General features: G+C 40.2%; 1 protein-coding gene across 3 annotated transcripts; it reads left to right on the forward strand.

The window, feature by feature from the left end:
* The first annotated feature begins 497 nt into the window (after positions 1–497).
* On the forward strand, positions 498–50,060 carry plppr4b (phospholipid phosphatase related 4b). 3 transcript variants are annotated; one of them, XM_075452760.1, is made up of 8 exons: positions 498–559; positions 2,528–2,699; positions 20,143–20,328; positions 31,893–32,022; positions 32,345–32,540; positions 40,602–40,659; positions 41,802–41,975; positions 45,430–50,060. In XM_075452760.1, exons 2-8 carry the CDS (start codon positions 2,628–2,630, stop codon positions 47,128–47,130), a joined length of 2,517 nt encoding a protein of 838 aa, XP_075308875.1. In that variant the 5' UTR covers positions 498–559; positions 2,528–2,627; the 3' UTR covers positions 47,131–50,060. The 3 variants fall into 3 exon arrangements, with proteins under 3 accessions (XP_075308875.1, XP_075308874.1, XP_075308876.1); XM_075452759.1 differs by lacking the exon at positions 498–559 and having other exon boundaries at positions 2,369–2,699; XM_075452761.1 differs by lacking the exons at positions 498–559; positions 41,802–41,975 and having other exon boundaries at positions 2,369–2,699.
* Positions 50,061–72,089: the final 22,029 nt, after the last annotated feature.

Consider the following 72,089-nt stretch of genomic DNA (forward strand, 5'->3'; position numbering starts at 1 on the left):
GGACTGTAATAAAACAAAAAGAACTGAAATTAGAATTTTCCATTGAATAGATTGTTTAGCAAATGAAATAAAAGACTATTTCTCTGTTGACAATCCATATGAAATACAGAAAGAACTGATGACAAACTGCTGTTATGACAGTAACATTTCTGGGTTGTTCATAATCCATTCTCATATTTCAGTTTATTGGCTAACCTTTTGACAAAATTGGCTTCAAGATGGTACACTTTAAAGTGTACCATGTCTAGCATGGTTCCAGGAGGTGCTGCTTTCATTGAGGTCAGTGTGTGAACATCACAGTTTATCTTAAGTTAGACAAGAAGTTAATCGGCATCTGAGAGCTAACTATTGTTTCTGAAATGAACGGTGGGGCTTTAGTTAATAAATCTCCCCGACAGTGACTTAAGGTTTAACATACTGCTGCACTTCCTGTTCATGTACTGGTCCGCGGAGGATACTACCAAACCCACAGCTTGATAGCAGCGCAGGGAAAAGTCCTACCTTGGACAGCTCCAGGAGTTTGACAGCCTTTCAGGAGCCTCGGCACCAACATACATCTGTAAGCCTCCGACTCGGTCATAAAACTCGGTTACATCGGCAGCCTTTAGCTTGTCTTCTCACTTTTATTTCGTATTTTTCTTTTGTAATTACCTGATCCCCTTGTGTGTCCATGCTGCTAAAACGCATGCGCGGCTTAGTTAGCTCTCCGTATCCGGTCTTAATGCTGACATTTAGGAATAGTTGGAAATATGGTGTGACTATGAATTCCTAAAAAATAATAAAAGCCACAACTTTTTTCATTGCTATGCAAACTTACCCTTAATGCAACTGAAGTAGCCTCATAGCCTGCTGTAGTTGTACCCCCTCACCCCCCACCCCCCACACCCCACACATGCATCTGACCGACATGGTGTCTCTCTGTTTTAGATGTTGACAACACTAACTCTACCTGTATCTATTCCTGCAGCAGTAACAGGAGTCATGTTGACAGAGGCACACGGCTAGCTTTGCGTGTGGTGTCCATTTACCTGGCCATCAGCTAAGGAGCTATGGAAAGAGACTCATCTGCTACTCTAATAACCACCATACACAGAATGAAATGATGACCTTTAAATGTTAATGTTAATTAGTACACAATGTATTCATAGAGCCCTCAAAATCAGAATCTGAGATATATTAACTGGAAGTCTTAGAATACATTATTATCCAAATTTTGTGAGGACATTGCACCGGCAATTTTTTTGTTTGTTTTTTATTTTTAATTCTTTGTTTTTGCTTTTTCACGTCCTGTTCAACCGTCACTCAAGTTGCACAGGAAGCAACAGTTTACTGTACAAACAGGGCCATTTGCAAGCATACACTGTTGCAAATGTATGCAATGCGTTATCAGCAGCATGTACATAACTCGGATAACGCAAACAAAGCATGATTCATTCTTTCAAAAGTTACATAGGTGTTTCATTGGACTTGGTAAATAGGGGAGAATCACTGACATATTGACACTGTCAACTGTAAGATTAATAATAAAATCAAACTAACAGGAAACCCTTGATACATATTCACATGCATGTATGTGCATAATGTAATGTAATGTAATGAAGAAATAATGAATATTTTTTCAGTTGCCACCCCACAGCCTTACTGAATGCATTTTAAACTTAATACACTGGCTTTATTAAGCCAGTATATTAAGGAGTGTTAGACAAATAATGCACGGGGTTTTCGCCCAGGAGAGTGTTGTACATCTCTCCTTTTTTGCACATTTTCCTATCCCCCTTCTTTTTCTGAGTAACCATGGTGACAAGTCTCGCCACAGTGATGTCATCAGCAGATTTGTACTGTGTATAGTGACTTCAGTTTTCAGGCCATTGAAATCATAGGGAAAAACTGCCTTTTGTTATTCTTGCCAGAGCACACTTTGAGTGCAGATATGTGGATCTAAGGTAAAATATTTGAAAATGTGTAAGCTGGTGACAGCTGGAATTTTTTTAAGGAGAATAGGCTCAGGCAGAGGAGAACCAATGGAGCAAACTCGCTCCTGTTACAGTTATTATTGCGTAGACACCAGCCATTGGGGCCGTTGGACCAGTGGTATGTAAATCAATTCGCGACAGAGGCTTTTGAATAATAGATCATTTGAAGAGGACGCCGTGAAGCCATATGCTACCAAAACAGGCTGACGTGATTTACCCTGGTATAACTGTTAAAAGAAAAAAAAATCATTATCTGCGATGAACATTTTTAGCTTCCAAAGACGCTCTAATAACCCCCTGTCAGTTTCACCAGTCTAAAACACAGGCTGTCAACACTCCTCCTCAGTGCGCCTGCGCTGCTTCTCATACCTTCCCCCTCTCTCCCTCCCTCTGTCGGTGAGGTTCCGTTCTCTACCTGGTAGCTGGCAGAAACTCATACCCAGAACCAAGCTCCGACTATCTCATCAGCTCAGATAAGGGCCTTGCAGGTTGGACATCGGGAGTCTGGGTTGCATACTAAGCGGTTGTTGTCTGTATCATCCTGCTACACACAGCGGCATGGAGCGCTCCTGATCCCGGCAGGACGTCAGGGAGAACTCAGTTTTTCTTCCCTCCTGTTATCTCGGATCTGTTTGGACATTTGGAGGCCTGACCATGTCTACACGAGAGAAGGGGATTCTTACCAAAGACAGTGTCAGCCTGCTGCCCTGTTTCTATTTTGTAGAGGTGAGTCCTAAGTCAGAGAGGCTTTGTGTGTTCATCAAACTGTAGAAACGTAGTTTGACGTGGTTGTATAACTGTCATCAAAGATCCATGAATACACATCAGCCTTAACATGAGCTTCCTATGGATAACTAAATAAAATAATTGAATGGAAATATATGAATGATTTGTCATTTTAATATGAAGGGTACATGTAAAAAATAATCTTTATGATAATGTTTAAAAGATGCAATACACTAGGTTGTATGTATGCATTGTGCATATAGTTATGTACACTAATATAAAATGTTCTTCCACTACAAGACAGATGAATCACCAAATTATATATATATATATATATATATATATATATATATATATATATATATACATACACACATATATATATATGCATTTCTTAATACTTCAACTTGAGTCATATATTTGCAAATCATTACATGCTCAAAAAAGCACGAACAGACTCAGTACATTAACATTTGCACAATGCATAAATCCACCATGAGGAGCATGAAGAGGACATTTCTCACACAGCCAAAAAGCTTTAAACAGAACTCTCTGGTGACAGGTAGTGGAGCCATGATGGAAGGGATTCCGTGGTGACCAAATGTGATCCATCCAACCATAAAAGAGTGTTTTTCTCTATCTCTTCTCCCTCTCTCTCTGTCTCTCTGTTTTTAGATAAACAATAACAGATGTGAAAGTTACGGAAATTGACTGATTTAAAACATTTAGATACAGATAAAATGCAGTTTGTGGTAACTGTCACAAATTCCTCTGCTGCACATTTTATTCATGCTCTAATTCACTCCTGGCCTGTGGCTCTACAATCAAACTGGCATCATGTATTATGAATTTGCCTCTAATACTGTGTGATGGATGCTGACAGCAACTTTTCTGATGGATGCCTCTCTCAACAGGGACTGTTTAGGAGATTCTGCCAGTTGGATCTCATTTTCTAAAAGTGAAATAGTGTGATAGGTCAATTTTTGAATGTCAGCCTTCAGTTTTTTAAAGTACTAAGGGATTTCTAGTGTTTGTTTTTACAGACCGCAGGCATTTGAAAGTGGATTCGTTTTGTGAGTTAAAGGGATAGTTTGCCTCTTTTGACATGAAGCTGTATGACATCCCACACTAGCAATATCATTTATGAACATTGACTTACCCCCTGCTGCGTACTGTGAGCCGAGTTACGGCCTCGTTTTGGCGTTGACGCAAGTAGTCCGGCTAGTTGGCTGGGGTTTAAAAAATAAAGTCTTTTGCTTCTCAAAACAATATGCGTTCAAAAGAGCAATACATTTGCATCACAAAATCGTTCTCAAGGAAAAAGTCAGACCTCACATTTGCTTGGCGCTATTTTCTCTCCCTTCGTATCACTGCGTGCTGCCACCTGCCCACAGCTGCGCCTGTTACGGTGTTTACTGCTCGGTCGCACTTCGGTCTGCACGGTCTACACAGCACGCACTGATGCAAATGTATTACTCTTTTGAACGCATATTGTTTTGAGAAGCAAAAGACTTTATTTTTTAAACCCCATCCAACTAGCCGGACTACTTACGTCAGCGCCAAAACGAGGCCGGAACTCGGCTCACAGTATGCAGTGGGGGGTAAGTCAATGTTCATAAATGATATTGCTAGTATGGGATTTCATACAGCTTTAATACCCACTCAGGCTCATTGCATGAGTATGTGTCACTGACACAAAACTGAGGCATTTGCCTGCTCAGCTCTGTCCCATCCTGTTCTCCTACCAGCCATGACTGCCATGTCCCATGTGGAGAGAAAATCAGAGGTTGCCAATGTTGGTGGATCTGCTCCTCCCTTAATAGTTTTACTTTTGCAATCAGGGCTTATGCCACTTCACTTGTCATATAACATGAATTTTTCATGCTGATAGGTCTCGGATCGGTCTTACATGAGACAGGCCTGTCTCATGTAGTTTGGAGCCTACACTTTTTTAAACACTTTTTTTTTTCACAACAAATATAAACCAGCTGATTTTAAAGAATAATGGATTTTACCAGGCAGACTAACAAAATAACCAGAATACCACTACAGCTAAAAATACTTTAGTCTAAAATTTGATGTTCATTTTTTTAACCATTCTCTACTGGGCATCCAATGTTTAGGGAGCAGTTGAGACTCCACTGAGTAATGAGCAGGTGCAGATATGATATGAAACCGGCTAGCTGATCTACTTTAGTTTGAACAAAGTGCTATAGTGCAATAAGACTTCACTGTGATGCCTCAGGCCGCTTTTGCTCCAAAGTGGAACAAAATGGAGGCATGCAGAGGGCTGAACAACTGTTATCTAGAACTTGGGAAAACAAAAGATTAAATCACATGTATAACTGAAGGGAGGGACAAAACCATAAGCTGAGATAAAAGAAAAACAAGGGCAGCATGTCAGAAATGGTTAATACTTGGTTATTTTACAGAACAGTTGTTCTCCAAGTAATGATACCCGTGTTTAACATCCTATCTGAAATACAAGAGCCCCCTATTTTGGGATCGATGGTCTATGATATAAGGTGGTCTAAACTACATGTTGAAGAACTACAGGTTTTATTACCCGCTTTCCAGGGTGAAAAAGTAATTGCTACACTAAGCAAGGGTTAAAGATTGTGTGCTGGATACAGCCACAGAGAGGAAAAAATAAACAGAAAAAAATATATGGCCTTTGTTTTTTTTTGTTAACATTTTCCTATGTCTTGTGAGCTGTGCTTCATTCATAATTTTATACTAAACTGTCGCGTTTGACTAAGTTTTATGTGAGATCACACCAATCTAATCTCACCTTTGGTGGGTTGATGGCTTATTGAAACCCAGGCTGATAACTGAGCTTCTTACCCCAAATTACTTTTAACTATCCTGAATGGGTTAAAGCGGGTATGAAAAATGAATGAATATCACTTGAATATCATGCATTGAATATCATACATTTGACTGTTTTCTGGTCCATAATGGGCTTTCTGGTTTTGCCACTCTCGAAGAAAATGATAGACAAAGTCAGGTGTCAGGCAGGGAACTCACAGAGAGGACTTGGACGCAGAGTACAGGAGTAAGCTGACAAAACTTTATTTTCCACAAAACCAGAGAAATCCCGGGGAACAAAAGGCGCCTCAAAAAAGAGGGATGATCAGAAAAAAAATCTCTAACTTAACTAAGGAGCTATAAAATACAAAAAGCTAACCAAAAATCACTCTTACGAGGAACTAGAAAGACTTGACTATGACAATATGACTTGTGTGCAGGACGAAAGACATGACACACTGGCACAGGACAGAGGGAGACACAGACTATAGGCACAAATAGAGGGAAATGGGGAACAGGTGAACACAATGAGGAATCAGGGAAGACAATCAGATTGGTGACACATGAGGAAGGGTAAGGAACCTGAAACGAGAGGAGAGTTCATTTAAAAAATAAAACAGGAAGTCGCAAAACAAACGTGGAGACAGGACAAAAACTCAACTTGACATTACCGGTGTAACATCAAGATTTGATTAATGTCACTCCCCTCCTTCAGTCGACTTTTCTGTACAGTATTTGCAAACTTATGTGATATAGCTGACACATTTTAGAATCAGAGTTCGTCAAAGCTGGTGATAAATTTACAGTAGTATTCTGCGAGGTAGCTGCTAACTCACAATGTCTGAAAAAAATAAGAACAAAAATTAAAGCAGTTTCAAAAAGTGTTCACAGGTGACATTAGGGAGGATGCAACTGCCAGGGTCACTGCTTGTTCAACTTTGATGTCATGACCTGCTGCAAAACTAAATGGTTGATTTTTTGAGAAAGGAAAGAAATTTGATATTTATATTGTTTCAAGGCAGATCAACAGATGTCAAAAATTGATGTGTGTCAGAGCCTGCATTTAAAGTAGCAACAAAGCTGCACTAACACGACCAGTCTTCATTTGTATTAGGGTTAGCTGCAAAGGCAGAATAAAACACTCTTAATACCAAAGCTTTTGTTACAATATTGATTCCTATTTGAGGGCACACAATGATACAAAATCATACCTCTCAAAAAGGCATGGGGTGGCCAAAAAAGGCAAAGGGTGTCTCATTTGCAGTGATATAAGGAACTGCTTGGTATAAACTTACATGTAGTTGTGCTGATCTTCTCTGTGGGATTCTCTGTGGTATGGTGGTGAGGACCATCACCTCACAGCAAGAGGGTTCCTGGTTTGAATCCCAACTGAGGCCTTTCTGTGTAGTTTTCATGTTCTCTCTGTGTATGTGTTGGTTCTCTCTTGGTAGTCCAGCTTCCTCCCACATGCATGTTAGGTTTAATTGGTGACTCTAAAATTGACCCTAGGAGTCAGTGTGTTTGCTTGTATGTGGCCCTGTGATGAACAGGTGACCTGTCCATGGTGTACCCTGCCTCTCACTCAATGAGAACTGGGATAGACTCCAGCAAGTTGTCTGTAATATACAGGCTGAAAGCCTGAAAATGCCAAATTAATAACAACTTTCACCAAAAGGAAACACCTTCATGCCTACAGCTTGGGCACCAAAAGACCACAAACCACATCATGAGCTGGAAGAAGCAATTTGGATTTTGTAATGCTTTTAATTCACAGCTTCTCAGCAGAAACAGATAGATTAAGGGAAAAGAGAAAGAACATAGTCACTCAGCTTAGAGGAAAATAGGTTGTGACATTGATAGCCTTTGCAAGTGACAGAAAAAGATTAGAATTAAGGTGAGACAAAGGGAATTAGAGACAAAGAGAAGGCTGGCAGTGAGCAGATGTAGGGCAATGGAACATCTCTGCTGAGCTGTACTCTCCCAGAGGAGACAAAGGTTGTCAGAGAAAGAGAGCATTAGAAATGAGTGAAATTCTGGTCTTTGATTTTTAACTGTGTTTTTCTCTCCATTGTACTGGTTGTTTTGTGAGTCTTCACTTATTGCACTCATTACAAGGCAATTTGTTTGGAAGTTGTTCAAATTCAGTTGGTAAACCAGGCATTCATAAATCAGCCCCAATAACTTACTAGCAGATATATCAGATGTCAACTTGTTTTCATCCTTAGTCTGCCATTGCTTTCTCTTCAAGTGGAGATAATTCCTGGAGACAGACATATCTGCTGTTGTTAAGTAGCTATGTCTCAGAAGTGTTCAATCAATAAATCCCATACACAGCTTGTTAGAGGAATTAGCTCTGCCCACAACACTGACATGTTGACGTATCAGTGCTCCTGCAGTGCTCACTGAGCAGGTCCGGACCTCTGCTTGATGATTTTCATCCTTTAGCTACAATGAGGAACACTTGCAACCTACCAAGTTACCGAAAGCAGTTTTGAGTAATGCTACATTACAACAAACCATTTTTTAAAGAAACAGTCGATGCAGCTTTCCTTTCGTTTTTTTCATTGAAGAACTGCTATGAGAAAAACTTTCAAAGCAGTTCAATATGGTTAATGCCAAATATTTATCCAAATGTATACACCCAAAAATGTAAGTTCAGACAGCCTTAAAGTCTACAATAGAACTCCCCTCCAGCGCAGTACTGAGGTTTTGGGTGGAAAAATAATAGGTATTTTTACCTAATTAACTGTATGAGTAATTAAAAACTGTAATGTCCTAGATTGCCCCAAGAATAAATGTCCTGGAAGCAGAAAGATGGTTATAATATCAACAAAATACGTGTTTATACATTACAGGCCATAGATTTACAAAGTGTATGTTTCAAAGCATACCTTATAACATCATTTTTGTGTAAACAGTAAAATTAGCTTTAGTGGTACACAGTCAGATCCATTATTTATTTATATATTGATTTATTTATCATGAAACATTCTCATGCACACCAGTTATGCAAAGTCATCAAGTTGTAAAAACCTAGACAAGGAGCCTATTCTACAAAGCAGGTATATTATTCACAGGATATCTTTTAGTGTTCCAGCTCAATAAACTCTAGCAATCAGGATTACCACTAAGTGGTGCCACAAACTCCTTGACAAATTGGTAAGTCAATCCCAGATTTCTACCTGGATATGTGCGTGTTGATGCACCAGATTTCTGGTAACTAAAATGTATCTAAATCAAGGGTCAAAGGTTTACTAAGATATTCAAATTAGAGTGATGTCACAACACAGAAAAAGTTCTAGTTCTGCGGTTACTAACATTGCACGTATCTAACAAAACAGACACAATGGGGCCAGACACAAAAATCACTGTGTCCGTTTAATAGTCTCAAATAAACAATTGTCCAGGACATTCCAAAGCTCTTCTTTGAATATTAGCTGTCTTTTGTTGTGTCCTCTGTCAAAGTAATTCCATACTGCTTCAGTAATCTTGATTTAGGCTCTGGGAGGACTCACCACTCCATAAAATATATTACAACTGATTTTTAGTCATTTTTAGTTCAGCTTTTTTTTTTTCTCACTGTTCCCCTTCCTCAAGAATGCCTTCTTGATAGCTATCTTTCCAGAGAGACCATTTCTGATGAGTTAATGGATCAAGTGAAGGGCCAGATGCATCTCTCAGGTCCTGTGTCAGGTCTTTAATGCTTTTTTTCCCCCTGTCCTTAAGTATGTCACTTTCGAATACAGTTCATTGGCTGTAGATAGTTTTAGGCTGATGGTTCTTTGAGAATCACCTCGTTGGTGCAAAAATACTATTCTATGGCTGCCAAAACTTGTTATATTTGCTGTATTTTACATAGACACAGCTGTGACTGAGGAGCAGGAGAAATATGCACAGGCATGGCTTTTGGAGACATATCTCGTCTAAAAAAATATTGACATAGATTAGGTTGATAAAGCAGCAGCCCTTCTTACCTAGACATAACACATGTTCATCTCTTGAGTTATGCATCTTTCTAAACTTGAATAATTCAAATTGTTAACCCTCCTGTTGTCTTGCGGGTCAAAAGTGACCCACTACCATGTTTAGCTGTAGAAAAAATACCTTAAACTATCTTTTTCCAACTTGAAATTTTATGACTTTTCCTAAAGGGACCCCATCATTAGAAAAAGTCATACTTTATTTTTGTTTCCATGTGGGCTGTACACCACTAGGGTACAAAGATTGTCTTATGGGTAATTTTTGACCCGTGAATTATAAAAACATTTAAACACCAGAAAAAAAGTTCACTGTTTTTTTCCCTTTCAATATAATTAATTCAGAAGTAATTACTTCACATTTATATAATAGCAATAATAAACCTTTATTATGTAAAAGAAAACTGAGAAAACAAGAAAACTGTTGGTCCAACTGACAGTTGGTTTGTGGTTAAAAAAAAAAAAAGTGTAATCCTGAAAACTGGTGATTGTCTTTTTGTATTGTGTAACAAAAAATACATGATAAAAAATGTATTGAATTGAGTTGAATAGATAAATAACAGGTGGTTTTGTCATACAAAATAGATTTTGGATTTAAAATTCAATTAAGTTGCTTTATTTTGGGGCTTTGGTAGGGTGGGTCATTTTTGACCCATAGGACAAGGGGAGTAAACAGAATGTTAAGACCGCGCAAGGGTTAAGTGGCTAAACAAACAAAAACCTCCATTCCTTGGAAAATAGTCAGATACAAGGACTGGATTGAAAATGAGTGAAAAGCTTCTGATTGCATAAGTGCACATTTATCTAATAAAGTAACAACTGAGTCTATATTCTCCACCATCCTCGATAAGTCAATTTCATTCAACTCATCTCGCCTTGACATGGGTACCGAATACAATATTCCACACGTTTACCATACTTTTCCAAATTTTTTCCTCCTATTTTGCGATGATAATTTTGCTATATACTGTACATACTTAGTACATACTCTCTCAGTTGTAGTGTTGAACATATCAGGATATAAAAAAAAGAAAAGAAATCCCCTGGACTTTACTGATCTAAAACGTGGATAACTATAACTTCATGCAAACAACACAATGCATCACTGTGTCTTAATTTATGCTACAAACCTACCCGAAAGGGCAGAAGCAGTAATAACTTGAAGTCTTTGTTTTGACGTTATCAGTCTCTCACATTGTTTTGTAGGATTTTACACCCAGTCCTCTAAACAACCTCACTTTAGTTCATTTGAGGACTGTGGGCAATATTTTATGCACAGCTCTCGTAATGTCCCACCACAGGATTGCAATCAGGCTGAGATCTAGATTTTGACCGGGGCATTATAAGACACTGAACATTTTCTTTCTTAGCTGTAAAACAAATTGCCTCACATTTCACTCTTGTATACTTTGGTATACAGAAGAATTTATGATCTACTGCAAGTGCCAAGGAAGTGGCAATCCTTCAAATCAAGTTATAAGTCTTTTTTCTTACTGTACTGTCATGTACTTAAAAAAAATAATATGCTTACTGAGGTCTGTAAATTCTGAGATGTAGCTCTTGAATTTTTTGCAGTTTCCAACCTTGTGAATAACTTGCTAGGACGTCCAGGGTCCAGTCAATTGGTCAAATTTGCTTGGGAATCTTACCAACTGAATGAAATGATGCAGAAGTATCTGAGTAGCAGCCATTAAAAGAGTTGTTTGAATTCTCAAAATGCCAAGGAAGGAGCGCCATTGCTTCCTTAATTAGCTTCTTTAGCATAGGATACACGGGGCCATCCTTAAAGAGAGAAAAGAGATCATTCCATCCCACAATTCCTTGCAGTTGCAGCTTTTACGGCAGCGCTAGATTATTGTCATCAAGTCGAACTAACTGTGATTCATGTGGATAAATATGAGGACAGAAGATTGAGTTTAGCCTGTGAATAAATATTTCACTTTTTTACCTTTTATTTTTCTTTCCTTTTTCAGTTATGTACTTTGATTCAATTCAATTCAGTTTTATTAACTCGTTCCTGCGCGCCCCCCATTTTCAGGTTTTTTGCCAAAACGACATGCCCAAGTTGTAAACAGCACAGATCCCACATCTTTTGAGACTCAGAGATGTGTCTGGTATCATTGGAAAGGTAACACTCTCAGGAATATTATGAAAGTGTGATGCTGTGTCTTACTGACCCAGAGTGGGAGGGGTTAGAATGATGGGGTTGTTTCCCCGTCAATATGTTTGCCTATACATTAAATTGGGTAAAGCCATTCAGGGACCTCTAGGCCTCTATTGACACAGCTAGGTCAGAGCCCCATGTCTTGACTTCATGCAGTCCAAATTTGGAGTCAAAAGACCAAAAAATGAATTGTTCAGAGGTATTTTTCAACAGGTATGTCTATGCGTTTTCCTTAGTTCCTTTTTGGAGTCTCCAAAAGGACACTTGGTTACCAAAGCTGTATAACCAGAATCAAACACCTGTAAGTTGACAACCCCTTTGCCTACAAACAAAATTTTGGCCTCTAATGAAAGCTGACACCTTGGGGCTCCCTGCTACTGTTTGTATGAGGATGTCAGTCAATCTGGAATAGAATGACAGAAGCATTATTACAATAACTACAGTATGATATAATATCTATCTATCTGTCTTTATATTTTTCTATCTTTCAATCGCAAAACCAATAACAATCTCTTTGTGTGTTCTGATTCAATGCAACAATCTGTATGCATTTACATTACGCACGTTACGCACGTTACGCACCACAAGTGCCATTTCCCCTATGGTCGATAACGCATGGATTTGTTTTGGCACATACAAGCTTGATAGTATAGTCCCATGCACCGTTGGAAACCTTAGACTATTGGCTAAAAGGTTATCCACATGACTTCCATGGAAATTGCCATTGGCTGGAACTACTGTCATTCTAAGTATTGTTGTGGGTAGTGAAGACGATATTCTCAGCGTGTCCGCATTGGCTTTCAAGACGTGTACTACCCACTAACCATGCTCCGATTGACTTGTGTCTGGTGTCAATCGAAGCTACAGTACCTGACACACCTCCACATTGAGAAATTTGTCAGCAATTGACTGGCATGTGACTCGGAGCCAGCTGGAAAGGTAACTAGCTGCATCTTTAGTCGCCCACAGTACGTTTTGCGGTTGGACAATACATCAACATTGTGAGGAGAGGATTAAGTTTATAAGAAAAGGGACTTCACATTTCATAACCATGGATACTTGGCAAGCTTTACAAGGTGTCCCCGAGTCACGAAAAGGTTTTGGTGGATAACGGCAAGGCTTGAAAGGTAGGTTGACATGTCACACTGAAACACGTTAGCTTAGAGGTTAGCTGAGCTAACGTCTGTTACTGTTATCGCTGCGAGCGACCATTTGATTCGGGAATGGTCTTGAGTGAATCTCAGCTTTCTAACGGTGTATGGCATGAATATACTTGTTAAGGGATGGCGTTTCAGGATTGAACTAAAGTGCATACCATCCAATTCCAATCCCAAGTGTACCGCTGACGGTACAGCGTGCAGTAAGGGGTTAATATAGTGCCAAATCACCACAAATGTCATCTCAAGGCACTTCAATAATACAGTCCAATTCAAGCCAATTAGAGTCCAATTCATTGTAATCATAATCCAATCAAATCCAATTAAATAAATTCAAAATTAGTCCAATTCATACATACAGAGCCAATTCAAAAACAATTTCCTCGCTAAGGAAAATAACAGATTGCACTGAAACTTGTCTTCGGTCCAATTTCTCGTCCTGAATGACTACCTTTTAACAGGAAGAAACCTCTGGCAGAACCAGATTCAGGAAGGGTGGCCATCCGCCTCGACCAGCTGGGGTTTGAGAGGACAGAAAAGAGGGGACAACAAACACCATAACACCATTCAAAGGATACCTGCTGAGACAGGGAAACACAAGTTAATGACAACAATAATGCCAAATGTACATAATGTCATATGAGAAGTTAAAGAGGTGAAAAAAAAGAGAGCAAAATAAGGAAACGTGTGACATAAGAGACTCCCCAGCAGTCTCTAGCCCCTTTCACACTGCGACCCGCTATCTTAGCGGGTCCAAATTGCACCTTCGACCCGCGTCGAGCAATGTGAACGCTTGGCGTGTCAGGGTGACCCGTGTCGCCTGAAGCCGAGTTCAGGGGGAGTTGCCTAGTGGCAGAGCGTCACACGAAACACATAAAATGCTGGGCGTGTACAATGACGTAGGCACAAGCCATGCGTCGGAGGTAGGGTGAAATACACCTGTCTGCATCAAATTTTTCAAACAAACGATGGCGGGACACCTTGAGAACTCATTTTTGCAATGCAGTTCATGGAGATGTTACTTTACGGTGCGTCTTGCTGCGTGGGAAACCGCGCTCTCCCATCTTTCTCGCCAGCCCTTCCAGCAGAGGTCCATCTTTCACCGTCCCCGAAATGTGGCGGAAAATAACGTCCTCTGCTCGGGGGCTGAGGAGCTCGCGGACCTCCTTGTCTCACCAGTTGGCCATATTAAAAAATGTCTCCAACTTGATGTAGGCTAAAACAGAGTAAAACTTGTCCTCACCTGTCGCTGTTGTTCTGAATCAGCTGTCCATTCTGTCTTTTAGCCTAAACTCCTCACGTCACGCCCACGTCCGACCCGCGTCGATTGTGTTCACATCAAACTCGGCTCGGCAAAAAGACTAGGGTCCGATGCGGGTCGAAAGGCGAGTCGAATTGACGCGGCAGCCCGGGTCGGCAGTGTGAACACAACAGCGGACACGCTAAATTCACGAATTAAACGCGGGTTATTCGGCAGTGTGAAAGGGGCTCTTGCCTATAGCAGCTTAACTATGGGATGTTTCAGGGCCACCTGAGCCATCCCTAACTATAAGCTTTATCAAAAAGGAAAGTTTTAAGCCTAATCTTAAAGTTAGAGAGGGTGTCTGCTTCCCGGACATATACTGATAATGAACTAATATTCTGTATTACCTCTAATATGATATATGACATAATTGACATCTAACAGTGTGATAAGACAGCATAGATGAAGTATCTAAAGCACTTTTTGTATAATGTTTATTGAACATTTGTAGTTTCATTGCTGCAGACCCACATCACAGCTGTAAGTGTGGTCCAATTATTATTGCAGCGCAGTTGTCTTTTCCTAAGTCCCTAAGGATTTTTCTTACCACCTTACTTTAACCCCCATGACGTTTTCACAAGGTCAAGAAAAAGAGTTTAGGAAAAGATGAGTATTTTTTTTCCTTTTTTGACTATTCAACCAGACCTGCAGTCCTGGGAAGGCTGGCAATGATCTTGAATGTTTTCTACTTGTGAATGATATTTCTCATTGTAGAATGATTCTCTCCAAATTGTTTAGAAATGGCCTTATAACCCTTCTGAAATTGATGGACAGAAACAAAGATCATTGCTAATTTCTTTCCACCTTTTTTTTGTTGTTTGTTAAAAACAACACTTGAATACTCCAAACCAGGAAACTGTCAAACCTCTGCTTTTATAGGAATGGTCACAATTGCTGCTGATCATTTAATCAAGTGCATTTGATTTTCATAACCAGGCTGCTACTTACATTTTTAATTTCTATAAAAGCAGTAATCTACTAATTGTGTACTTGGTTTTTCGAACACTGCCTTTTGGTTTAGTTTTAATTATATAGATAATTAAATGGTGTAATGTGTCACATGGTTTTGTTCATGTGAGGTTTTATTTTCCTCATTTTAAGACCTGATAATGACCAGATGGAATGGAAAAACTTTCACGATTTTGCACACTAATAACCAAGTATTGAATTAAAGCACTGCAACCCACATGTTTGTATGGATGGTACACCCTGAATGATTCCTCCATTCTTTAATGGAAATGTTTCACTGTCATAAGACAGTGAAACATTTCAGGTTACAGTTAGCTGCAAAAAGCCTAAGCGAACATGGTACCTTGTGGAATTACGCTTTGAAGTATGGACTGTGCAGCTTTTCTCTCGAGTAGTTTTATCTGCTCAGCATGAGCACTGTAACTGACCTATATTTCTCAGTTGCACATGCTGAGATTTTGGACGAGAGGTGAGGGTGGCTGAATGCACCAAGAGAACAGACCTGACTGGGAATGGTACAGAGCATAGAGGCAGGGTATAGCTCAGCGTTAAAAAGCATCTTACATGCATAGTGCTTCTTTAATTCATTTCATCCTTCATTTACATAAGGATACAAATACTTCATTGGAAAAGAAAATGTTTAAATCTCTTTAGTCATCTTCCTTTGTTATTTTGTGGCGATAAAAATATTCAGATATTGTTTGACATTGTTCATTAACTGCTGTTTGTGTGGAGGTCGACAGACATTATTATGACAGTTCTAAGGTCAAAAATAGATTTTTCTTGTTGAGAGGCTGTGACAAATGAATGTGCACATCGGCAACATGCAGAAAAAGTGATAGATGCATTTCCTAGACATTAAAGATAAGGCCTATGATAGGGCGATCAGATCTTCCTATTTTCCATGGTCATACCTATTTTTGGTATTGTGTCCACCTGGAACTTTCACCAGAGATATGCCCCATTTCAACTGTAGCGTTATGGACAGATAACAAGGTTACATAATAATGTGTGTAGCCTGAATGTGCATTCAGCAGAGTGTATGGGTTGACATGTAAATCATAACATGCTTTTTCTTCTCTCATTAATACTGATGGTGTCTTGTATGCTTTATTAATTTATTTGTTTTGCTTTAAAGTTTTGAAAGCATCCCCTGTTCTCCCTACCTTGAGGGGTGGCATATGAGAATTCAAAGTCCACAGCACTCACTCCAGCATTCTTTCTGAGGTTATCCAGCCAACCCATTGGTAAATTTCCATAAGATAAGCAGGTGAGACAATTTGCAAATGTAGCAATTATGTGTGAATGTATGCAGTGTTCACACTTCATAACTAGTTCAAAGTTGATTCGCCACTGACAGGCCACTGAGCTAGCAGGGAGTATGTTAAAGAGGCACGCATGAAGCAACTATTGCGGAACTCATTGTTCTAAACAATGATGCTGTCATCACCGAACTGACTCCACAATGCCTGCTTGATGTGTGTAAGGACACAGTGGTGTAGGGCTGATTCTTCTATGTTTGGTATGTATGAATTACAAGGAAGAGCAGCAGCAGGTTGAAAAGGATATATTTTTTACTTTTATGAGGCACAATTGACAGCAAACTTCATGTCATAACACAAATTCTCAATCAGTTTAAAGTCTGGACTTTGACTCAACCTGCCATATAATGGTTACCTTGAAAGTGTGGCTTGAGCAGGACAGTGGCTTGCAAAAGTGTTCACCTCCCTTGGTGATTTTCCTATTTGGTTGCATTACAACCTTTAATGTATATCAATTTTAAAAGATTTTTTTTGTAAAAAAAGGAAAAAAAGCAGTGCATGCACACGTTTTCACCTCTTTAAAGTCAGAACTTTATAGAGCTACCTTTTGCAGCAAAAGTCTCTTAATGCATCTTTCTGGGACATTGCCACATCTAGCCACTGGGATTTTTGCCCGTTCTTCAAAGCTTAATTGCTCCAGCTCCTTCAAATTGGACGGGTCCTCCTGGTGTACAACAATCTTTAAGTCATACCACATATTCTCAATTGGATTGAGATCTGGGCTTTGATGAGGCCATTACAACACATTTAAGTTTCCTTTTAATCCGCTCGAGTGTTGCTTTAGCAGTATGTTTAGGGTCTTTGTACTGCTGGGAGGTTAACCTCCATCCCACTGTCAAATCTCTGGAAGACTGAATTAAGACTTCCTAAAGAATTTCCTTGTATTTAGCATCATCCAGCTTACCCCCAATTCTAACCAGTTTCCCAGTCCCTGCCTGTGAAAAACATCCACACAGCAAGATGCTACCCTGCTTCACGGGGGAGATGTTGTTCTTCAGGTGTTGAGAAGTGTTGGGTTTGTGCAAGATATATAGTTATCCTCATGTTTTATACTCATCTGATCAGAACTGAGTGTCTGAAATGCTTTTTGGCAAATTTCTCTGTAAGCAATGGCTATTTGTCTGAGCACTCTTCTGTAAAGTCTAGCTTTGTGGATCGTGGTCCTATGGAAAGATACACCAGTCTCTGCTATGAAGCTTTCCAACTCCTTCAGGTTTACCTTTGGTCACCCTGTTCTGATTTATGGCCTCCATGCCTGCTCTGTAAGTTTTTGTGGACAGTCCTCCTCAGGAAGATTTGCTGCAGTGCCACATGCTTTCCATTTTTGCAATGATTTCTTCAATGGTGCTCCATTTCATTTTCAATGTTTTGAAAATTTCTTTTGACCCAACCCTGATTTGGTCTTTGTGGTGTCACTTGCTTGGTAGTGCCTCTTGATTAGGGATGTTGCAGACTCTTAAGGCTGAGTTATACTTCTTTTAACTGCCCTTGCGCTTTCTTCTTGCGCGTATGTTAATGGCTCGAGACGTTTATACTTCATTTAGCTTTGCCGGCGCTTGCATGTGCTGCGTGGCGATTCACCGCCAGGACAGTAGGTGGAGTAGCGGGTTTTTTCAATGACAAGCCTACTATGATGAAAGCAAATTCACCGCCAGGACCTCTTCGAGTGATTCATGCTTCTTCTTCTTGTAAATAGCCGGTATTTTGTCAGATTTTCAACACCTTGGGGGTCTAAACGACTACTTTCTCGCCTGAAAATGTTTCAAATGTTGCTAAAGTTATATATTTACAGAGTTTATAGCTTAAGCGAAATCAGCTTTTCAGGCCGGCTGATTTCGGCTCGGGCAGGAGTGAAGTGCACTGTGTGTAAACGCTCTGCATGCTGTCTGATCGATGAGTATGCCGTTTTCAAGTAGTAGGCTTGCGTCTTTTCTTGCGTGAAGTTTAGAAAATTGAGGTGACACACGCAAGCTCGCAATGGGGGGCTTGCAACCGCGCAAGGGCTTGCGTTTCTTCTTGCGTCTTGCTTTGCGTCTTGCGTTACCGACTATAAACCAGGCTTTAGTCCTTTCAGAACAAGTGCATATAAACTAAAATCATGTACATATTCAACTACTTTAACACCAGATCTTATGTTGGGGGCTTCATAGCAAAGGTGGTGAATACATATTAACTCACCAGTTCTGTTTTTTGTTGTTAATGTTGTTTTGTAGAAATTTTATAGAGATATCTTTTTCCTATCTCACCTTACCAATTTGGACAATTTTTCATAGATTTAAAATCTAAAGGTATTCCACAAGGGTTTGCATATATTTAGGACCATTTACCTTTTTTTTTTATTTTGACCAATTTCCAAGGCTGACAAAAACCATCCTGATAGCATGATGTCCACTTTGCCCACCTATAAGCATTTAAGTTGCAAAATACAACCTTTTCTGTTAGCAACAGCTGTGCACAAATGGTAGCAATCTCTCATATTGTTCCTGGTTCCTCAACATCACTTGAGTAGTTTAAAATGAAAAAAAATATGCTTAATGTTAATAAGAACCATTTAACATTGTCTGCTTAAAACACTCTCTGCAATCTGATACCTACTCACTGCTATAGAGCATTTTGTATGGATTTAAGCTTCTCTGTGTAGTGTGTCTGAACAGCAACAATGGCATCACATATTGCATACTATATCAGCTATTTCAGTTTTCATATCAGTTTCATTGTCTTGTAAAAATTGTTCTTAAAAACATCAATCTTGCTCAATATGCCAGATACATCTTTACTAAGAAATTAATCAAGGTATCTTTACAGCACTGGGTCAAATCCAGTGTTTGTATTGATGAACAAGATATCAACTGAATTTTATATGAAAAGTAGTTGTTGTTGGTATGTGTAGCACTTTTTACATCAAGCTTTGAAATTAGCTCTGGCTAGTATGAGCTTTTAAGCATCTTTTTCTTTTTTTCTTCCAATATTCTTTAAACATGTGGATGATTTGTGTCTCAATGAAAACTACAATGATTTAAAATACAATTTTGGTATCAATGAGGACAGTTTATACTCTGTCTTCTCAGATCCTTTGCCCGGCTCTCTCAATGACAGTATTTCATATTCTTGTTGAATGCCACCAACTCACAGTAAACCGTACAGTGACACTGTTACATGTCAGCTGTGACATTTCTGTCTAAGCAGAAATTTACACCGCTGGCTGAGCCTTGTGCAGTCCTTGTCTTTGGCTATCTTCCACTGAGCAAAGAAAAACTTTAATTTGCCCATCTTAGAAATAAACACCAGCTTTATTACTCTAACATTATTTCATGGCTGGAATTGAACTGCTGTGTTGTGATTTTTGTCTTTTATGGTTTTAGTACTTAGACTGGGGATAATAAACACGAATGAGCTGTGTCTCATTTTACTTGTTGGGATTAAGAGACTTCATTTAAGCACCTCTGAGATGAGATGAGTGGCTGGAGTTCACATGAGCAATTAATTCTAGATGCAGTCTTGCACCACCTTGATCACCATCCTCACCCCTCGGATCATAAAAAAATATTATCCATTCTTCTGTACTCATTTTCAAATCAAATTAATATGGTCATTGAACCATAGGGTTATGGGGACATTTACACCCTTCACTGCCTCTTTATCTATTTATGTATTCATTGGCTATCTGCTAAAGCTTCTTCTGTTATGACTTTGAACTGTCTCATGTAATTTTCTCTGTCTTCTCCTGTCATGTCTATACATAGCTACCGATCCTTGTATCATCTGTGGTCAGTCTTTACTTTCTTGAGTGGACGGATGTGTTCAAGCCGGTTAAGTCTGGCTACAACTGCCATGACCGCAGCCTGAGTCTGCCCTACATTGACCCCAACCATGAAGTCATCCCCTTCCTGATGCTGCTTAGCCTGGCCTTCGCTGGACCAGCCATCACAGTAAGCATCACTGACACTACAGAACATTTTAAATTGACCATGTTTGAGCATTTTAGTTGCTTGAAAGGGGTCAGTATGGCACACATGCACATTATATGCCTGGGATATAGTAACCCTGGGATTTATACAAATGTATTTCCCAGTGTTAAGATTATTTAGCAAACTAAGCTGGTGAAAACTCATAGGGTCTTGTAGCCAGGGGCTATTGGATGTTTCTTTGACATAACAAAAGCAAAAAATGCACTATAACATGTAAAAACAAAGTGAACACCGTACAAGCACTCAAATAGCACCCAAAGCTTGTTAAAACCTTGTCAAATGAACAAAGGACTATTTAGATGTTTTATATGAATACAGTTAACATAAAAAGGAAAGGAAACATTACTGTGACACTCACTGTGATCCTGTTTCTTTGTGACTGATGTTTATAGCTACAATCTGCAGCTACCTATATACACTATACAGGTAGTTACCATGACATAGAGGGAAGAACAACAGTGACAACTGTCACAGAAGGAAAGTGAAGCTCGAGAAATAAGAAATTACAGATTGTGACATAGTGCTTCTAATTTGTCCTGTAATTCCTGTCTGTGTCTTCTGACACTTTGGCTCAATGGATTCAGTGCCTTATTCAATGCCCCTATTTTGAACAGGCCCATCTGCACACTGAATTTCCTTATTTCCCTTAATGATTAGAACACTGAGGTTAATTGCACCATATAATAGAACTACAGAGAGGAGCATTTCCTGATATCAGCACACATGTACTACCAGCTGGGGGACTGTGTTAAGGCTAGACTGGGAACCCATGTGCAGCCCACATGCCCCCTGTTTGACCATCTTGAATCCTTTGCTGGTGCTGTGTTCTTGTGCCATAACCAGTTCAGCTTTCAACCCTCTAAGAGTAGGTTTACTTTTCCTCATGCTAGAAAAACATCTGGCCTGAGCAAATCTTATGTAAGTGGAAACATCTGTTCCCAAACCATCTCTTGGTTGTTTGAACCTACCTCTAGGGGTTTCGAGATTTCTATAAAGTAACCCTCCACAGAGCAGGGAGACGCTTTGTCTTCTCCACAGTTCAGTGTTAGTCTATTAATTAATGCAGTTTAGTATCTTGGCATTAGCAGTCTATGTTTAGAAATACTTTCCAAACAGGAGTTGGTGTTTGTGAAAGTTCTTTAAGATGCTGAGTTTTTCTAAATGTTGACTAGCATTTATAATTACTTGTGCAAAAAGAATCTTTTAACACTATTTCCAGAATGGTCTCTAAATACCAACTGGTGACATTTAAACATCAATGAACCTTCGTAAACACAATTACAAACAGTTATTTTAAATCTTGCTCAATGCAGGAAGAATGAAAAGAACAATGAGTTCAGATGTACACTGCTGATTTGACTTCAACATTTTGAAGTTTTTAATTGGTTTCTCCAGGATTAAACAGACTTGAAACTACACTGACACTGTTTTTTTTAAACGCTCAGCTCCATCTAGACCACGGCATGTCATCACAGCATCCTGATGTTTGTTTGAAAACTCATTAGCTGATTTTGTTTTATATACACTATATTGCCAAAAGTATTCTTGGCACTTCGAGTCTTCGCATGCATATGAATTTAAGTGACATCCCATTCTTAATCCATAGGGTTTAATATGACGTTTGCCCACCCTTTGCAGGTGTAACGGCTTCAACTCTTCTGTGCAAGCTTTCCACAAGGTTTAAGAGTGCGTTTATGGGAATTTTTTACCATTCTTCCAGAAGTGCATTTGTGAGGTCAGACACTGATGTTGGACGAGAAGGTCGCAGTCCTTCTCGTAGTCTCCGCTCTAATTCATACCGAAGGTGTTCTATCGGGTTGAGGTCAGGACTCTGTGCAGGCCAGTCAAGTTCTTCCACACCAAACGCGCTCATCCGAGTCTTTATGTACTTATGTACTTTGTGTACTTATGTACTTCATGTTGTAACAGGAAGGGGCCATCCCCAAACTGTTTCCACAAAGTTGGGAGCATGAAATTGTCCAAAATCTTCCTTTCCTGGATACTAAGGAGAGCCAAGCCCAGCTCCTGAAAAAAAAAACACACCATAACCCCCCCCTCCACCAAACTTTACACTTGGCCCAATGCAGCCAGACAAGTACTCCCCAAAACCCAGGCTCGTCCATGAGATTGCCAGATGAAGAAGCGTGATTCATCACTCTAAAGAACGCGTCTCCACTGCTCTAGAGTCCAGTGGCGCCGTGCTGTACACCACTGCATCCAACACTTTGCATTGCACTTGGTGATGTATGGCTTGGATGCAGCTGCTCAGCCAATATGAAGGCCACATGAAGTTTGGAGGTCAGTAGCGAAGTTGGAATGCACTGAGCTCCTGAGAGCGACCGATTCCTTTACATGTTTGTAGAAACAGTCTGCAGGGGCTTTTTCCATACTGTTTCGAGGCTTTTGACTTGACTTTGACTTTGTTTTGACTTGACCGCATTGAATGTTTTGTTTTTTTTCATTTGATGGTAGTCTATATATATGCTGCTTCCTTTACCACACAACGTTATCCTCCTTGTTGGAAATTGTGTGCAAATCCTTGTGTTCAGTTTGGAAAATGGTTGGCACAGATTGCAAAACTCAAGACATGGAAGTCTGTGTTGCACAGTTCTTAAGCTCACTGAACAAATCCAAATTTCCAAACTGAGGCTGCATACTCACACAACCCATGTTTTTAAAGATTTATTTGACCAGATATAAGTCAAAGATAGACCACACTCTTCTGGTCTTTGGATTTCAGGCAGTTCTTGCAAATCTCAGATATGTGCTTTGGCTTTGAGAAGAGTCAGGCATAGCCGGCAGCGGATTTTTAATGCTCTACTGAAAATCCACAGAAAAAGAAAGTGAAGATCACAGAGAAAAATAACAAAGAACTCAAAAGGACACCATATGAGAACGAAACAAGAAACGATCCGACAATGACCTCTATGGCCCAGTCGTGCTGCTATGCACTATTACATAACGTAAGAAAGATCAGGCTGTTCCTGACACAACAAGCTACCCAGTGGCAACGCGTTTGGTTTTTTGATCTCCCGAAAAGGAAACATGTCACATCTCTGTTCATTGAGCTACACTGACGACCTGTTGCTGCTCGCTTAAAATTCAAATCACGAATGCTTGCCCTCAAAGTTATATCAGAGTCTGCTCACACTGACCTCAACACTCTCATACAGACCTGTGTTACCCTTCAGCTCCTTTGTTTCTCCATGGAACATCATCTGGCCCTGCCACCCCATGAGCGCAGCACTCTAGAATATTCTCATCTATGAGATGAGAACCACCACCCTGTTGGTGGAATGACCTACCAACTGCTACCAGAACAGGGGTGCCCATCTCTACTTTCAAGAACTCTTGAAAACTTTTCTTTTCTGAGCGTACCTCCTGTAATAAAAAAAACCCCACAAACTATACTTATTATTCACTGTCCCCCTGCTGAACTGCTCTCTTCAACTGCAATGAACTAAACTAAACATAGGTGGTTTACTTAACAGAAAAAAACAGGGAGGAAACTCTACAAAATAAAACAGGAAGTAAGAAAAACTGATTCACAAGCTGAAATATCTGACAAATTAACTAGAATTCAAAATATACCAGAAGACAAATAAAAGAACCCACCCTATAAGGGATGGATCCCAAATATCCCAAAACAAAACAAAAATAAAGGCAAAAATGGGTCAATGAAGGGAAAAGTGAGGGAAAAGTCCAAATGAAAACAACAAAACCGGTCCAGAAAACTGGGAAATGGCCAAAAAGGCTAGTCCAAAAAGGCCAGGTAGAGACCCCTACCAGGGGCTGAGCAGGGAAAAGACTGGTCACGGAGAAGACCATCCAGGGGCTGGGCAGGAGGCTGGAGGAACCGGTAAGATAGGGGTCCTACCTGGGCCCGGGCATGGGGCCAGAGGAAATGGTGAGACAGGGGCCCCACCTGTGGACGGCAGGATATAAGGAGACGAAGGAGCAAAGTTCTTTCAGGAGGATGGCCAGACGGGTAACTGAATGTCCAGTTAAGACAGAGCAAGGACCTCTCTGGTGGACCGCCAGATGACCAGCGACAGAGGAGCTGGGACCTCTCTGGCGGATCACAAGACATCCAGCAACAAAGGAGCAGGGATCTCTCGGGCAGACAACTGGGTAGACAACTGGATGTCCAGCAACAAGGTAGGAAGGACCTCTTGGGCGGATGGCTAGACGTCCAGCGAAGGAGAAGCAGGCATTTGTCTGGCAGACAACCAGCGACGGAAAAGCAAGGATGTCTCCGGTGGACATTTGGACCAGGAGCCTCTCATGTGGTTAGCAAGACGTCAGGCAAAGTAGATCTGTAGCAGGCTGTAGCTTTAGAGAAGGTGAAGGTTCCGACTCAGGCTCAGGCTGTAGCTGAAGCAAAATTTCTGCCGAGATCTTGAGCTGTGGAGGTTGGTGCTCAGAAAGGTTGGTTCTCAGAAGGTCGCTACAATGGAGACTAAAGCTCAGGTGACCGGGAGGTACCTGCGGCATTGGTGGTGGCGAAGACTCATGAGCTGGACCCAGGACAAGAGATGTCTGCTGCTCGGGAGGATTTCTGTGACATCTGAAGCTCGGGAGGATGCTGTAAACTGCTTTAACCATAGTCTCCAGTTTAGCCAAACCTGGAAATGGGAGGAGCCAAAGACTAGTCCGCAACAAACCATAAGCTAAACAGAAACCCTCAGCCTCTTCCAGGGCTCTGAAGGCTGAACTTAATGTTTTGATGATTTTTAAAGCTACACTGAAGTAGTGCTGTGCGATATTACGATATATGTCGTAGTGCGATATAAAAATGTCTACCGTACAATATAACCCTCTATTGTTTGTAACGTTGTTTTTTAAAAAATAAAATTACACGTTGTATGAACAATGAATGAAGGCTAAATGTAACTGCAGCAATGCTACCACTTAACGTTAGCATTTTTATGTCACCTGCAAAGACTCATTTACTGCAGGGCTAAGGGAGCATGCATGGATACAAACAACAACATAGCAAAAGCGGAGAGCTTGGCGGAGAGTACCATGGAAAACACAATGGAAACAGAACCCAGGGAGGAATTGGTGCCGAAAAGAGGGAAGCAGAATTCCATAATGTGGTTTTGGTTTGGATTTAAAAAGTCAGACACCGACCAGACAACGGTAATTTGCAAAACATGCCGCCAACAAGTCGTTACTAGCAATTCGAACATGTCTAATCTGTTCTTAAAGACATGACATGAAGAACAGTACAGAGACAGCGTGAAGATGCGACAAAATTACCTCAAAACCACAAATGACGAAAAAAACACACCAAACGAGCCTGAAAGAATCGTTGACCAAAGGTATGCCCAATGACAAGCAGTCCTGCAGACACCGCAAAATCACAGACGCCATTGCCATTCATTTCATATACACATTTATATATATGTGTGTATATATATATATATATATATATATATATATATATATATATATATATATATATATAATTTAAAAAAAATAATCTATTTCGGGATATATATCGTTACCGGTATATAAAATTATCCATACTGGGATATGAAATTTTGTCCATATTGCACAGCACTACACTGGAAGTCTACCAGAGTGAGCCAAGCCACAGGATCCCCAATGACCGAATATACCAGCACTGAGGAGGCTTACACTGGGAAGGGGTCTGAAGAGGTTGACGCAGGAACGGAGACTGAAGTGACGGACGCAGGAACAGAGGCTGAAAAGGCAGACAATGAGGAGGCAGACGAGATTGGCATCAGGGAGACAAGACAAGGCTGCCTGGATCCTCAGGTCCTTCTGGGATGTCTCCCCATGCTGAGCTGGGACCAACTCCTGCTGTGACTTTCAGAGCTGGTCTCACTCTGTCTTCTCTGCCTCCTGGTAGAAAAACTCCAGTAAAGAAACCATCTCTCCTCACTCAACCTCAAACTAAGCCTCTGGAGAGGCCAGATGGCTATGTCAAGGTTGCCTGCTGGGTCTATCTTGGTTGGCTCATTCTGTCATGTTTTGTATAGAAGTGGACCCAAGTGCAGACAATGAAGAGAAGAGTTAGGCATATAAAGCAGATGATCTTTTAGAGATTTTTCAGTGCACAATGGAAAATCCACACAAAAAGAAAGTAAAGATAGCAGAAGAAAATAACAAGGAGCACAGAGGGACACCACATGAGAATGAAGCAAAAAACAAGAAATTATCTACTTAATAGCTGAAAATCAGGAGTATCTATACACAGAGGGAGTAAATGGAATGGAAAACAGGCGAGACAATCAGAAACTAAGGATCAAGTGTGAAACAAGAGGGGAAGTAAACTCAACAGAAAAAACGAGGGAAACTCTAGAAAGTTAAATAGGAAGTAAGGAAAACGGATATGCAAGTGAAATATCTGACAAATGAACAAGAATACAAAATATACCAGAACACAAAATAACAGGACCATGCTTCTGAAAAATGGACTGCTACAGTATTTCTCCTTAGTTAGGGTGAAAGCCTCCATCATTGCCTCAAATCTTTAATGGTTAATTGAAAAATAAGAAACACAATTGTTCATAAGCACTAAATACTAATACTAATTATACAGCTGACTGAAGTGTGCACACCAGAAATAATGGGGCATTGCACTTGTAGTATCAATCAAAAAGTTTGAACACACCTACTCCTTATAAATGATTGGGTAGATGTGTCCAAAATTTAGATTGGTAACATACATACAGTAGTGTGAAAAGAAACATCAGTAATTGGGAAAACCATGCATATGGAATTCTCCCTCACTCTGAAAACAGACTGTAACTAAAACACCTCAAACTTAAAATTAAGGGTAGTTTTAAAACTCAGCAAATGTCTCCAACTGAATCGCAACTTCTCCCCACCATGGTTTTGGCCTCCAGATACCAACATTCAAAATGAAAGAAATGCAAAGATATGAACATATAAAAACTCAAATAAAAACTTTTTATCCTTAACTCAATTGGATGCCAAACTGCAAGCCAGTAAACAGCTGATTCTATAGTGATATGTATTGTAACTTTTGGCAGACCGGAACAGAGAATTAATGCTTGTGTCTTCCCTAAAGTTCCTAATCTAAAACGAAGGCAATGAAAAGCAGTGAAGGTGTCTTAGCAGCATGAGTGAAAACTCAATTGTCTGAGATATATTACAACTCCCTTAGAGATCAGTTTTTTTTTTGCTGTCCTCTGTAATTAATAGATTATGGTTCCTTCTATGAGCTCATAGCACATTTTTCCCTGAGAGTTTGTTGTTTGTTGGGGACTTTTGTGCCCCCACCTCTAGATGCCTCTCGCATTATGTTGAGTATTCAAGCACTTTTGAACGTCATTCAATGTTAAAGCTGCTGCTCACCCTCCAAGCTTACAGTAACAGGAATTCAGTTCCAGTTTAGGCTACTTTGAATAAATTCATGGAATCTCGAGACCATGCTGGTGGAGTTGCTTGTTGAATAAATATTCTGTCAGCAGCAGTTTGGGGATGAAAAAAAAAGAAAAGTTTGTGCTGCTGCATTGATTTTTTTTTTAAGCTGCTGAACTGACAATCACCACAGCTTCTTTCCTGCTCCTGAGTTTGTGGGAACTTCAACAGGATTCAGTGTAGTAAATGCAAGATAACCATGTTTTCTGGGTGTGTTTGAGGCTCTCTCTCAACCATACCCATGTATCTAGACTTATATAATTATAAGGATGTGATTCAGTATTTTTAGGTATTAGCAACAACAATGTTGTAATTTAATGTTGAATAGTGAATAGTTTTTCACTATCTTTAACTGACTATCAACAACAGTATATTGTAATAGTATTCAGTATAATAGTTAATCAAAAGTTCAGAAAAAAATTTTTGTGAACAAATTTTATGTAAGACAAACAATGCAAAAATGTGAAATACATACAATGTGAATAGAACCAAAGGTATATATTTCAGTTTCTGTCAAGACCTTACAGGTTTCATGGGAGTTTAGCTCATCCAATATACAAAAATATCATAGAAAAAAGGAGTGGAGGGGAACAGACCTACTCAATCACTCAAAACAATGAACCGCAGGCCAAGACCAAGTCACAGTCCAAGCCAGATGTACAATTTAATCCTCGGGTTAAATCCCAGTTTGTAACCAAACCAGATGAAAAAAATCCCTAAATTGCCACAGTTAATTAGTGCGCTCCTCCCTCAGGATACCTATGGAGCCAGAGATGGATACCTGCACATGAATTCATTTGGAGTTTATCTGAACAACTTTCATGTCATTCAGCTCATTTTTTTTCAGTCGCAAATTATATAATCATTTGCCCAATTAGACAGGGAAGCAGACTATTAAAACTGTAGGTTAATTAATCAGATGTATTAACATCTCACAAAAGCCAGGACAAGGCCATATCCCTGGTGTATGTTAGGAAATTAAGGAAAATGGTTATTGTACTCTCTTTTCAATTCAGTATATCTTGGGAAGTTGTGAGCCCCTTACTGTGGCTGTCAGGTCCTCTGACTATCATTAGTACCCAACAAGTGCTCTCCTTGTGATTCTCATCGGCCCCGATCCCATCCGTGTCAATCCGAAATGTCGGACTGCTCCATGTCGTCCTCCTCCAGTCGTGACACATCCCCCAAGCCAATGGTGAACAGCTGGCAGCGCGATGGCGGTCCCTCACCAGCCTCCTTCACCTCAGGAACTGTGCAGCCTAACGTGCTGAGGTGAAGGTGCGTTGTTCACCGCTGATCGTCATCCTCAGGGTGGCCGGGTAGATTAGAAAAGACCGGATGCCTCTCTTGTACGGTTCCTTCATCACGTCTCTATACACCTTCCTCCTCTCACTCGTGAATGCGCTGTAATCCGCATAAAACCATATTGTCCTCCCGGCCTGTATGGGAGCCTTTTTCCTCGCCTCGCTAGCCCCTTGCAGGATGGTGTTGCGGTCCTGGTACCTGAGGACTTTGAATATCATGGTAGCCTGACCGTTGTTCTTGTTACTGCGGATCCTATGGGCGCACTCTATTTGAATCTTGACGTCGCCGAGCGAAGGGATTCATTTCGGCAACATGTCTTGTAGGAAAGTGATTGCATCCCTTCCCTTTCTGCCGGTCGCACGTTGTTCTGCGGTCTTGGTCCTCCAGCGAAGCAACTTTCAGCTGCATCTTTTCCAGATCGGAGGTGTTGTTACTCACTTCCCTTTTCATTGCTCTCGTCGCTTGTACACAATCTACTTTGTCGACCAGTTCCTTGACTGTTTCCATGTGGGCTTCCACTTTCCTCTTCAAGCTATCTACGGAGTTTGTCATTCCGTCGATAGCTCCCTGAACAGCCCGTGTCACCGCTGCTTCCAATCTATCTTGTTGCCTGGCTAACGCTAGCTCAATGGCCACGCTAATGCTACTAGCAATGTTAGCATCCATGCATTTGCCCTCCTTGCGTTTCGCTGAAGGAGTTTTGGCTGGTGATCCGCCCGGTTTCTTGTCCCCTGACATCTCCTACAACTTTACCAATTCAGTAAATAGGCTACGGTTATCAAATGTGTAACCTGACTAAATATCAAAATTGAGGGATAGTTAGTAGGAGTTCTAGTGCCCTCCGACCATTGCGTCTGCAGGTCAGCACGAGTCCCTACAACCTTTGTTGTTTATGTTCATGTCAACTGACCAATCCAGTATTTGTTATCCACTTGTAGCGTCAGGTACTTGACAGTCCATATGTCCTGAAAGGAGACAGGTGGAAACATGGCCCTGGGCCTCTGGAAGTCGATAACCATTTCCTTGGTCTTGGAGACTTCTTTTTAGCTGCAGGTGGTTTGATTTTCACCATTTCACGAAGTTTGCCATCAGGTCCAATTCAACTCGATTCAATTCAATTCACTAATACTTTATTAAACCCTGAAGGGAAATTATATTGCTGAATTATTCATTATCAAAGATATGCTACTAACAAAACAAATTATAAATCATTTGACAAAAATGTAGAAAGTTTAAGTGTAGCAGAGAGGAAGGTATAGTAGATATCTTCAAAGGTTGCTATCAATGGGTTGGGGTGTTTTGTAACTTGGCAACAACTTAGCACACAATGTCACACACAACATTGGTGGGTAACTCAGGGGAACTCTCTCTGTAAACAACATGGACAGGAACTCGGAGCCAACATTTCAACAACTCCCCTGTCTGCCCACACAGTCCCAAAACCGAGTAGAGAGGCGGCAAAGTTGCTCATGCAGCAAGCTCTCTATGAAAAATTATATTGCCTTCCTTATAATCCAGCCATGTCCTCATAAGGGGTCCAAGCTTGACCATTCCATCCGCCAGTGATCCCAAACCTCTCAATACAATCAATGGAAGATATGGTTTAACCCTCTTTAACCTTTCTCTCCACTCCATTCCCGCTCTGCAACCAAGACGTACTCTTTTCAACTCATCTTGATTTGGGGGTCTTATTCCAGGCATTACTTGTGCTTTGAAAAGCTCAGTTAGCTGCTCCAACAGGTTAATATAAATTGTATCACTTGACATGTTTGGACGTGGCTTGGGAGAGAGATATCTGAGAATCTCTGCTCGACCGCTGCCCCTGTGTCCCGATCCCAAATAAGCAGGAGAAAATGGTTGGATAGCAAGTTTACTAAGAGATAGGAGGGGATAGCAGTAGCACCAGAGGTGGGACAGCACCTCTTTCCTTGCTTGTCTGAGCATTGTTGAAGTCAGTGATGGTCAATGTGATTGATTGATATTACAGCACATTCATAAAGTAATTTCAAATATCTCCAGTTTGAAGATTTTCTTTGTTGTTAGAACCATGGCATATTGCAGTTTAATGTTAGGGACTTCTGTTGGTGGGGGGGACTTAGTTTTTCAGTGTACACTTTATGTGTTATCATTGACACTTTTAGATGGCATCACTTTAGCGATACCCCACAGTGATGACTGCCATACACAGAAATAGAAAAATGCATTTGCTCTTAATAGCCACCCAAACATTTGTAAAAATTAATCCATCCTAAGGAGACTTGAGAATGAAATTGGCTACTTCTGCAATGCAAGAGAAAAATGTGGTCTACATTTCTAAGATAAATCCTTGTTTAGTGAGTCCAGTACAGTGTGCAATTTTCTGTATTATGCAGATCTCTTAGAGCTCCTCTCTCAGAACTCATAATCCTTTTCTCTATTCATCACCGATGCTGCCTTCTTTTTCCCTGATCTATCCTATGTTCACTTCTTTCCTCTATCCAAACCTATTCTCTCCAACCCTATATATATATTTCTTTCCATGCTCCTTTTATATATAGAGAGCTGTGAAAAATGTATGTCAATAAATGTAGAGAATTCTTCAAAGTTGCTCTGCAGACAACCAGCTTTTCTACTGTAACACCACATGCCATTGGAAAAGAGTATATTTGTGGATATTACACAGTAGGAGCAAGTCTACATAAACACAGATGAGATTAAAAAGTGAGGGGACAAATTTGTCCTCATCCCCCGTGGTGAGCACTGAGGGCACTGAATCACCAAAATCTACTTGTAAACACATCTAACAAAAGTCACTTTGTTAACAGATAATGGTTGGAGAAGCCATCCTCTTCTGCTGTCTCTCTCGAAAGAAGAGTGGTGCTGGGGCTGAGGCCAACATCAATGCTGCTGGGTGCAACTTCAACTCCTTCATACGCAGAGCCATCCGCTTTGTTGGTACATCTATTCTTTTTTTCTTTCCACAAACTGACCTCTACTCACTTGCCATTTTTAGGCAAAACAAATTTTTGACAATATATCTGTGTCCACAGAATGAGTATCCGCTTAATTAATGTTATGTTTTAGCAAATTCTTAAACCAGACTTTTGTTGTAGTTGTATATGCATGTGTGAGTGTGTTTTACAATGAAACTGTAAAGATTAAAGAAACTCTCATACGTTTGATGCAAATATACGTACACGTTGACTACCCACGTAACATTATAAGTTGTCTCATTTACCTTTCTTCCCTGCTTCCACATCCTGCCCTCTGCCCTCAGGTGTTCATGCATTTGGCCTTTGTGCCACAGCCCTTATTACCGATATCCTCCAACTGATGACTGGCTATCCAACACCCTACTTCCTCACTGTGTGTAAACCCAACTACACCACACTTAATGTTACCTGTAAGCAGAACCCCTATGTCATGGAGGATATCTGCTCAGGAACAGACCCCAGAGCAATCAACCAGGGAAGGTGAGGAACAACAGATTGATATGTTGCATTTAACATGGAAATGTGTTTAAATCTTCTTACACCCCTCCCAAAGAAACTACGATGGATATGTCTACATCAGTAAAATCTTGTCTTGTTCTGAGGAACAGCACTTTACTTGATGAGATTGGTGATACATAAATACATATTTAGTTTTCGGGTAAATTCCAAGAAATCATCAAATAATGATGCACAAATCAAGACATTTTGGCTGATCACTCGTCTCCAACTCTTAGACGCAGGATTGCCCGAACAATCACATGGTCTATTTGAAGCCTTCAATTTGTCACATGACATTATTTACTAATTTAACTTTAGCATCAAATTCAATTATGAGTAGGTATCATGATTTAGACACCTGTTGATTTACTGGCAAGAAGCATGCATCATGTTTCCAATTACCAAGCAATCTTTGTTGCAATTTAGAGCCTAACAGTTCCAGCCTTGTGATATCAAATAAGCCATGTTACTTATTTTTTCTTTATTTTTGTCGGTTTATACCGATGAAAATTGGATGATTTGTTGATGACACAAACCATCCATTAAGTGAAAGTGTAAGGACTACCTTATCTGTTAACAACAGCAGACCCACTGTATCCAGATTTGGGCTTGACATGTTTCAAAATCACATATCTCATCCTAAATGTCAAATATTTGGGGACTCTGTCTACCCATCACTTGTTTTATACAAATCAGCACTTGTTTGAAAACTCTTATCAAACTTAGAAGATGAGTTGAGTTGAAAATTTAATATGTACTTTTCTGTTTTGAAAAACAAATTCTTTCTCAAAAAGTCTGCATTGTGGGTGTACCAACCTTCAAAGACCTGTACACTGGTTGTAATTTTGTTAAAGGGTATTATTTTAAAACTTGACAACCTTGTTTACCTGTTGTGTCTCTGTTTCACTTCCTTTGACATTTTTTACATAGCTTTTAACAATTTGACATTTAAAAGGGTTCTAAATGTAAATATCCTGCAATACCTATGCAGAGATATAAAGACAGATTTGCATAAGGCAACACTGTGTAGTAGAATAAACAATGGAATATGTATAGCATATATTCTCCTTCCCTTGGTCTTTAAAAATACCTATCATGGAAGCTAAATCTTCAAATTTTACACTGCCTCACTATTTGTTTATTTGCCCTGGCTTTCTCGTCTTAAAGGGATGGTTCGGAGTAGATTCACCCTAGGGTCATTTGAACCGTGACATCCAGCCAAGTAGCCCACCCGAAGTTTTTCCGATCTTGGCCGAACATCAGCCGAGTTACCCCGAATAGCTTAGTACAAGCGCTATAGGACCCTGGAGGTATCTCCAAAATTATTTTTAGTGGTGCAACGGATCATCATTGATCCGTGATCCGTTCGGATCAATTATTTCGGTTCGGCACACACATGATCCGCGGATTGATTTATGAAAAAAAAAAAAAATTGTGCGCATGTTCAGTCCTCACACAGCCGTTACCATTCCTGCTAGTTCCAGGGACAGAGCTACTTTCCACGCTCTGGGTAAAAGTCTGCAACAGTTCCCTCTTCAATAAGCAAACAGTCCTATGGCTCGTTTGTGATTTATTGTTCTCAGCGTACAACATGTAGAACAGTGGGCATGGAAAATAAAAGTAGGCTAGACTTCGGTGACTACTGTAACGATAACTGCTGCCTCTGTCTGTTTCCATATATTCGCGCTGCCACACAAACCTGTCCCCTAGGTTACCACACAGACATAACACGTAGCTGACCTAGCGATAGCTAACATAAAGAAACCCCTAACCTGAAACACATCGAGCATGGCCACGCATTTGACGCGACATCACCCCGGTGTTTCACTGACTGCTTAAATGCAGTCAGTGAAAACACCGCGGAAACACCGCGGTGATGAGCGGTTGTTTAAGCAGCCCCTTCCTTCACAATCCGACCGGGCTAAAGCGATCACAAACGCTATCGGTGTGTTTTTATGTTGCACTTCAAGTTGTTTTTCTTTGATTAAGTTGAAAAGAAGATGTTAATTGTGCACTTTAAGTTGATTTTATATATTTCAATTTAATAATTTAAAAGTGTTACTAAACAAAAAGACAAAACATGTTTATTTGTCTTTTTTTTTTTGCTGATCCGAAAAATGATCCGATCCGTGACTCTGATCCGAGGAACGATCCGAACCGTGAGTTTTTTGATCCGTTGCACCCCTAGTAATTTTGGAGATACTGCCAGGGTCCGTTAGCGCTTGTACTAAGCTATTCGGGGTAACTCGGCTGATGTTAGGCCAAGATCGGAAAACTTCGGGTGGGCTACTTGGCTGGATGTCACGGTTCAAATGACCCTAGGGTGAATCTACTCCGAACCATCCCTTTAACTTTGTTATAAGACCATTTTGGAATTTATCTGGTATTTCTGTCAGTCTTTGTCAGAATATCAATTTCAAAAGTAACCATGAACCATAATTTGGGAATTTTAATTAAAATTTTAAATAGAAATTCATTAAATAAGTGAGGGTAATTCTGGGTTCCTGCCAGGTAAAATACATTGCCTTTAGTTCTCTCAGTCATCATTAGAGTATCCTTGTTCTGCTCCTTATCTTGTAATCAAGCTCTGAGTGAATGACCAAACCATGGTGATCTCACTATCATTTACTAAGTGACAAAGTGATCAGTGGTGTATCGTCATCTCTTAATCAACACTATATCATTCTATGTCACTCAGTATGATCAGCAAGGATTGAGGAAATTCTTTGGAACAATGGTTATCCCCACGGAGTCTGTCTATGTATCTCTCTCCATAAACCTGTCTCAGACAAAATCAGGAACCTAATTGGAGAATGATTCCCATGAGCTGGAATAAAATAATAATAATAATAATAATAATAATACATTTTATTTACAGGCGCCTTTCATGACACTCAAGGTCACCTCACAAAAACAACAACAAAAATAATTAAAAATAATTAAAATCACTGAGTGCAAAGAGTTAGAGGGAGTAGGCCTGTTTAAAAAGATGGGTTTTCAGATGAGATTTGAAAGTGGAGAATGAGTTCCTGATGCTGGGGGAGAGGGAGTTCCAGAGACGCGGGGGCAGAGTGGCTGAAGGCTCTGGCCCCCATGGTGGACAAACGGGCAGGATGGACAATGAAGCTAATAGAAGAGGTTGACCTAAGGGGTGTTGATGTGGAGGAGGTCAGAGAGGTATGGGGGAGAAAGGTTATGGATGGCCTTGAAGGTATGGAGTAGAATTTTAAAGACAAGGTGAAATTTGACCGAAAGCCAGTGAAGCTGTTCGAGAACAGGTGTAATGTGATTGATGGATGGAATCCCGGTGATGATGCGGGAGGCAGAGTTCTGGACGGTGGAGTTGGGAGTAAGGGATGGACGGAGACGGTTGATGTTGCGTAGATGGTAATAGGCTGACCGGGTAATGTTATTGATGTGGGTATGAAATGAGAGCTTACTGTCAAGGACAACACCCAGACGCATAGCCTGTAGGGAGGGGGAAACAGAGGAGTTATCGATGGGGACGGTAAAACTTGGAGTGTTAGTAAGAGTGGATTTGAAACCAATGAAGAGAACCTCTGTTTTATCACTATTGAGTTTCAGAAAATTAGAAGAGAACCAGGTTTTGATTTCTTGTAAGCAGTCACAGGGGGAGGAAGGCGGGAAAGTGGAGCTGGGTTTGGTAGAAAGGTAGAGCTGAATGTCATCAGCGCAACAATGGAACTGGATGTTGAATCCGTGGAAAATCTGACCAAGGAGATAGATGATGAACAGGATAGGGCCGAGTACAGAACCTTGGGGAACACCAGAGGAGAAGGGAGATGGTTGGGATGTGAAGGTTTTCAACTGGATGAACTGAGTGTGGCCAGAGAGATAAGATTTAAACCAGTCCAGGGTTGTGTTGGAAATGCCAATAGATACGAATCTGTCAAGAAGGGTGGTGTGGGAGATGGTGTCGAAGGCCGCACTCAGGTCGAGGAGGATGAGGATGAATAATAGTCCGGAGTCAGCTGATACCAGAGCAGCAAACAAGATCTAAAATATGGCCTTTAGAGTGGGTAGGGAAGTTAATCTACTGTTTAAAATCAAAACTGCCCAGGCAAGATGTAAAATGCTTTGAGAGAGCCTGATTGTAGTTGTCCATATGGATATTAAAATCACCAAGCAGAATTATATTGGAGGTGGTGGAGCGAGGAGAAATGGGTGAGAAAAGAAAATTAATTAATAAAATACTTGTTTGTCTTAGGTGGACGATAGACAGTGGCTAAAATAGTTGGAGTTGGACTATTCAGTTGAAGAGCATTGGATTCAAAAGATGAATATGCCTGTCACTGTGACAGCCGAGACCTTCCAGGTATCGCGGTAGATTATCGCGATACCTCCTCCTTTTCCGGTGAGGCGGGGCTGACAGGTGTAAACAAATCCAGCAGGTACAGCTTCATTAAGCTGGGAAAAATCCTTAGGTTGTTGCCACGTCTCAGTTAGACATAAAAAGTCATACATGCAGTTGAGGAGGAGGTCCTGCAGCAGATGTCCTTTGCTTGTCAGGGAGTGGATGTTGAATAATCCAACTTTGACGTCGCTGTGCTCATTGGAAAAGCTAACGTTAGCCGCCGTTCTGGGTAAGCGAGCTAACACACTGTGGTCCACTTTGCGGCCGGAGTTACACGGTCGATGGCGAGTCGTGGACCAGATAGAGTTTATGGCAGTGGTGTCATCGATGTGGTAGCTTCGACGAGAACCGCGGTGGATGTATTTCCGATTTGGTGGACGAGGGATGTCCAGGCAGAGGCGCTGTATCGGTGGAGGATCAGGTGGATGGAACCGAAGCTCGAGGAGCTCAGCAGCGGTGTATTGGAGTAAGGCTGACGATGGATTTAATATGATAGATAGGACAGTCCAGAGGAGCACATCACATGATGAACGAGAGTGAGGCACCCGGGAAAGCAGTAGGGAGGAGAAAAAGAAAGAACTGGAGAGCAGCGGCAGCTAAACGCGGCAGTGTTTACTCAGTCCAGCCATTAAGGGTATTATTAACTTAATTTACCAGAAAGGCTACAGAACATCCTATCTGCCTACATTTCGCATAAGCACATCATGATTAATGTTGGAGGCAATTGTTAAGCAAAAATGTAGCACTTAAAACGAATACAAATTCACAAATTATTATAAATGACATAAAATGTCATTGTTGTATTTAAACAACAAGTCAAGCCTAGTTGATAATAACTAGTTCATGATCTATCTATCTATCTATCTATCTATCTATCTATCTATCTATCTATCTATCTACCTACAGGATCACATATCATGAAAAAAAAATCATCAAAAAATCTGTTAGTTTGTAACATGTTTTGAAATTGGGTAAATCCTGCTTCAGTTGAACATCAAAACATGATATAGTAAAAAGTGTCATCGCAAACCTAAATCTAGGTTTCACTGCCAGAACCTACATGACCCCTGAAGACCCCCAGCTGAACAGTTGAGTATTCACACTATGCATCTTGATGCTGTTGACTGCATTAACAAAAGAAAAAAAAAAAAAAGTAACAGTCAGATCACTTTCACCCCTGAAAGGAAGGCACAGGGAAGACACTCTCTCATTCACAGGGAAAACTTCAGCTTTTAAGCACCAATACTGCCAAGGGCTCCATCTTAACCTGCTGCTCATTCTACTTAACATTTATAAATTAAACAAATTATACTGAACACCAGTCAGCTAGGTGAAGTGAATAACATGAGTCCAAGGTTCTATCGCTCAAACATGAGTCCAGGCATTCATGTAGATATTACTCTATTATGCCATCTACCCAAGTAGCCTATTGTTGCTAACATATCAATATAGTGGGCCAGAAGGTTCAACACAATACAAAAGCCACAACACGAATACAAAAGCCACAACACGAATACAAAAGTCATAACACGAAAGACGCAACACAGAACAAAAGCTGCAAGACAGATGCAAAAGTCACAACATTACACATAAGCCACAACGGAAGTAAGGCTACAATGGAAGTGAGCAGCATTCGCATCAAAACCGTATCCCTAACCCATCCTTATCCCTTATTAAACATAACACAGTGAACAACATTGCTTATTTATAATTGCGGACATCTCCCATTCTTCCTCTGTCCGTCCACTAGGACCTGAGCTCTGCTCACTTCCGTTATAGCTTATGTGTTGTGTTGCAGCTTTGGTGTTCTGGCTTTTGTGTTGTTGGGGCTTTTTTGCTTCAGCACAGGTTAGCACTCAACAGCAGTGGTTGAGCATCTACGGCATATGTGTCAAACTCAAGGCCCGCGGGCCAAATGTGGCCCGCCTCGTCATTTTAAGTGGCCCGTGAGAGCTTAAAAGGTCTGATTGTCTAAAAATAAATAAGTCAAATACATGCAGTGACCAAAAACTACATTTCCCACAATGCATGTCGATTATGTTGACGGGCATCCCGCCACTAGACTTACCTGACTCCCGCCCTCTGGTATTCGCATACCATCTGGGACGAGCCCACAACCGACATGATTTCAAATGGGGCTATTTTTTCTAAAACTCGTGCATGTGATTGGATGAAGAATCTGTCCGTCATCTTGACTGACACGCCACTTCAGCCACTCCCAATGACTCAACCCGTGACGTAGCTCAGAGCGACACCAGGACCACTATGCAACCAGCTAGCCTTTCATAACAAACACCATGGCGGCAGATAGTATGAAACGGAGCGAGGAGCGATCAGTGAACGATTATTGTCGAATGTGCAAAGAAAATCTCAGGATTAAAGGCATTCATCCAAAGTCCCAGCCAGCGATTAATGATTGGCTCTGATTATTTTCTAATCGGACGAAACACCAATGACTCCCAGGCTCCTCAGATGGCTGTGTGAGGAAAGGGAACGCCCCCGCGTGTAGTTGGTGAACGCAGCCAGATGACGTGAGTCAGGTTACCACTAGACTGCAATGTTTCCAAATCGATGCGATTTTCCCAACAAGTGGAATTGAGAAATACAAATAATGATCCCAAAATGTCCAGGAAGAGAAAAATTGATGCAGATGCCCTTCCATCGGCATTGATTTTTCAGTTTCAAGAAAGATTGGAAGGCGAATACGTGCTATTTAACATTAAGGAGTAGTTACATTTATTTTACTTTGCATTTAGTTACATTTATAAGTTACATCTGGCCCTTTGAGGGCAACGATTATGCTGATGTGGCCCTCGGTGAAAATGAGTTTGACACCCCTGATCTACGGGATGCACTGGTATTAGGTCAATTTGCAGGCAACGCCTAGCAACCCGCATGACACAGAGAAGGCTTGATGTGCGCACACTGATTCAAGACACCACGTTACATAAGAGATCCCATTCCAAAGCAATGGTAAGTCCTCCACAGTAGTACGTAACGTGATCAGGGTAAATTTCTGATTATGTCCTTTCTTATTTACTAACTGATGACTGTGAAAAAATGCACTCAAAATATATTGTAATATGTTCATAATAGCATAGTAATACATGTTTTGCAGCTATGCTTAGCCTGGTTATGTCTGCTCTGAAGTTGGGTCATTTTTCTTAGAAATAGTGCAGTCAGCTTCCATATGTGAATACATTTTTTATGACCCCTTAGATGTTGCAAATGAAAGTGGAATGAAGGCACACCGATACACACAACTGCTTGAATGCACCAAGATATATTCATTCACATTCATGCAGAGTTAGGGGTAAAGATGAGGAGAAGGGTGAAAATGAGAGTTGTCAGAAGTAGGTCACTGGGATGGAGCTCATTGAAAAACTGGGCCACAGATTCACTTTCCCTGCTGGGCTACACTATGCGGTAGCACAATACCATAGAATATAGCACATAATAATAATAATAATCATAATAAAAAGAAGAAAAAGAATTGGTAGATGAACGGGTAATTAAATTCAGTGATTTGGCCTATGATAACATGATAATATGTATGTACCGTCATGTTTGATGTATCTCATTATGCTTGTGTTTCTTTCCTCCTACGTAACTGACTCATGCATACAAGATGTTGGCTGAGTCTATTTCTGTTCTTTTATCTGTTTCAGAAAATCCTTTCCATCCCAGCATGCTACCCTTGCATCCTTCGCCGCTGTATATGTTTCGGTAAGCAATTGTTAAAGCTCTTGCTGATTGTTAATTGCCCAAGGTTACAGATCAAAAGAATAACAGAAACAAGACTAGGATGTTAGAAAAAATAATGCAAACACAAAATGTTTGATGAATGTTTGTTTTCAGAGCTCTTGGTAATAATTACAGCTCTTAAGTATTCCTGGTTTCTAGCTGGCAGCTTCTTACATCAGTCTTCTGGTAATCTGTTGCATGTATTAAAGCTTTTTTAGATTTGTAAGATTTTTGGCAGTGGCAGGTTTAAGCTCGCTCTAAAACCTTTTCAATGAGGTTTTGCTGACCAGTTTAAACAAGATGGGTCTTTCTACTTTAATGATTCTTTTGTGCAGCTGAATATGTGTTTTTGGTCGCTTTTATGCCAAAAAACTTTTCCTTAAACATATTTTCTGACACAGAGTAACACATAAAATAAGCAACAGCGTTTAAAAGGTAGTCATTTCTCTAACTATAAAAGGCACTCTCACATAGTCTAACTTATTTGCAAAGCAGGATCTGTTGACAACACGTTTTTGTTGTATAAACCACATTTCCAAGGAGAGGTGGGTTTATCATTAACTCTCTGTCGGCTAAAACTTATCTGTTCAGCAGGCCTCTGCCTCCTGGTGGTAAGTCATGTTACACTGACATAGACAACATGGAGGGATGGCATTACACTGTATCTTACAGGATGTGCTTTTGATAATCATGACTTGATAATCAGGCTTTGTAACAATTACCAAGAACAAAACAAATGATACATTTTTATATATTTCTATAACAATGGTGGATTCAAAAACCTTTTAACAGTTGCCAATGCTTGAAATCTGGTGTCTTGGACTTGTCTCTGTGCTCACAGTTTGTTTCCATTGCTCCTAAAGTTCATATAATCAGTTGCTGGTTTATTTACTTTTAAGTGAAATTTTATACAGCTACAAAGGGAATAAGATTAAATATTACTTACGGTGAAGATATCCCATACACAATATCCTATATACAATATGTGGAGAGAAAACAATACTGTTCTGTCTGTGTTTTGTTTTCAACTTAATTTTCAAATAATGCTGAATGGTAGAGTTGATCGAAATTCACACTATCCAGAAGATAAGGAAAAATAACTGTGACATCTCATGTGTTGACAGATGTACTTCAACAGCACACTGACGGACTCTTCCAAGCTGCTTAAGCCTCTGTTAGTCTTCTCCTTTATCATGAGTGCCATCATTTGTGGTTTGACCAGGATTATTCAGTACAAGAATCATGCCATTGATGTTTACTTGGGATTCCTGCTTGGAGGTGCTATTGCTGTGTACCTGGTAAGACACAGTCCAATCTTTAGTCCTTCCCTTTCCAGTCAGCAATTTTCCAATACAGAAGTCACATAAGGAGATTGTTTCTGATTATGTTTGTGCCAGTCTGAGTTTTAAAGCGGTCCTTCAAAATAGAATGAAATGTGTTGCAGCTGCGAACATAAACCAAAACTTCACTTTTAAACTCATTTTGAGAAAGCTGAGAAATTCTTTAAATGAATGAATGAATGAAAAATTAATAAATAAGATGATGGAGTAGTTTTCCTCCAATCCATGATTGAACTGAAGTGAAATAGCAACTGTGATGCAACTGGCTGTAAAATAAATAAATAAATAAATGAATACGCTTAATACATCCAGGTCTTTCAGCACATGTATGAAAGAACCCAAAGTAAGTGTCTTCATCGAAGTCAGTAGTTATGTTTTCACCAACATATTGCTTAAACTTTGTTGCCATGCTAAAATGCTTGTGGTGAGAATACAAACGTACAAAATTTGGGAATGTAATGTTTGTCATATTTAGCCTATAAGCTTAGCATGTTTGTATATTACATTTACTAATTAACAAAATACAGCTGAGTCTGATAGCAATTTTCAAACGGAGATTTTTTTCCATAAACCCAAGTATATGACAAAATGTCAAAAATGACTGGAGAACTAACTGAAAAGTCAAAGGATCACCATAACATTATTTTTATTCGAGACCTTAAATGACAAAGAGGAATTTGCTACTTAAACTATCATTAGAGTACACACAAAAGTCATAATCTGTCAGGGTCAACATTGATTAGAGTGGACGTGGGCCTCTTACACACATAACCAAGGTGAAGAAATGATGGTGATAAGAAGTCCCCTACTGTGTCTCTGAATCGCCTGAAAAAAAGACGCCAACGAAGTCTAACAATGGCAACAGTATGTACACTACCAAAATACACTACCAACGCTGCAGAGATGCTCTACGTCTGATTGTAGACAAGGTGTATAAGGCTTCTCACACATCTACCTGATAAACCTTAGTTTGTGCCCAGCAAAAAACTTACATACTGTATTAGGGATGTCACGATACCAGACATTTAGTAGTCGAAACCAATACCAGTAAAATTCCAAGATTCTCGAAACCCAATTCGATACCACGGTAAAAAACAAAAACAAAAGAATATATTCCAGTATACTTAAACATACTAATTTAATATTTGGACATTACAAAAAAACAACAGTGGAACTGGCATGTACCCTTCAAGTAAAGAATAAAAAGAATACACTATTAACATTACAAAAAAAGAACAGTGGCATGTTGCGTTCAAGTAATATTTATTTATTTACAGATATTCTTTGCAAAGCTCTGTTTCTGCTGTTTCTTGTGATATGCGTTTCTTATCTATGCGATGGGGAGTTTGTTCAACGGAGAACAATGGGTGTGAATTTGACTGCAAAGTGAACGTTAACATGACTTGAAATTCACTCACCTTGAATTCTGGGAATAAATCTGGATGTCTGTCTTTGAGGTGCTTCACTAAATTGGAAGTGTTTCCTCCTTTCGTCTGAAAAGCTCTTTGGTACCGTTTACATATAGGTTTTTGCGAATCTGTTTTTAATCCCTGAATATCCGCCTCAAACGCAAAGTACTTCCAGACACGACTCTTACTATTTTTCTTTTCGACGCGCCAAGGCGGAGCTGTTGCTGCAGTTGTATCTTCAGTGTTCCTTTGGCATTAAACGGCACACTAGAACACTTGTAGGTGTATATGGTGCCCACGTCTGGAGGAATTTCATCCCTAGTACCAACGGTACCTACGGTACTGTAGAAAAACGAGTACCATCATGTTTTTAGAATTGTGGCATCGACTTGGTACCGAAGTATCGTTTCTCGTGACATCCCTATACAGTATCACTGTTCAGTTTTTTCGTTTTATTTTTACCTTTCTATGGTTTTGTCTACTCACGAAAGTTTCCTGGTTACATTTAGAAAGGTAAACTCATGGGTAGAGTTAAGCAAAACAAAATATTTTGGTGTTAAAGACATGACTAACATAGCCTGCCTGTTCCTTACAAACCATCACTAAATCACATGGTTACAGACACACAAGACTCCTTTCACTGAGGAATGTACATATGATAAGTAATTTTGGTTTCTAGAAACAGCAACATATTTTCCTGTTGAAAGAGATGGTGAAATGCATATTTATACTCAAAATGGTCAACACAAAAGCGGCCCATTTAGGATTGACAACTGAAGTTTGTCTCACCATTTGTCCCCACTGTAACCCTGCGCCAATATGGAACCTGTGGAAAGGCCCATTTCTTTTGTCCATTTATTACCCAAACAACAAAGTTGACTGGGAGTCAGGGTTTTACCAATGTTTTTGTTTTATCTCTTATGTTTTCTTTGTGTTTACCTATGTCCTCAAATTTTCCATACACCTTTGTTCCCCCTTCTTTTAAAGATCTTTTTGTTCATGACTAATTTCATTTGTTGTTCTTGTGGTTTTTGCTTCCCTTTTTAGTAATTCAGTGGTTATACCAATGTATTTGTGTATTTATGGTCATGTTCTTGTCTTTGTCCATCTGTAGCTTTGTTGGCCTACATGTGTTCTTTGCTTATTTCCCTTGCCTATTTGGTCTCCTTGTTCCTTGTCTTCTTGTTCCTCTGACCCAGTGTTTTGTTTTCTTTGTTTGGTAAATGGTAAATGGACTGTACTTGTATAGCGCTTTTCTAGTCTAGTTGACCACTCAGCGCTTTAACACTACATACCACATTCACCCATTCACTCACACACTCATACAGCATGTCTTAGACAGTGTTTTATTCTATACATTCACACACATTCATTCACCGATGGGCAGACAACATGGGGTGCAGTGTCTTGCCCAAGGACACTTCAACATGCAAACTACCAACCTTCCAATTTGTTAGGCAACTGTTCTTCCCCCTTAACTACAGCCTGCCTCCTGAATGCTAAATGGACTTTTTTTTCCTGGACACTCAAGCCATATTTGGTTATCTTGTGCTCCAGCACCTGCTTTGATATTACTAATAAGACGGATTAAAGTTTATTTTAATCTATTTTATTAGATTAAGGGTAGGAAAGGGTGAACAGGAAAGTCCCTGTTTTTGGGACCTAACGAAATCTGTACCTAATTTTAACATCAGTCCCTCAAGCTGTTACTGAAATTTTTGCTTTGGACTAAACTTACAGACCACCTAAGTGGTGCACATTGCCCCCTATAGAGCCAAGTTACTTGTTAAATTTCTGCATCTAGAAGTCAAAGTTCTATGAAATCACAATAGTTATACATGACTATATTACAGTTCTTCCCATTACATTATTAAAAGGGAACACATGCCCATTCTCATTCAGTCATACAAAACATTGAACAGTGTTTATGTGATTCTGTTTTAAATGTTTTTTAAAACAAATACATTATAATACAGGTAAGTGTTTTTTTTATGTGTTGCCAGGGGTTGTATGCAGTTGGAAATTTTCAGTCTAGTGAGGAGGCCAGCAGCAGTGCCCCACCACTTGTACATCACCCCACTTGCTCCTTGCCCCATGTAAGCCAGGAGGCCATTATTCACCACCTGCAGATGAAAGCTGGCATAGCTAGTGAAACTGGCATACCGACCTCCCACTCTGAAGGCTTGCTCCACAGAGGACTACAGCAACAGAGGCCTGATGACAGCCTAAAGAGCTCCAGTGCAGGTGTGGAAGTGATCTCCCCCTGCAGTCCCCAGAGCAAAGATGCCATGATGACTTATAGCCACACACTCCCTCGGGTTCACACCCCTCAGGCCATAGCAGCATACGAGGAAGCCGCCAGACGTCACGCTACCACTCTCCACCATGCCTCTCTGGACTCCAGCCGCTCAAAGCAGCTTCTGTCTCAATGGAAAAGTAAGAACAACAACCATAAGTGCAACATGCTGGTCACGGAGTCCTTCTCTTCCTCTGTAGATTCATCATCTGGTCAGTCCTCCCAGCACCCCCACCACCATGGCAGCATGGAGCTGCGATCAAGCTCTGAACCATCAGCTATGGGCCTCAATGGGGGCCTTGATGGCCATGCATACATGTCCAAGCTCCCTACAGGTGCAAGTACCACCCTACCCAGTAACTGCAGTGGCATTGCTGGAGGAACCAGGATACTAATGCAATCTAGACCTGGATCTTCACAGCTAGTGCACATACCAGAGGAAGCTCACGAAAATTACAACACAACCTCCCAGAGGACAATGGAAGGAGATGGAAGTGAGGTCATGTCAACAGTGAACAGTACTGTTCAGGCTAATTGGCAAAGGGCAGCTGAGAAGACTGCAGCATGCAGGACTAATGAAAATATGCAGAACACTCAGCCCCGAATTATGCAAGTCATTGCTATGTCTAAGCAGCAGGGGCTACTACAAACCCATTCTAAGAGCTTAGATGAGAGCAACATGGGCTGCAACATTAATGGGAGTTGCCAGAATTCGGCTTGTTACAGGACCCTAACTGATCTGGACCCTACCAGCACCACAGGGCCTAGTTCACTGGGCAGCACTACAGGCAGTATCTCAGGAAGCACTGGTGCAATTGTCAGAGTAGAAGCCCACCCTGAAAATAACAGACCAGTGATCCAAGCACCATCCACAGATGGAAGTGGATCATGGAGGTGGCGGTCCCTGGATCATGGCACAGGAGCTGGTGGAAGTATAGGGACTGGTGGTGTAGTTAATGTAGGTCCGGGCCTGGGAAGTTTGAGGCAGTCTTTTGAGCACAATGATCTAAGTGTAGACTCAGAGAGCTCAGACTCAGTACGTGAAGGGTCAATTGACAGGAAGTACGGCAATCACATTATTACCACCACTTCTACTGTTGGCACCCCACCCATAGTTACTGTTCACACCCAGAGCACCGGCCAATCAGAGCAGAGGGTCCATACTCAGGGCCTCTCTACCATAAGGGTCACTCCAGGGGACGGTAGTGGGTCTGGATCTGGAGGTGGTGACGGAGGAGGAGGTGCGGAGACCACATCAGAAATCCCCTCAGTTGCTTCCAGTCGTGAGTCCACACTGCGAAGAAAAGGTAATAGTATCATCATGATACCAGAGAGAGCCAATAGCCCTGATAACGCTCGGAACATTTTCTACAAGGGAACATCGATTACTCCTATTTTTAAGGACTAAAGTACAAAGTGACTGAATAGTCCTATGAAAATTTAGCAAAGGATGTAGGGCAGGGAGAACCTGGTATAAGTTACAACAGTCAGTATTAATCATAAAAGTATATAACTTTAAAAGAAAAGATTTTATGTAGCATGATTTTTGTACATGTTTACACTAAAGCACAACCGTTGTTGTAGAAATAATCACTGTGTACTTTTGTGGTCACTCCTGAGGAAACCTATTGTATTGTTAATGCTGTAACAGTAGTTTTGGGGTGGGGAGAATCTTTTTTAATGAATTGTATGTTTTGGATTAAAAAAGAAAAACACAAAAAAAATGTTAAACTGAGTCAGGCAGTTACATTTGAAATGCAGCTCATCACTGCAAAAATGATTTTATCATAGCTGTGAAACCAATGTTTACTTCCCTGCATTGTAAATATTGTGTATGCCTGAAAGTGGTGCTACACCAGTTAATCCTATTTCCGTACTATATAACATACTAAATATACAGAATAGATAAAGAATTATTTTACAAAGATTTACAACTAAGACAATAATATGTCAGAGATGTTTTCTATTTTGCATCTTTTGTGTACAGATACCACATATTCAACAGAATACTGTTTGAACCATAAGTGTGCTTAGGAGTCCTCCTGTAGCTATGAAATCAAATATGAGGTGACTTGGACTGAAGTAAGCGTTTACCCTGTAAAAATGAAAATCCCAGTCTTTAATCTTAATAGCCTGTACATATTTTTGGACATCCATGTCAATCGGTATATACAATACAAATAAGGAACAGAGCATTATGAGATAGGTATATATTAAAAAAAAATTCAGAGCAAAACTAGATCATGACAGTATTTTTGTCTTTGACATTTTGTGTGCCATTTGAAATTTTGAGTTGTTTTTAACCAATCAGTTATGAAATACACCAACAGCAGAATTGACATACTATCCTATTGTTTAGAGCCATAAATCATACCAAACCAAAACCAAAAAAGTATGAGTAAAGTTAGTTAAAATGATTCAAACTGATGAGAACTACATAAATGTATTGCACAGAGCATCCACTGTGTCTTTTATTTTTGACTTGTTGAATTATCAAACAGACATATTCCCTAATTGTTTTTGTATTTATTTTTAATCCATTATTAATTCATATTTATTGTTATTATAATATTAATGGTAACTATAAACAATAAAACTATAAAATAATGCCGTAATCCACTGTGTTCACTCGTAGCAAAGCTGACTTTGTTGAAGTTATATTTACAGCTGGTTGTGTAGCATTTTTCTACAAGAATAAACAGAACAGATCAAGAAATTAGTCTATTTGCATCTGTGGCTTTGCTGAAGAGAATAAGATGGCGACAGGGGATTTTTTTTTTTTAGTTGTTTTAACTCACTCTTTACCTTGATGTGCTGGAAGAACAGAACATTCATCCAAATTTGTGCTGTAATTTTCTACTGTGCCATGAAGTAACCAGCAGTTTATCTATCTATGTTTGTGTGCTTATTTAGTTTTAACCTTTTATCGGTTGAGATATTGCAAAATTCATTGTGTAAAGTAGTTTGCATTATGCTGCATATCAATAAATTGTATCTCTAACTGTCTACATTTTCGATATTTAGACATTTGGTATAAACACTTGAGCGTTGTTATTAAAAGTACCATGACAATAATGGAGAGATTATGTGAGAAGATTTGCCAAAGCAAGGTTTTTCATAATTTACTAAATGAAACATGAGATGAAATTTGTATTCACTATTTGTATTGCAAACCTGCATTATACTGAACATGATAATTTTGTAACCCAGAAACATTTGCATGTTTTTTTTGTATATTGTGTATCATGAGATTTGTATCATCAATGTGCTTTTATTTTTCAAATTTAAAAAAAGAGTATCTTATGTTTTCAGTGTTTCGTGGAGAGGTTCATATGACAATCTTTTAATCTTCAGGTATAACAAAAGTTTGACACCATCCCCCCAAATGCAATTTGTCCTTTTACTTTGTACCTTGATGTTATTTGTGATTGGTTACGGATTAAAAATACAATATTATGGTTACTTATAAAGAAAATGACATGAATACATTTTTAGGTTTAAAAAAAATATATATATACTTGGAGTTTCCCATCAGGATAACTGAAAATTGTTCTATACCAAACAATAAGCAACTTAAAAAATTGCCATCTCACATTCTGGAGCCTTTATTGTGACACTACTATATTTTTGTGCTGTGAACAAATGTCACTATTACACATTCTGCGATGAGACTGGAATTAATTAACTTTGAATAAAACTCAGTCTTCATACTACAAAATTTGTACTATCTTAAAGAACAACAATTTATTTTCTTAAGCAATATTTCTTTTCTCGACAAATCCTGCAAGCTAATCAAAGCTGATCATATCCTGACTGTTGCTCCCAGACCAAACTTAATTGGTTTTTACTGCAGATGTTGCTCATTGATGTTTTCTGAAGTACATTTCATAAAATGAAAAGAATACAAATTGTTTTCAAGAATAACATTTCATAATAACCTATTTGCAGTAGATGTTTAATTTTTTTTTAACACTCTCTGTGAAACCAGCCTGTGTGATGTCATTTGATCATGGTTGTCTTTATAAAAGTTTCATGGAAATGATGTGAAGGTGCAAAATACAAGTTACATTCTTTAGATCAAAGCCTTAAAATTGTCAATACTCCCTTTAGGATGACACAAAACATTAGATGTCACTCCAATAAAACATTTCTTATAAATATGCCAATTGGGCATAGAGAGGGGGGGGGTTGTCCTATTTATAGTGTGTTCCTAAAGTTTGTGAAATTTAAGAGTGTAAAGTGGCATTGATCCTATGGTAAAAACTGTGAATGGATGATCTTTGCATGTGTAGACTGTTGTGTTGTCCCTGGATGAATAATAAATGTTTTCTGATACTGTGATAAGCTGTATCAGTTCTATGCATCAAGAAGTCTGCAAAATTAATTTGTGAAAATTTGAGTAAAAAGGAAAAGGAGTAAAAAGGAAGCTCAATAGTTATTATAATCAGATATTATGACGTATTGCCTACTTCAGAAAGTTAACCTAGCAATCACATCGAGGTATTAGAGCACATTGATGACTAGTTCTAAAAGATTAAAATAAATATTTGCTAATAAAACTAAAAGCACTTAGCTGAACTGATTATCATAAATACAAATACATTTTTGGGTCTTTAGTTTAAACTATAATTAAATTGGTCCCAAATAAGATAAATTGGTGGTTAATAAATAAGACTAATTAAACTAAGATGAGATAAATAAAGACATTTTAATAATCATAACACAGCTGATTAGTTTAAAGGTATTTAACAATACTATAGAAGGTTTAACAAAGACCAGTGTACTGGTGCAATATAACTGGATATTGTCTGAAATCAAACACTTAGCAAGTTCTTGCTGATCTTAATAATGCTAGAGCAGTCACATATTTCAAAAATGTAGTTTGAACTAATTTTTAAAAAAAACGCAACACTTCTTTTCAGTTATATGAGGAGATGACAAACTAGTACCAAGTCTTCAGAGTTCTTGCTGTAGAGTAAGACTGCTGCTTTATACAAAGTCAGCAAATGTCCTTTGTTTGTTACTATACATCTTACTGTGGAAAACTCAAAATATTTTATATTATACTATAGGTTATCATGCTCCAGAGTAACATTAGAAAAGTATAGCATAAGTGGATATAAATACAGCTATTTTGCTTACATCAATTTGAATGGATGCTATATTGCATTCTTGCTTGCTCTTTTGAATGTACAGCACCTGAAATTGAACTACGCTCAAATCCCCATAATGAAATGTTAAACATACCTGTCCACTGTAAGTAAAACAAATAAATAAATAAAAACCCATTTTAATGAGTTTCAATATCAAAACACATCTTTATGATCAATATAGTTTAATCCACGACACATGACTCCCTATAGTTAAGGCATCACTAAATGAATTTGGAAGTATTGTAATTACATACTATTCTATGTACACTATATGCCATCTTGCAGTTAGATTACTGCTGGTAAGGTCCATCTTCTTTCTCCTCTCTCTTTCGCTTCTTTTCTCCACTTGATTTAACTGATCTTAGCCCCACCAAAAAAAAGTAAAAGTAAAGAAAAGAACCTGCTCAATGGTCTAAAGCAGAGATATCATTTTAGGAACTCAGAGCCAACAGTTCAACAACTCCCCATATACAGCCTCCACCCATCCACACAGTCCCAAAGTCGAGTATAGAGGCACTGGAGCTGCTCCTGCACCCATGTCTCAATGAAAAAATAATATTGCCTTCCTGATATTCCTGCATTGTCTTCATCAGGGGTCCAAGCTTGACCATTCTATCCACCAGTGATACCTTCTACTACGATCAAAGGTAGCAATGTTCTAACCCTCTTTCATCTTTCTCTACACTTTGTTCCCAATCTGCAATCAAGCTGAGTTTCTTCAACTTTTCTTAATTTGGGGCATAACTTGGGTTTTGGAAAGCTCAGCTAGTTGCTAGCTGCTCAGTTAACAACTTCCTGTTGTCATGGTTATGTATCATAACAGTAGTAAAAAAAATGTCAGTTACCAGCAGACAATATTCCACAGCATCCAAACCAATACAAAAAAATTGTTTTTATTACAGATCTTTCTGTACTACTTTGGAACCTAAGATACTTAAGTGTATTCTCCTTGTATTTTTAGACGCACTTTTTGACATCTGTTATGATGAGTTGCCATTTCAACGCAAGAGACGTTTACTAACGGGGGAAGACACCCTGTCTTGTTCCTGTACCTAAAAAATCTCATGCATCTGCCCTCAGTGACTACAGACCAATTGCCCTAACATCACATGTCTTGAAAGTTCTGAGGTCCGTTTCACAAAGCAGGTTTAGTGAAAATTCTGAGTTTATTAACCCTGAAATGAGGGAAACTGAGTTTTCTGTTTCACAAAGGGAGGTAACTCAAACCAGAGAAAGAGGGGTAACTAGCCTTTTTCACAAAGAGAGGTAACTTAAGCTCTCGGTCAGTTACCGTAGTAACAGACTCTATGAACCTTACCTATAGGCCTATTATATTTCATAAAGGCACTTGTGTCTTGGGGGGTGGACTCCCTCTAGGGATTCCCTCAGTCACTGGCCTCCCGTTAGAGGTGGCGATGCTGGGCCACCACCCGTTTTACGGGCATCTGCCTTCTTTCTGTTGGCTGAGTAGACGTCTGTGTTAGTTTAAATAGGCTTAATTATTTAATAGAACATGATATAGGCCTAGATGAGAAGACATTTGTGGGAAAACAGCATTATGTTGAGGATAAAACAACTGCACAGTGAAATAGCCACTTAATAATTACTTTACAGTGTAAAACATGATCAAAATGAGGTACCTCCATGCCGAGGTCTCACCTGTTTGAACAATGGGCCTCATGCAAGATCTGTTCGTATGCACAGATTTGTTCTTAAATCGTCCGTGCAAGTGATTTAAGAGAATTTGCGCATTCACCAATCTTTTTGTATTTTACGTTTTCTTTCAGGTACAAACAGAATTTACGAGTGATCCAGACCTGTCGTAGCAGTTTCGTAAAATAGTCAAATAGTCAATAGTCAAATCAGGTTTGCTTGACTAATGGATTGTTTATTTAATTACTTTGAAGTAAAATAAATATATACATTATACCCCATAATTATGCTGACATAATGTTTGACTTAAATTATTCACTAATTGAAGGTTAATTTGACTATATAACAAGGTCGATGGGAAGTGTAACCAGCGGCTGACTTTTGGATGCCTTAGCGTGTCAGGCTCTTTGAAGAGACCGTGTAGATATCCATGTGGAGACAGACCAATGGCTGACATCGCAATTAAGATTGCCAAGGACTGTGCTGCTGCAAATATGCAGCTTCCTAGAGTCACAACTCCAGAGAGAAACATGCAGATCGAACCCAATTCCACCACACGCCCAGGTCCAAATCCTTGGATCTTTGGCCACTGGAACCTTTCAGAGGGAGATTGGAGACAGATCGGGGGTGTCCCAGTCCTCTGTGAGTTGTGCGCTCCCCTTGGTCATCAAAGCTCTCATCAGTTTATCACCCATGGTACATCAAATTCCCATACACCGCTGTCCAACAAGTACAAATTAAGAGGGACTTTCATGCCTTGGCTGGACTGCCACTCATAATTGGAGCACTAGACTGCACACATATACGCATCAAAGCACCCGTGCTGTTGTGAAGCGCACTGAGCTGAAGGCCAGGTGGGTGTGTCTCAATACAGCGGGGGGCAAACTGCTCTATAGCCCAGAGAAGGCGTGCCAGATTTGCACAATATTGCCATGAACGAGAGTCTCCAGCTGAACCAACCCAGGCAGACCAGAAGGTGTGATGCCGGAAGACCCCTCTCATGGGTCTTCCATTCTAATTTGGTGCCTTCTTGACCGAGAAAAGGCAGAAAATGACTTTTTTGTGCTTGTGGATTAAAGACAACAATCCCCATAATGCATTGCAATGCTCAAGATCCGCTGGCCACTCCCCCGAGAGTGTACGAGCTCCACCCGACTCTACGCTACCTGGAAATCATGTCACTGCCTTACCTGTTTGCACTTCCATCGAGCACCTTACTGTATACTCAATCACACGGTCAATACCTCTTTTTTTATAGTGTGGATAGTTTTGTTTGTGTGTCTTTATGTTCATGACAATTCTTATTTTGTGAATTAAAAAACAAAATGTCACTCCTTCTCTCCTGTCTGCCTTCAACAAAGTTTAGAATAGCATCATAAACTTGGAAGGAGGTAACTGATTTGCAACAAACTTATAATGCAATGTATACTTGTAATGCTTCATAATTTATAGTAATTATAGGTAGGCTATGATCACAATTCTGTCGTTTTGTCATCTGAGGTAACAGTAGCTAGGTAGTTCCCGTTCTGAAATGTTGGTCGTTCAATAACTCGAATACACTTGGAGCAACATTACTAAGAAAGAACCACAACAACGTACATTTTAACCATTTAATTAAATAACTATACAAACAATACAACTGTTAAATGAATATAAATCAAGGAAACTATAGCTCCTGAGCGTCCTCCACTTCTTGGTGCCCGCAGTACTGGCCGTCTGGAGCTGGGTAGTTCTGGCGGATAGCCTGCACGACAGACGCCCTCTGCCCAATCTCTCTCCTTGCAGGACCCACTCAAGAAAGTGCCGGTAGGCTGTTAGACGAAATTGTCTAGACAAAACATTGATCACAAAGTGAGTGATGGCATTTGAGCCTAGCGTGCCACAGTAGCTTGCATAACTGTAAGCTATTTGTGCAATGAACATGCCACGTTAGCGTGTTAGCAAGAGTACTCCTTGACATAGTAACAAAGAAAACAAACTTACTTTACAGAAAGACGTCCATTTGGCCCTGTAGGCTTTGGCTGTCGTTTCCAGTTGACTTTAGGTATTCTAAAGTAGGTCTCCAGGACGCCACCAATTCGCCCCAGCTCGAGCCATATCTTCTCCAGTTCTCCGTGTTAGCTGCAGCTCTATCTCTCTCTATTTCGTTTTTTTTATTGGCGGTTGGCAAACAACTTTACCGCCACCAACTGGTAAGGAGTGTGGATCTCATGACAATTATATATACCTATATCTATATCTATATAGATATATATATATATATATCTATATATATATATGTTAGCTGCAGCTCTCTGCCAGTCTAAAGCACTGGCACTGATCTGTGATAGGTCTGTTAGCGCATTAGGTCCAACCCCCTATGGGCGATGTTGAAGGGTGGGAACTAGGCTTGTAGTCTCAACAGAAATCCACCCCTCTTACACTTCCTCCTACAATGACGCAAAAATCGTCATTTTGCGTCATTGTAGGAGGAAGTGTAAAGAGGTGAATACGGTTTTCTCCCGTCTCAGGGGGAAATGAGAGAGTGTTGCATGACCATTCAAAAGTATGACTGGGTTTCTAACAATGCAAAGCCTAATGCAAATGGGTGGAGTGTCCCTTTAAGTGGGAGTGTAGCATAAGTTGTTAGCACTGCTAAGTGTAATTATCATCATTTCTTTTCCAAATAGGTCCTTGAATTTTTACCAAATTAAGGCATTGACTTTAGTGGAAGTCTAATTGGAATCTACAGGACAAATAGCAGAGCTTATGAGTGGAACTACATCATGAGTGTGTATTCGGGAAAATGCACTGTTCTAGTTCTTTTAGATCTGTCCTCAGCCTTTGACACCATTGACCACCAAATCCTGCTGAGAAGACTGAGGGATGAAGTAGGTCTGTCAGGTTCAGTTCTACACTGGTTCTCGTCATACCTTTCTGGGCGTAGTTTTAGTTTCACAGCTAACCAAATAAGGTCTGAGTCAGCAGATCTGCTGTGTGGAGTCCCTCAAGGTGCTGTCTTGGGTCCTGTATTATTTTTGCTGTATTTGATCCCTTTGGGAAAAATCATCCAGAGATTTTCTGATGTTTCGTACCACATATTTGCTGATGATATCCAGCTTTACTGCTCTTTCAAGCCAACTGAGCCCCATAGGCTAAATTCCTTAGTTCATTGTTTGGTGGAGATAAAACAATGGCTAAATGACAACACCTTGCAGCTAAATGTGGACAAAACAGAAACACTGGTTATTGCCCCTGATGACTCCATTCCAGGGATTAACCAGTACTTGGGTGACTTGGGCCAGTCTGTTAAAACGAGCCTCAGAAACCTGGGTGTTGTGTTTGACAAGGACATGTCATTAGTGCAACACTGCAAACAGCTGACCAAAAGCTGCTTTTTTCAACTGAGGAATGTCTCCAAACTCAGGAAAATGGTGTCACGGGATGATTTGGAGCTGATTATACATGCATTTGTGTCTTCGCGTTTGGACTATTGTAATAGTCTGTTTTCTTGTCTGAACAAGAAGGAGCTGTCTCGCCTGCAGTTGGTGCAAAACTCTGCTGCGAGAATTCTGACCCGCTCAAATAGGAGGACTCACATAACTCCTGTTCTTAAAGCTCTTCATTGGCAACCAGTTTCCTCTAGGATAAATTTTAAAATTTTGGTTTTAACTTTCCGAGCATTGCATGGTCAGGCTCCACCCTACATCAGAGATCTGATCCAGTCTTACACCCCAGCTAGGGTTTTGAGGTCTGTGGATCAGAATCTTCTGATGGTGCCACGCACGCGTTTCCGGACCAGAGGAGACCGATCCTTCCAGGCTGTTGCTCCCAGGCTTTGGAATGATCTTCCGCTCTCTCTGCGCTCGATGGAGTCTGTTGACGCCTTCAAAAGGCAACTTAAGACCTTTTTATTTGTTCAGGTTTTTTCTTAATTTTCTTAATTGTCTTAATTTTCTTAATTGTCTTGGGCTGCTATGATTGTCACTGAGTTGCTTTGGCCTTTTTAAACTTATACTTTTATGTACTTCTTAACTGTGTGTTTCTATTGTACCTGTAAAGCGCTTTGTGACCCTGGTCTATGAAAGGCGCTGTACAAATAAATTACTTACTTACTTACTTACTTATCGCAATCACAGGAAAATTATAAGGCACAGTAAAAGTAAACTATAGATGTGCCACAAAGATATGGGCTGCATTTTAAATTCTTGCACAGTACATTAGGGTAAAGTATGCACGGACAGTAAATGTGTCATATTATCCCTTTCTAACAATTTGACACAATATTTTTGAAGTCTTATTGAAATGTATGAAACAGGTTTTGGTCAAAATAGGTATTGGTCTAAGCACAGTGTGTCTCATCTTTGCCCTATTTTGAACAGTCTGTTTCTGGGGTGGAGACTTAGCAAGTTCTCAACCCCCCTCCCATGCAATAAAGAAAGTTTTCTGAACAAAAAGTGACTGTGCCAAAATTGTGGATTTTTTTCAATTTGAATCGGAGTCAAGCAGCTACTGGAGAGCTTCAACCAATAAGGCTGCAACAGCATGTCGGTGAAGGTTTAGTTAATGTATGTTTGTAAATTAGCAATGGACACACTGTCATGCTGGCTGTGGTAAGTTTTTTTTTTTTTTTTTTTTTTTTTTTTTTTTATATCAATTTTTTATTTTATTTCTACAAAAGAATATAGACAGGCACATGTGAATTACAAAAATAGATTATAAGATATACTTTCACATATATGCCAATCCAAATGCATTTTTACAGACACATAGACAACTAAATAAAATGACAAAAATAAAACACAAAAACACAACCCCAAATAAAATCCACCCATCCCCTGGATCCAGAACTTCATATTTCAGTCACATCTTATATCTGTAATCCACGGAGGATTGATAAGAGTGAAAGCCAAGCCTCTATCGCTGACTCTTTAGCCCCGTGGACCCTAGCTGTCGACAACTCCAAATAAGTGATATCCATATATGTTAAAACCCAAACACGACGAGATAGTAAAGGAGGAGGTTTCCAGCGTGTAGCGACTAGTTTTTTTGCGGCCGTAAGTCCAGCCAACAAAGCTTTTCTCTTGTCTAATGCTAAGCCTAACCTTGACAAATCATTAAAAATAAGTGTGGCGGGCGAACAGGGCAAACTGACATCAAACAGCTTAGAGAGGTTAGTGGCCACCATCTTCCAGAAATCAGCCACTGGGGTACACTCCCAAAACATATGGAAATACGTGCCAACCACTTTGGAAGAACAGAGAGTACACACAGGATCATTAATAACCTTCATTAAATGAAGCTTCCTAGGAGTTAAATAAACCCTATGTATATAATTGTAATGTATTTGCTGGTGGTCAGGGTTTCTGGATGCCAAGCCCACACCAATCCACACTTTATCCCAGTCAAATGCAGGGTCCAGATCTGGAACATCTCTCCTCCACGTCGCGTCCAATGCCAGGGGACTGTAAGCATGCTTTAACAAAAACCAATAAAGTTTTGATACAAAGCCCCTCGTGCTCCCCACAGAGTGGAACAATGTATGAAGCGGATGTGGTGTGAGAGGGCCCTGTACAGGGACACCAATCTCTTTTAAAGCCGATCTCAGCTGCAAATAAAATAAAAAGGAGGTGCGCGGGACATTATATTTTATACATATGCTTTGAAACGTAAACAATCCCTCCTCCCCATAAATATCACCAAGTGTACAAATATTATTTTTTTCCCAATCAGGAAAACAAATAGGATGACCACCAATCATCAATCTGTCATTTTTAAATATTGGAGAATGTGGGCCCCAAACAGGACATCCCACTAATTTCTCCACACTCCTCCATACCGACAACAAATACGAAATCAAAGGGCCAAATCTCAAACGACAGCAATGGAGTGATATATTAGAATGTAGAAAGTTAACGAAAGAGTATGGCGCTATTATCTGCTCCTCCATAGCTCGCCATGACACCCGAGCATCAAGTTGGAACCAGGTAAGGAGAGGTCTAAGTGTGAAGGCCCACCCATAAAACTTAAAGTTCGGGAGAGACAGGCCGCCGGCCTGCCTCTCTCGCTGCATTGTGGTAAGTTTAATGCGAGGTCGTTTGCCATGCCAAAGAAATTTAGTTATTGCTGACTGTAATTTGTTCCAATATTGAGGGGGCGGGGGAAGGGGGAGCATCAAGCTAACAAAGTTTACTCTGGGCAAAATATTCATTTTAATTATGGCTATCCTACCACGGAGTGAATTAGGCAGGTTAGACCACCTGTCCAGATCCGCCATCACTTTGTTAAGTGTATTACAAAAATTGTTATTAATTATCGTCTGTACAGAAGAAGAAATATCTATCCCCAAATAAATAAAGTTTTTAGTGATCGGAATAGATGCAGGGATGGGAACATTACACATAGCCTGATTTAAAGGTAGCAAAGCAGATTTCTGCCAATTTATCTTGAAACCTGAAAGCTTGCCATAATGTTCAAAAGTCGATAACACATGTGGAATACATTGCACCGGATTGTTCATATACAATAAAACATCATCAGCGTACAGTGATACGTGATGGTGTATTCCTCTAATAGAAATTGGAGAGATTGTGGGTGAGCTGCGGATAGCTTGTGCCAAAGGCTCGAGAGAAAGGGCGAACAACAGAGGACTGAGAGGGCAGCCTTGTCTTGAACCTCTTGAAATAGCAAAGGGAGGAGAGCTAGTTTTACCTGTCAGCACTACAGCAGTCGGGTTACTGTACAGAACCTTGATCATATTAATAAATGACAAGCCAAACCCCATGAACTCGAGCACTGACCACAGAAAGGGCCACTCCAGGCGGTCAAAGGCCTTCATCGCATCAAGTGAAAGGACAGCAGCAGGAGACTTTAAGTTCTGAGCACCATCTATAACGTGAAGTAGTCTTCTAACATTATCCGTGGCAAGTCTAGACTTTATAAATCCTGTTTGGTCGCTATGAACCAAGTCCGTCATATGACCCTGGAGATGACCCTGGAATTCAGGTGGAATACCGTCCGGCCCTGGCGATTTACCTTTACGCATCTCCCTAACAGCTGCCTCACATTCCTGTAGTGTGATAGAGTCATCTAGCTTTGCAGAGTCATCGTTACTAAGGCGGGGTAGTTTAATGTTGTTTAAAAAATCATTGCAGACATTCTTGTCAAAATTACTTTCCGAATTATATAACTCTTGATAAAAGGAGGCAAAAGAAGCATTTACCTTTTTCGAGTCACATTGTATAATGCCATCTTTATCTTTAATGCAAAAAATATCAGCAAAGTGCTCATCCGTCCGAAGTTTCATTGCTAATAGATGACTGGGTTTCGAAGAGTTAAAATAGTAAGTTTGCCTTGTCTTGTGCATGAGAAATTCTGAGCGGCGCTTCAGGAGAGCGTTGATCTCTTTTTTAGTCAGTTCCTTCTGTAAAGCTGTGTAAGCGCTAAAATTATGCTGCAAGGCAGCATCAAGGGTCGAATATTTTAATTCTAAAGCTTCCAATTTGGCTGCACGTTCCTAGTTTCGTGTTGAAGCATATAGAGTGGTGTAGCTCCTAATAAAGCCCTTCACCGCCTCCCAAAGTATCCTTGGATCCGAAACAGAGCCGACATTAAACCCTAAAAATTCGCTAAAATTGGTTTCAAACTGATCTCTAAAGGATTTATCTCGTAGTAAAGAAGAATTGAAACGCCACCTAGGGGCCTTAGTGGAAGACGGACGAACCGTAACTGAACAATATATTGGTTTGTGATCAGACCAGGTAACTGGAATATAATGTGCATTTTGAATGTTTTGAAATAAATCATTTGAGGCAAAGGTAAAATCTAACCTCGAAAAGGATTTATGTCTCCCTGAGTAAAAAGAAAAATCTTTTAAAGAGGGGTTTAACATACGCCAAATATCGACCATGCCTGTGTCGGTTGCCCACTGGCGCAAAGCCTCAGATGAAAGACGTTGGTCCCTAGTCTCAAAGACACCTGTTCTGTCCATGCTGCTGTCCCACACCGCGTTAAAATCTGCACCTAGGACTAAATGAAATCCTGTGAGATCAAGCAAAGATTTAGTTAACAGTTCAAAAAAAGTGACATCAAATGCATTAGGTGCATAAGCAGAAATGAGTGCAATATTCTTCCCATCCATGCGAATCTTGGCAATGGCTATCCGACCCGCATCAACTGCCCAAGTGTCAATCAAATCAAATTTAAGTTTGCGTTTACACAGTACCGCTACCCCTTTGCATTTTGTAGCAGCAGATGATGTTGCAATAGAGTGATAAAACTTATTGGCTAATCGGCCCACATCTTTGCGCAGCAAATGTGATTCCTGAATCATAGCAAAGTCAATATTTTTCTTACGGAGAAATTCAAGTACAGTGGTTCTTTTATGTGGAATGTTAAGCCCCCTGGCATTGACTGAAATGAAATTGAGAGCTGTCATATACAGGGAAAAATAGTGACATAAAAAATGGAGTTGCCCCTACAGCAGAGAGAGAGAAGTCTGGATCCAGAAAAGAAAAACACCTCAAAACCAGAAAAGACACAAAAAAACATTGAAAATACCCAAAAGGGCAAAGGAAAGCGAGGAAGGTGAGGAAGCTAAAAACTATCAAACCTTCCTGATAATCCAAAACTGGATAAACTAACTCAAGAAACTAAGAGTTTCTGGCTACCCAGGTGTGGCAGCGGCACCATCAGCCATCAAAAGGCGAAACAGCAGTGTTAGCATTTTCACCAGCCTTAACACATCTGCCTTATAACAAAATAGCACACATTTAGTAGACCATAGCAACTCCGGACATGACCCCCCCCCCCACACACACATATTGAACAAACAAACATGACTTGAGACCTGGGCATAGGAAAAAAAAAAAAAAATCATAAATAAATAAATAACTAAGTAAATAAATAAATAATAATGATTAATAAAAACAAAAATAAGTAAATAAATAAATAATAATGCCTACCCGTTAATAATACGCGCATGATCTATAAATGATATAATAAAGCACAATGCTATAACAACAGCAACAGAGACAATAAAACAAAGGATAAAGTAGTGGACCCATGCTACGAGGTAGGTTATAGGTAGTGGTGTAATGACACGTCTCCAACCACCAGTGGTATAAACCCAAAAACTTTCATATAAATGACTGTCATCGTCTTACCCAAGTCACTCTGTAAGGTGCAAAAAATGGGGGGGTGTCCATTAAAGTGCAAGGCCTGGATCAGTTAAAGGTTTTTGATGCATTGCAAAGCCTTCTTAGGATCATCGAAACGATGCTTTGTCCCGTTCGGCGTTGTGAATGACAGCACAGCAGGATAGCCGATGCCAAACGGTATTTTGGCTGAGTGAAGCAGACGTTTATACTCCAGGAAGGAGTGTCGGCGCTCCTGCGTGGCCTTGGAGAAGTCTTGATAGAAGCTTATCCTCTGGTTCTGCCAGCGGACGTCTCCCATATCTCTCGCAAGTTGTCTCACCCGCTCCTTCTGTTGAAACCTCAGGAACCGCACGATGAAGGGCCTCGGCGGAGCTCCGGGCTTAGCTGGTAGTAGAGAGCGATGAGCACGCTCCAAGTCCAGGCCCCCTTCGAAGTCAGCATGAAGGATTTCGGGGAGAGTAGCCCTCAAAAACGATATGGCATCTTTTTCTTCAACGCGTTCCGGGAAACCATAAATACGTAGATTTACTCGCCTCTCTCGATCCTCGTACTCCGTTAGCTTGGCGTTCAGCTTTTCAACCTCAGAAGCCGTAGCCGGGGGCGAGTCACAACGCTGTCTCTCCACCTCCTCGAGCATATCCAGACGAGTCTCCGCACTACTTATCCTGGTCAGCATGTCGGCTAGCTTGCCCTCCATCGCCTCAACAGCCCTTCTCGTTTCCGACACATCCTTACGGATGTCAGCAAAGTGTGTGGCTTGATCATTCAGGATTTTCGTTTGGTCGTCTGATAGTTTCTGGAGTAGCGCGTGTATTTCGGCGGTAGAGATGGACTCATCCACGGCCTCCCGAGCTGGAGACACAGGAGAGGCCCGATCAGCTTTTGAGCTAGCGGTAGCCCTGGTGCTTAGCTGTTGTTGAGACGCATTTTCGTTTTTCCGGGAATTTGGCATATCGGTAGTGGGAGAGGCTTACAAACGGCAACTTGTGAAAAAAAAATACTGTGAAAAATTGCAGATGGATATATGTTCACACAAAATATTAACCGACGGTGCCGCAGCCTCCAACCTAAGCAGCCATCTTGCTCGGCGCCATCACGTGACCCTGGCTGTGGTAAGTTACGATGTGTTTATGTATGTAACGTGCCATCAAAACCTGGGCGTCTGTTAGGTAACTTTTATGCAGTAAACACAAGCATAATAAAGCTACTCCTCCAGTCATACCAAAAACGCTCCAGCTCTCTATATAGATATAGTTAGACTATTGATCCGGGCGGGAAATAGTTTGGTTTGCTGTAAGTCAGCAGCAGATGCTAGTAAATAATGCTTTTTCATCATACCTTAAAGCTGCCATCGGCAGGTTTTCAAAATTCCGAGTCTAAAGTCGGAAAATTCGAACTGATACAACTTTCAGGTCCCTCCCCCTCTGTGGACGAGGTTGTGCACGTGAGTTCACAAAAGTGTGCGCGCACACAAGCTGGGGGCAGACTCACGCTCAGCATGGAAGACGTGGTTGGTGACTGTTCTGCTCAGATAATAGATCTGCAACCTAACGTGATTGGTTAAAAACAGCCGGGAGCGCTCGATTTTTGCAAGCACGATTACAGGCTTTAGAGGGAGCTACAGAATTCGGGATTTTTCCTAAACGGCCAATTTAATATTCTACTTCCAGAATCCCATGACAGTTCAAGCTAATATGACTAAAAAAAAAAGTTGCCGACGGCAGCTTTAATGTACCAAGCTGAAGATGCACAAGATGTAACTTTTGTCATGGTCGGCTGGCTGGTTGGGTGTTTGGTGTGTTTTACTCTGATTCCTCCACAGGTGAAGCTGTTGGACAGGTTACCCCAGGCTTTGGATTCTTTCTACTCACCTGTGCTGCGTTTGGTAATTACTACAGGCTTAAAGAGGCTGGAGGTGACAGCAGTTCCTTGCCAGGTCGTCTTTCCTGCTGCTGTGAACAGTCAGGCCAACTTGTTTGAAAATGTAAAATTTTCATCTTGTATTTACCTCAAACTGTTTCTTTTCTATGTTACTCCGTGTGGACCTTGGATTAACTGCTGTACCTGGGCACTGCTCGCATCTGAATCCTGTGAACTCCTCCACCCTGCCCACTCACCTGCCTGTCCGCTCTCCATCTTCCTAGCCGACCTTCACCTCCCTTTTCACTCTCTACCTGCACCCATACAATCCTGCAGTCCACCAGCTGAACAAAAACTACGCCCCCAAAGCCTGGACCACCATATAGGAAGAGTAGGAAAGACTTACTAACCTTTTTGGCATATCATAACCTTATTAACTCACTGGAATACTACTCACCTGCCTGTCTCCTTTAACAGACCCAGAGCCATGGATTCAGAGATCTCCCGTCAATTCTGTATAATTGACCTCATCTTTGTAAATAAAACCTTTTTCTTATGACCTGTACCTCTCGTGTCTGCATCTACTCGCTGGGTCCACTCGCCCAGACTTGAATTATGACACCGTTAATGACTTTGTTTAAACATTTTTTAAATATTGACAATCAATACACAAATTGAAAATAAAGTAATGTTAACAGACAGAGCGGTTCACGGTGTTGAATGTATTAACAAAAGTGAGAAGACTGGCGTTTAGTTGAAAACGCACAGCGAAAGGTTTCTCACATTCACATTTCCCTGCTCTGAAGTTTGTAGCTCAGTTTCTTCAGGTCAGTGCAGGACTGAACCAAATTGTTCAATTCAATTCAGTTTTATTTATATAGCGCCAAATTACAACAAAGCACTTCAATGATACAGTCCAATTCAAGCCAATTGGAGTTCAATTCATTGTAATCATTATCCAAACAAATCCAATTTATTGAATTGAAAATTAGTCCAATTCATAAATAAAGAGCCTATTCAAAAACAATTTCCAAGCTAAAGGAAACCAACAGATAGCCCTGAAACTTCTCTTCGGGTCCCATCCCAGGCATGCATACAGTCACTCCGACTGTGGAGAGAAACGACTCCCTTTTAACAGGAAGAAACCTCTGGCAGAACCAGACTCAGGAAGGGCGGCCATCCGCCTTCGACCAGCTGGAGTTTGAGAGGACAGAAAAGAGGGGACAACAAACACCATGACACCATTCAAAGGATACCTGTTGAGACAGGAAAACACAAGTTAATGACAACAATAATGGCAAATGTACATAATGTCATATGAGGAAATGTGTGACATAGGCTATAGCAGCTATGGGATGTTTCAGGATCAACTGAGCCATCCCCAACTATAAGCTTTATTTAAAATGAAAAATGTAAGCCTAATCTTAAAGTTAGAGAGGGTGTCTGCTTCCCGGACATTTACTGGCAGCTGGTTCCACAAGAGAGGGGCCTGATAACTGAAGGCTCTGCCTCCCGTTCTACTTTTAGAAACTCTGGGAACCACAAATAAAACTGCAGTTTAAGAGAAAAGTGCATTGTTTGGAAAATATGCAGCAACGAGATCTTTAAATATGATCGAATTTGGTCATAAAGAACTTTATAAGTGAGGAGAAGAATTTTAAATTCTATTCTGAATTTACCAGGGAGCCAATGAAGAGAAACTAAAACTGGAGAAATATGATCGCTCTGGTTAGTTCTCATCAGAACTCTGGCTGCAGCATTTTGGATCAGCTGGAGGCTTTTATAGTGGTCTTTTATTTCTATTCAAACTCTAATCTCAGACTGCTGTGTTTTTTTTTCTTTTTTTAAAATGCACTTTATTGGAATCAACCTAGAGAGGGATAAAGATAAAAAGGATAAAGAGGCATAACTAATCCCTCTAATCTATTACTGGGGGTGGCCGTGACCCAGTGGTTTGAGTGGGTTGTCCATTAACTGGAAGGTCGGTTGTTCAATTCCCACTATCACCACTCAAAATAGATTGGTGGACTGACAGCTGCAGGTGGCAGAGGCACCAAACCCCCATGCTCCCCGGGCACTGTGATTGGCCGCCAGTGCCCCTTCAGTGTATGGCATCTGTCTCCATGAGTGTGTGACCCTGTACTTTGTTCAACTGGTGCCAACCTAATTTTGTGTGAAGCACCTAACTAACATGACAATAAAAGTAATCTTGATCTTAGTCCCTCTTTGTAGCTCAGTTCAGAAGTTCAGCCAACTCTCAGTGCCTGAACTCATGGGAACATCATGGGTTATTTTTGTAGATAATGAACAGAACACAACATCTAAGGATGTTGTTTTGGCATTACTTTGTTAGCTGATGCATGGTTACATTGAGTAATTCAGACAACCCGCAGCTCTGTGAATAAGGTGTTGTTTTCTTCTTTTTATTTTTTTTACTGGCTCTCGGGGCCTTTATCTGAAAGTAGCTTTACAGGAAACAGGGTACAGAGAGAGGAGAAGACATGCAGCAAAGGGCCACAGGCCAGACTCGAACCAATGCCGCCTGCTCATCCCATTGAGCTAAACAGCAGCCCGATGTTTTTAAACACACTGGTCCAGTCCGATATGGGCCTCAAATTGTCAGAATGGCGACACTTAAACTTCTATCAAATGTCCCATCATTAAAACACTTTTTTCCTCCAATGGTGGGAATGGCGGTATGTTTTATTTATTTATTTTTTTCAAACATCCCGCCTTTCCGACAATTCCTTTAATAGCCTATTAAAGCCTATTTTTTTTAGAGGAACTCCACAACCTTGCAAACCAACTTTATTAATCTATTATCAAAATCCCCTGAAATTTCAGATATCAAAATACAGGTATTAATGTAAATCGGGCGAGTCTGAAACATGTTAGATTGAACAGAAATACAGTATAAGTCACCTGTCACAGCAGCCAGCTGGAGCGGAGCTCTCCACAGATGCGTCTTTTGCACTGGCATCATATGCAACATTAATAATTGCAATTACAGACATTAATGACAGTTCACCTGTGTTGGACGTCCCATTGCTGCAAATAAAACCAATTTCATATATTAGGCTACCCAAAACGTATTATTATTATTTTTTATATTAGTTTTAAATCAATAAGTTAACAGTGTTTGTCTATGTTTGTCGCTCCTTTTTGTATAATAAACTATTTGAATATCATTAATTTGCTTTTGGAGTGCGTTATACTTGTTATATGAAATGTAATTACACTTTTAAAAATTGTATCACATCTGTACACATGTCTTAAAACATGTAAAATGCATTAACAGAAAGAAGGAACTCACCTGTTGAGTAACGCATATTTCCTTATATGGAAAGTCTTGTCGGAATGGTGGGATGTCGGAATGGGTTGTGCAACCCACTGCAGTTAGTTAAAGGAATACCTGGCTAAACAGAGGTCGGACTCTTTCTCAGCCTGGTCTCAGGACCATTGTCAGAAATCAATGCAGACTATGAAATTATCTCAGATACACTTCTTCCAAAAATGGAAGAAGCGTGGCTATAAAATTGGATAAGATTGAAGTGTCTGTTCATTTGATCACTTTTAGCTTTACATGCCACAAACATGGTATTTGTGGAAAAGTGGTCATTGCTAAAAGAAAAAGAAACTAAATGTATGTTTAGACGTTACCATAGATAAACAAGCATAACAAAGAAAGTACTGTGGCCAGATGAGACCAAGAATGTTTTTTTTTGACAATCAAGAAAAATGTCACATATGGTGCAAACCCATCTCCCGAGAACATCACTTCTTCACTGAAGTATCGTGTTGGCAGCACCATTCTATAAAGATTTATTTCCATCAGTTGGTTATGGTAAATTGGTCAGCATTAAAGAAACGATAAATTGTACTTAACGCAGCTACATTTTTTTGGAAAACCTCTGTCGGTCTTCTTGACAATTCAGACTGGATGGTTTAAAGGTAAATGTTTTAATGTATTGGAATAACCTAGGAAAAGCTCAACCCTGATTCCAATTGAGATGTGCAGGATGACTTAAAGATTGCTGTACTGCAGCTGCTTGAAGAAGCTATAGAAGTTTCACATTGAGGAATGAGCAAAATTGCCATTGGCTTGTTTTGTCAAACTTATAAACATAACCCATGAGATCTGCAGCTGTAATCATTCTGAACGGAACCTCTGCAAAGTATGACTTATTTTTTTTGTTGTATAGCATATTGTGGAATTAATGTTTAAAACCTTTACTTGTGAACATGTTCTGTTGACCGGTTATTGTAAATCCCCCAAAATCCATACGATTGAAGGTTCTATATATGTAAATGTATAGCCTACGAGAGTGCTTTCAAACCATACAGTCAAAAGCCACAGAGTCATTTCAAGTACATACTGAATAATTGAAAGAACTTTAATCAATAATTAAATATTACACGCTGGAAATGCAAACGTTGTCTAATTCAGAAGGATGAAGAAACTGACAAATAATTTAAAGGTGCATAACACTATGCCCGACATTAGATTGGTAGAGACTTTTTCTACTTTAATTGAGGAAGAGAATCTAGGTCCACAAGACAACTTAAGTGTCATGCCTTGAGTTGAGTAGAGGCTGTTCGTTATAAGTTGCAAGGTTAGTTTTCACTATCAAGTGTTCACATTTACTCAACATTGTTGATTAAATTGTTTCCTGATTTCCTTCTCTTTTTTTTTTTTACACAAATACTGAGAAAATAGATATGTGTTGAAAATGACTGGTAACGATACCCTTGACATTTAACTCAGTAGATCGGTACAGATTCTGTTATATGAACAATTTTTAGACATATCTAGCCCCATCAATCTGTGTGATAGAAGGCAGTCGTTCAAACACACGCTCTAATTTTCCTAGTCATGTATATATTCTGATAGCATCTTATGGCATTCTAAATGAAAATACAGAAATGAAGAATCACTCATCTCCCACTCCACATTCACACACCTCACTTAATTGTTACACAACATCCTCCTCTGCACAGCATTTCTCAGCTATGTCAGGCATAACATTGGATAAATGCTTTTTATTGACCATGAATATACGCTCAAATGGCAGTGAATTCTGAGGTGAAAAGTTTCAGTCATTAATGTAAACATTCTCCATCCAGAATTTTGGGCTTTAGATAGGAAATTGACATAAATACATATGTAACAGGACCATGTGGAAAGATCACCATGTCCACGTCTTTAAGTTGCAAATTTAGCATTGTGCCTTTGGGTAATAACCCAGCCTGGATTCCTAGTTTGAATCCCAGTTGGAGCCTTTCTGTGTGGAGTTTGCATGTTCTTCCCATGTATGTGTAGTGTCACGCCCACATGACTTTTCTCCATGTTTTTGGTTATCATGTTTTAGGTCTTGGTTTTTGAATTCATGTGTTAGGTTTTGCCATTGTTTTTCCCCTCACTTCACTTACCAGTTAATTAGTTCATTCCCCTCACCTGTCTGTCATTTTCACCAGCTGCACCTTGTCTCCAATCACTCCCAGCCCTCTATTTAGTTTCCCGTCTCCCCTGTCTTGTCGCCGGATCTTTACATGTTATTCCTGACCTGTTTGTCTACCGACCTGCCTGTCTGCTTACCTGCCATGATTCCTGTGCTACCCCATGTTCTTCGTCACCTTCCTTACGTTAAGTAATTATTTATTCCATGCCATTTTTTCACAGCTACGTTTTTTGAATCCGGCTCTGCCGCGCTTTTTGTTTGTACTTTGTTTTTTTGTGAATAAATCCAGTTTCCTTTTTTGAAAAAGTCTGCATCCATGTCCTACCTTCACCTCACCATCCTCCCCAACCTGACACGTAGGTTTTCTACAAATACTCCGGCTTCCGCCCACCCAATCAATGTGTTGGGTAACGCTATTTAGTGTATGATCTAATACCTTGTTAATATTTTTACTAACTGTGGCTGTCTGTTTAACAGTTTTGACTTCCCCCAATACAAAGCTCTCCCTCATTCTGAAGTAATTACAAACTATTCGAAGTAGACTAGCTTTTCAAACATACACAATCCCTTCAAAGTTTTTGGGTAGGATTAGCACAAGATTAGAGAAACTGGTACACTCACAGTGGCACGTAGACATTCAAACAATGTACATATTGTTATACATACTTACATAGACATACATATCTGTGTACTGTAATATACACATAGCCTACAGAGAAAGATTAACAGGTTAGTTCGCAAATTAGTGTAAAATGGATGTGAGAACATTAGAAAGTGTTTGTGTGATACTATAGTAAGTGTTTGAGAGTGAGGAAAGGAGAGATCGGGAGAATGAAGGCAGGGCCCCTAAAAGAGCAAGATCTTATCATATGCCAGCTACTTCTGTGCCATTTGAAAGGGTCTACATCAAAGCTGGAACAGTAGTAACAAACAGAACAAACACAAGTTACACAAGCATTTCCCAAGTTTTTGTATTTTGTGAAAATATTTTTGTATTTCTATCAATCTCGCAAAAGCATATCTCTTTTATATGTAGTATTTCATGATGGTACAATGACATTATAACACAAGTATGTTGATAACCTCTAAACAGTTTTTTTGGGATGCACATAGAACCTTTATTGTTATGCAAAACTGAAACTGAAAGGTGGAGAAAGAGAGAACACACACATACACGCAGACATTGACAGGTACGTAAATAATGCTATGACTGAGTGTGTAACATGCAATCAACTTCTGTGTGAAGACTATCATCCTCACAAAGACAGTGGGGTGCTTCCCCAATAATAAGACCTGGATCACGAACAAGCTGAAAAAGTTGTTGAACATAGGGAGGTAAGCCTTTTAGGCAGGAGACAGGGAGTTATTGAGGATAAAGTCCCAGTGTTATTTAGTGTGTTATAGAGATTATACTAGAGTGAGAGAATTCCCCTCTGATTTTGCTTATAAGATCGTAGGGCTCCGAAAATAAGCCTCATTAGAACTGACATACAACATAGTTTTACTGATGTCTTCTTGGAAGAAAAAAAAAAACACTCCCTGACCAATTGTGGTCACGGAGCAAAAGACAGTTGTGAGTTTATGAAAGTAGGATAGTTTTGAGGGGATTTTTTCAACATTATAATTACACAAGTAAAAATAAATTTAGGCATCCTAATTTAGAGAAAATAACATTTGGTATGAAGTTCCAAATTGAAGATGGGTTTGTCATAAATTGTTTAAGCCAATTTATTTTGAAAGTATTATTTAAAGTGTAAAAGTCTAAAAAGTTCATTATTACTGATTTTTTTTTTTTTAATATAGTGTTTTTTGTTCCTCCATTTAAAGTTTATTAACATCTTGTCAATATCTTTTGAGAACTTTTTGTTAACATCAAGAGATAAAGCAACATGTGTAAGACTGAATATTCGCATCAAAATATTCTTTAATAGCAGCGCTTACCTTGTCACTAGCAGCGCTCATATTTTGAAAACATGTAAACCATAGTCCTTCCGGTTCAAAAGACACCAAGGGCTAGTGCATCTTGTGGCTGCGGCAGCTCGTCTCGGCATTTCATGGCTGCTCCAATTTATGGATGAGCTGGCGGGGCAGCAGCCATGACTGACTGAGGCAACAGCCACCACCGAGGCAGCAGCCATGACTGACCGAGGCAGCACACATCTGAGGAAGCAGCCATGACTGACCGAGGCAGCAGCCACTACTGAGGGAGCAGCCTCGCCAGCGGCAGCTGACACCATAGACATATAAAGAATAGATTCTGCATTGGCTGTTGGGGTGCGAGAAATACGGCCGCCATCTTGGACCGGCCTTTCCTACCCATAGACAGCAGATGCCAGAGCACTGTGCGGCGTATTGCTGTGCAAATCGGCTGACGATTGCGAACAGGAGTCGGGGGATTACTTTTCACAAGTAGGATTCAACATTATTATTGGTTGTATTTTGTCAATAGAATATTATTGTACTGTATTTGTGTCTGCCGGCGAAATCGTAGCCAGCAAACTTTAAACTAGGCTATGTTTATAGCCGGTGTTATGCCGAGAAGTGCATCCCCTGCTGGTCGTGCTTCGCCAGTATTGTTTGTGGTTGTTATGGTAACCGTGCGTCACTTCCGGTTGTCTCGGTTAAAGTAACCGTGCGTCACTTCCGTTCTTGTTGTTGTCTGCACCTGTTCTCACTAAATGGCTGCTGCCGCACTGCTCCATCTGCGTTGTGTGATTCACGTGTATCGTCCTCCATTTACTGGCGTGGTGGCAGCTCTTTCCGAACGTACGACCCGAGGATATTATCGACCGCCGAAGTCACAGCGGTAACTACCCTGTTAGGGGAATCACAGTGTAGTAACGTCAACAACCAGACGCAGTTGAGCTAACTTAAGCTAAGTGGGCAGCATGGCTAATTCACACAGGGCACTGAAGCAATGGTGTCAAAGCAAGATTGAAACTGTGAACTCTTTTGAGAACTGGCGCCAGAACCTACTGTACACACTGTCACTTGATGGTGAGTTTGCCCCATTTCTGCTCAATGGTGCAAAATGGGAGAAGAAATCCAAAACGTCCCCATGCCGAGGATTTATAGATGACACCGACCCAATTCCCACTGCTCAAC

Source organism: Odontesthes bonariensis, chromosome 20 (assembly GCF_027942865.1).
Source record: "Odontesthes bonariensis isolate fOdoBon6 chromosome 20, fOdoBon6.hap1, whole genome shotgun sequence".
NCBI lineage: Eukaryota > Metazoa > Chordata > Actinopteri > Atheriniformes > Atherinopsidae > Odontesthes > Odontesthes bonariensis.

What these genes read in the sequence shown, in the direction of transcription:
- plppr4b (XM_075452760.1), top strand. Translation starts at nt 2,628, where the DNA reads ATGTCTACACGAGAGAAGGGGATTCTTACCAAAGACAGTGTCAGCCTG. An exon ending in CCTGTTTCTATTTTGTAGAG is followed by an intron (nt 2,700 to 20,142) that starts GTGAGTCCTAAG and finishes GTCTATACATAG; the next exon opens with CTACCGATCCTTGTATCATC. An exon ending in TCGCTGGACCAGCCATCACA is followed by an intron (nt 20,329 to 31,892) that starts GTAAGCATCACT and finishes CTTTGTTAACAG; the next exon opens with ATAATGGTTGGAGAAGCCAT.